Source organism: Nothobranchius furzeri, chromosome 2 (assembly GCF_043380555.1).
Source record: "Nothobranchius furzeri strain GRZ-AD chromosome 2, NfurGRZ-RIMD1, whole genome shotgun sequence".
In the NCBI taxonomy this organism is placed as follows: Eukaryota; Metazoa; Chordata; class Actinopteri; order Cyprinodontiformes; family Nothobranchiidae; genus Nothobranchius; species Nothobranchius furzeri.
Window position 1 is genome coordinate 45,833,219 of NC_091742.1, and position 72,089 is coordinate 45,905,307.

Below are 72,089 nucleotides of genomic sequence, written 5' to 3' on the forward strand. Positions count from 1 at the left end.
CTTTGACTGAGAATTACGAAATTTGGTACAGTAATGTGGTGTGTCAGGCCATACAAAAAAGTCTCTTGGAGCCAAGTGCAAAGTCGCACAGGAAGTCGGCCATTTTGGTCCAAGTTCTCGAATTAGTGGTTTTCGCACACGTTGTTTGGAGAGTGATGCTCCATCGTCCTTTTCACCAATCACCTTCAAACTTCTGCTATATACTCTTAAGACACAGAGGAAAAAAATCAACCGTCGGATTTTTCAAAAGTTGAAATGTGTGGGCGTGGCTAAGCCTCAAACTTTAACCTGTCGTCATAACATTACTTGACTTAATAACTCCCAAGTGCATGATCAGATCTATTTCAAACTTTGTCTGTGTGATCACTGACCACATCTGAAGACAACGACAATGTGGACAGCTGACATCAACTAAGCCCCGCCCCCTGACTACAAGAAGTCTATTGTTTTATGGTGAAATGCCCATATTTGTCCCCTCTAATTTAATGAACATGACACTAAGGACATGCACTGTCTTCACGATGTTGTAATGACCATTCAGATCTGATAGATTTCCAGAAAGGGAGGGGCTTTGATGTCATGGCGAATGCTGGCGTGACGCCATGACCTTACGTTTGACTGTAACTTCCACAAACGGCCTCTGATTTGCCCGAAACTGAACATGGCAATGAACAATCATGCGCTTTAGCCAATGAGGCACAAACGGTTGGTGAATGTTATATAATGTCACCACAGCGCCCCCTACACACAATTCAAACTGTAATAACTCCTACAGACGAGGTTGTATCTGCACCAAACTTGCTATGTGTCATCACACAAAGGCACCCAACACAATCCTATGGTCATTGGTTGATATTGCCTTAGCTCCGCCCCCTGACAGATATTAGGCCCTGAATATTACATGCATAATGCAATTAACACCAAACCGCATGCAAATGATTGTTGTCAACCTACAAACTGCTCCATGGGATATTTTCCTAAATTTGAGACAGCGCCCCCTAGATACAATAAAACCTTTGTAACTTCTAGAAAAAAAGCTTCAAACTATCAAACATGGTGGGAGTCATCACACAACTTCAATCAACACATGTATGTGCTCACTCATTCAAATCACTTTAACTCCGCCCACTTACAGCGTTTTGTCTCTAGATGACCCAAGCAACGTTTGATTGATGCCAAATTAACAAAAAACCATCTTTGATGAGCAAAGATAACCTCAATGGGAGGTTTATGTAATTGGTCACAGCACCCTCTAGATAAGACTAAAAGTTAATAACTTCCTAATACAAGGTCAGAATGGCACTAAACTTGGGTTGTGTCATCACGTGACTGCACCAAACACATTGATGTGGTTGTTGGTTAAAACCCCTTTAGCTCCACTTCCTTTCAGCTCTCTGGTTTTAGATAACACAAACAACGTCTGATTGATGCCAAATTAACAGAAAACCATCTTTGTCAACCAAAGATGACCTAAATGGGAAATGAATGTAATCGGTTACAACGGCCAAACCTAACTTCATTCTTCAATACCTTCAAAGGTAAAGGCCATAATTGCATTAAACTTGGTTTGTGTCATCACTTCACTGTAACAGTTATAGGTCATCATTGATTCAAAGACCTTTAGATCTTCCACCTTTTAGGCCTTTAGCTCTACATACCACACGCAACATCTGATTTTCGCCAAACTAACACAAAACCATCATTGCCTACCTTAGATGACATCAATACTGCAATCTGGTGCTGCTATGGGATGAGCAAGCATGCGAGCGAGACATGTAGTTGAGGCAGCAATAGACGAGCAGTATCTAAGACAGCTGCAACAAAATCACTAAGTCATAGCTACTGCCAATTACTATTCCAGCTGACGTGCTCATATTCAGTGGTGGCAGAGGACAAATACTTGTTCCCCAGATAAAGGGACAGGACACACGTATTGCAGGATGCAGTCAAAAAGCAGCAAACTAAAATTTATTTCTGTCTAATATTTGTGAGGGAATGAGGGAGTCACATAAGAGGAAAATTCAGCCCCTTCTACTAGGCCATCTTCTCTACACAATGGTCCCTAGGACCATTAAAACTGCCAGCGGCTGGCAGTTCCAATGCATTTTCCAATGCATTTTGTGGGGGACATTCAGTCTTTAACGAGAGACAGCCAGTTAATATTATTATGATTGCATGTAAGAAATTATTAATATATACTTGACAGCTATATTGTAAATACAGACACAAAATGTATACACAAGCACACACCAATACGGTTTCCTTTTGGGTTTGGCCCAGAACCTCTTTTGGATAAGCTGCCACTGTTTGTACTTTCTCCATCATGTTCAAGTTCAAGCATTGTACATTACACTGTTATTTTATGTAATTTATAGTCGTAACAATTAAAACACCAACAGGTTTTACCTAAATTGTATATGACTAATATGCTATTTGGATTTTTATGTGTAATGACATATTTAAATAATATAAGGTTTGTCTTCTTGTAAAATCATACTTGATAAAGTAGTCTGCACTATCAGCAGGGCAACACAGGGAGTCGAACCCCGTCCCAACAAGTGGGAGTACCTGTACCATTGCCTTTGCTTTTTTTGTGCAATATGACCAGGTAAAGCAAACCCTGCATTAAGAACAGCATCACAGTAAGCCACTGAAGCTTTAACCACTACACTTAATTAGTTGTGAAAAAATTTAATGACGGTCCAATTGCAATTCAATTTGTGTTAAAATATGTGTTCCGTACGTATACGTATATTATCTAACTTGTTATGTTATGCAATGCTGTCTTATTGCAAGTAACGAAACCATAACAATATATATATATATTTTTTTTTTTTTTTTTTTTTTTTTTACATTTCAGAACATATGGTACATGTTTGTATAATGCATATGAATACAATATACAACAACTATATACATACGACACAGTAAAAAGCACATAATGTATGATTTAAAAATCCCTACAGCCATTTAACACCACACATGATAACCAGATTACCTATAAAAATCACTACAGCCATTTAACACCACACATGATGCCCAGATTACCTATAAAAATCCCTACAGCCATTTAACACCACACATGATGCCCAGATTACCTATAAAAATCCCTACAGCCATTTAACACCACACATGATGCCCAGATTACTTATAAAAATCCCTACAGCCATTTAACACCACACATGATAACCAGATTACCTATAAAAATCACTACAGCCATTTAACACCACACATGATGCCCAGATTACCTATAAAAATCCCTACAGCCATTTAACTCCACACATGATGCCCAGATTACTTATAAAAATCCCTACAGCCATTTAACACCACACATGATGCCCAGATTACCTATAAAAAACACTACAACCATTTAACACCACACATGATGCCCAGATTACCTATAAAAATCCCTACAGCCATTTAACACCACACATGATAACCAGATTACTTATAAAAATCCCTACAGCCATTTAACACCACACATGATAACCAGATTACCTATAAAAATCACTACAGCCATTTAACACCACACATGATGCCCAGATTACCTATAAAAATCCCTACAGCCATTTAACTCCACACATGATGCCCAGATTATTATAAAAATCCCTACAGCCATTTAACACCACACATGATGCCCAGATTACCTATAAAAATCACTACAGCCATTTAACACCACACATTATTCCCAGTTTACCGATAAAAGTCACTACAGCCATTTCCAATGACACATCACTATTTTCACCACAAAGTACTAAAACCATTTTACGACATACATGATGACCCGATCAGGAAAAAAAGCTACAACTGTTTAAATCCACAAAAAATTCCCTGATGGTCACTAAAATATGTTGGCATAACAACTGCCTCCATTTCATAAACCTTTGATTTTATATAAATGTGATCTATTAAAGTGCCCCTTTCTGTGGTTGGATCTGTGACTATTTGGGCATAGCCTCTGTCAGTCACAATTTTCAACACCGCAGATGACTTTAAAATGTCATCATTAAAATCCCCCATCAGCAATACGTTCTCACTTTGAGGCTCCAACCAATCAAGCAACTTTACTAAATTTGCTTGGAATACAGGAAGAGGATACAAAGGGGGCCGATAAATTACAGCCATTAGTAGGTTTAAACTAACAAATTTGTAAGTTAAACACTCCAAGTTCACGTCTTGAAGCTTTAAAAGTTCAAAGGCCACTCCTTGTGCAGTATAGATGCCAACACCACCACGTTGTTGGTCTTGCAACGCCGCCAATGCCGCTTGATTACTAGTATACGATAAATGTCGTGGACAGTTGTAAAAACTGTACCCATCAATCTTTACCGTATCTGGACAGGCTGTAGTCAGCCATGTTTCTGTTACAGCAATACAACTTGGTTGCAAATGCCGTGTGCAGAAAGCCAAGTCTTTAACATGTCTATTCAAACTTTGGACATTCATTAAAAAGCAAGTAAAGACAGATGTGTTAAATCTGTCCCACTGTGTATGTCCACTCAGAAGGGGCGCCATCCTACTGACAGCAACCGTGATGTCATCTTTACAGTAGATTCTGTTTGCATCAAACTTCTGAATCGTGAGCCCAGAAAGAGTCGTGACACGACTAAGGGCAACATATGCTTGGCCAGGTGCAAATATTTTACTGAGACTGACCACAGCTGTGTTAACAGTCAAGCCCTGTACTTTGTGGACAGTACATGCCCATGCCAGTTTGAGAGGAAATTGACGTCGTAATCCACCTTTAACAGTGGCTCTTTCCTCTTCTGGTTCAATAGGTGTGGAACCAGCTAAATTTGATGACAGAGACTGGGAGGTTTTCCTCCTCTGCAAGCCTACACGATGGTCATCAAATTGAACATAAACCTTTTTAGGAAAGGTGTCATTTTCCTGCATTATAATTTCCGTCACAATACCACAGACCCCGTTTACCAAACCATCGGCAACATCCACATTTTTGCACAACATCACACGCGCACCCTTACCCAACAATAACTCTTCAGCTAAATTTGTGTTAGAAGCTCTAGCATGATTACCTTCCAATAACTTCAGTTTACCAGTTTTTTTATCATTAACATAATCTTTGGCTTTAAACGATATATAATCAGGGCAAGTCTGACATAACTGAATAATATTGTGCTCATTTACTTGTTTATTCGTCGCAAATATGTGTAAGGCTGAGCTCACCTCACCTGTTTCACAAGTTTTTAGAATCTGTAAATCCTCAGGTAACAGCGGTTGACCTTTGGAATGAGTCCTAATCCTATTTAACAGCTGGGAAAACACTGCATCTTTTTGTCTAACTATCTCTGTTAATTCAACAACTTTAAATAGATCAGTCCATATGCTGCTACCTACACCATCAGAATAGAGTGGTTTCCCTTTAACAGGAGGTAGCTGGAAAAAATCTCCAACAGCCACAACACTGACGTTCCCATAAGGTGAAAAGTTCCCCGTTTGTTTAATCTGCCGCAATCTACCATGGACATAGGATAAGAGGTTGTGATCTACCATTGATATTTCATCTATAATGAGAAGCTGGAGATCGCAAAATCGAGAACGCAAAGAATTGAGCTTCTCTTCTCCCAAAGGAGTGTACGGTAAGCGTACATCCTTTCCTATAGAAAATGTTGAGTGGATTGTTGTGGCCTCCAAATTATATGCTGCTATACCTGTGGGAGCTGTTAAGAGCACACACGTGTTGTCGGGATGATTACAAGTAGGTGAGAGTAATCTTTTAACTTCATACTCTATGGCGCGAATCAAGTGACTTTTCCCTGTGCCCGCACCGCCAGTAACAAAAATATGCAGTGGTTCAGGATTAACGCCATTAACTTTATCTATACACCACTGCCGGATCTGATTAAAAACAGAGAACTGTTTCTCATTCAAAGATCTAATTAATGCCAGGCCTTCAGTTCTACTCATGACGTTTCTCTTCTCTAATTGTCCAATGTCCTTAGATGACGGAGCCAAATCTGGGATGATTTCTGGATCATCGTTTACCGTTTGTGAGCTCTCTTTCAATATTTCCAAACATTCCAAATGCTCAACCTCCAACTCTGGACACAACTCACACCAAGCATTCTCTAACATTGCATCACCAACAATATTGTCCAAAGCCTCCAAATGATCAGATTCCAATTCATATTTACCCCGATTTAAATCTACAACAGACTTTACAGAACGGTTTGCTCCATCAACAAATCTAATAAAACCGGTTCGGTAAAACTCCTCAAATGTTTCACAGGTTGAAGGCTTAAGTTCAGTATCAAAGCGATGTGGCAGAAACAACTGCAACATGCTTTGATAAAACTTCTCTGGCTCTCTGGTTTCAGAAAAACGGGCGTAACGAACAACGGCTGGCTTAGTCCGAGTTCTTTTTGCGACAAATCCGAAATCACTACTCAACTGTACGGGGTTTTTACATTTCTCGTTTTTACTCAAAACACGATATTCTGAAGCAAACGTCGCAAGGCACATGTCATTAAATGTACTATCATTAGGTCTGTTCTTATAACGGTCAGCTATGCCGCACATCCACATGTCGTCGGTACTGAGATCCTGTGACATTGCCTTTTGTCTTAAAACAGCAATGGGTAAGCTCATTTTAACTACATTATCACCAGTGGGAACAAAAACTACTTTTCTAGAACACTCTTTTAGATGCATGTTGGTTAGTCTGTACACAGCTTCCTGTGCACAAACATCTCGGTTATGAAGATAAACATTTCCGAGTGTCTTCAAAGCCTCTTTAGCACTAACATTATCTTTAGCTGCTTCTCTTTGAGAATTAGCAAGCAGAAGGCCAATTTCCCGCTCGCTTTTGGACATATAAGATACTATATAAACACAACATGCATAAGCATCTACACAATATTGGATATCAATATTAGCATTCCAAGCTTTTAACAGCAACCTGCTATACTGATAAATCCAAATCTCATTAACTTGCCTCTTCAAAACAACATGTGTATTTCTACAAAATCGTTTATATGCTGTTTCAAATAATTCCTGGCTAATACCCAGGCCTCTAAACAGATCTTCCACACTGGTATATGGACAGTCGTCACTAGAAATAGCAGTCTTTACTTTAGTTAAAATGGCACTAGCTACATCTTTGTCCATTTCTTGTTTACGTGCTTTATCTTGAGACAAACAGGGACACTGCACAGTAGACTCGGTTTTATCGCATTTACAAGTCTTCGCTGCATCTTGATACTTTTCACCACGGCTAATAAAAGTTCTAGTAGATGCAGGTCGTGGAAAATTAAAACGACAAACAGTATTTTTCTTTTTACAAGTCTTTGAATGTCGTTTTGAATGCTGCTGCACAGATGAGACTACTTCAGACAGTGAATCTTCTTCAGAAGGAAGTTCACATGTCACATATTTGTCAATGAATGCAGTGACCTCCTCATCTGTGTTCTTGTCTAAAACTGGAGCACCAGAAACCCAAAACAGACAATGACAATGTGGAGAACCACGCTGCTGGAACTCAACACGATAATAGTAATCTACAATCTTACCGATGGGATTGGCAGGAGACATAAGAACTTCTCTTAAGAAGACGTGCCATCGAAAATCAAACATTCGGGCAGCAGTGACAGGATTTCTACGCAGCAGTTCACATTTATCAGCCCACTCCAGCTGTTCCACTGTCTGTGTTCTGCCTTCCTGTCTCAAAATACTGTACAGGAGATTAGTCCATCTCATATCTGCTGATGAAAACGATGCAAACCATGTAGGTTTGCCCAGCATTCTAACACATGCCAGCAGGTCGCGTTGTGCAGTCTGCCAAAATGCAGGTGTGCCCCGAATAGGTTTGAGGAAACGATACCCATCATCAAACTCCAACAGCTTATTTAAGGAATCCTGATCCTTTACCAACTTACGCAAGTCATGGAATTCACCACTTTTACCTTTACGCAGAGCTATAGAAACTTTAGACACAACCTGCTCCAGTTCAGACATGTACTGCGCAAAAAAGATATATTCGACATTATGAGCAAATCGCCCATCAGCGTGAAGAAGTCTAGTGTTAAAATAACGATTCAATGTCAAATTATATTGGCGGCTTTCGTGGTACGTTTTTGATCCTGAAGGAAATAATACAGGGAAACATTTTGCCTCATTTGTAACATCAGAAAGCAATTTCACTGGATTATTACCTTCACCAGGAGCTACATTTAACACGTTGTCAACATACTGATCTAATGCTTCTTGTCCTATATCCACTGGCATGAGACAGGTGTCCTGAAACATACAGTGTTGCTGTCGATCATGCAGCAGTTCATCTTCATCCTCTTCTATGCACGCACCCTCATCTTTATCAGCAACACTGTCCTTTTCCGATACAGAATGGTCATCCACACGAGAAAATTCATTAATCCACGCTTCATTGAACTGTACATCTTTGTAATGTAAATTATGATGTTTTAAATACTGAAGAGCTTCCTGGACATGCACTGCGTCAACATACTGATAATCATAATGGCCTTTATATGTTAATTTACGTTTTAACTTTACAGGTAATAAAGACCCCTCCATGTTGGTGCGTGGTAACAAACTGCACGTTTCAACTATATTTGCTGGTACACAAGTTACAGGACCATGAATTCCATTCTGACCACCTTTAGGCAGAGCCAACATTTTCATAAATGGTATATTTAAAGCTATCAAATGTTGCTCTAATGTATTTAATCGTGCCAACTGAGGTGGGATGGGATCAACAGTCAGTTTGTTGATTGAACTCTGTGGAGGTATTTGACAATTGTTAATTTTATAATGGCAGGTGTAACAGATATACAATGAATTTCTAGATGTATTGAAAAACTCACATGGTGACTTGCAGGCACTGGAGCATCTATGCACATAATCTTCACTTATACATTTATCTGCTATAAGTGACATTTCTTTGGTTTTTTTATAATAATCTTTGCGACAATTTAAGACCTGATGTTTAAATAACAATCGAGAGCATACACAACACACAAAGTCAGGTCCATCTTTTACCTTCTCCAAAAATTGCTCGGTGACAAAATCAAAGTGTTGTGACTTTAATTTAATCAGCTCTCGTTTGTGCTTTGTACTTTCTATTAATCGGGTTTTATGTTCAACTTTAAGATACTGCCTTTTACTCAACTCTCTTACTTTTTGTTGATAAGATAAATTATGGTGGTATTCATGAATACTCCTCTGTTTAACGTTTTCTCTGTAAGACAATTTATGACGATAGTTATATGAACTAATCTGTTTAACTTTCTGTTTATGTGTGGAAACAAATTTGTATTTAAATTTGCTGGAGTTGATTTTTGTCATTCTGTATTCAAAACTTGTCTTATATAATTTTTGGTACTGAGTTTTAACTTTTTCATTAAATGTATTGTCATTTCTATATCGAAAGGCTTTTGTAAAATACCTTTTTTGTTTTTTATATTTAGACAAAACTTTATTAATTTTGATACTTTTAATGTTTGGGTCAGCATTTAACTGCTTTTTTGTTGATCTTCTGCACCTGTTTACAGTGTCTGACAGAGACTGAACTTTACAAAAACCCAAACATGTTTCTTTGTCACCCTGCTTAGTGCAAATAATAGGTTTAAAAATATTATTACAGTTTGACAAATATAGTCCCTCAATGATGAAATTACTGGATTTAGGACTATATTTGATCCACTTAGTACCATTATTAATAAATATGTGCACGCCTAACATATTAGCTGCAGCCCTAAATTCTACTTCTGTAGCACAGTGACCTACATACTTCATCTGTGAGTGTTCTATATATTGTGACACAGAAGCATGTTTTCCCAGGAACTGTTGACACTGTTCAGTATTTTTTAACATGTATGAAACAACAGAAAGTCGGACCTTACGATGGCCTTTCTGTGACCCACTAATTGAATGAGCTACAGCTCTGAAAAAACTATTACCATCTTCTACAATATCCTCTGTCTTACACACATTTCCTAAAGTCCCACATGGTGTAGAGTCTTGGGAAGTGTGTTTGTCATAATCTATTTTCAACATGTTACAAAGAGTTTTACAAACATCTGCTGACAGAGGAGTAAAAGCATTGGCATGATCAAACACACGGGCATCATGTGCTTCTATGGAACAAGACACAGGTTTTATGGTCTCTAAACGATGCTTTAAAGGTTCAGTAGCAGCTTGTCGAGTGTTACGTTTTCCAGAATCATCTACAGTCTTGCAATACCCATAACATGTTTCCATGTTAGGCTGTTTAACACAAATGACTGTCTCATAATGGTTACCATTACAATTTTGTAAATAAACACCTTGATTAGATATGCTGCTGTTGGAGCTGTATTCAAGCCATTTATCATTACAGTAAGTGAAAATGTTAATGCCAAAATAATCAGCGGCAGCTTGAATTTCTACCTCAGTTGCCCAGTTTCCTACATATTGCATCCTAGACGAGTTAAGATAGTGTGGAACCGAGGAATACTCACTTCTTAAAATACTTTGATATGTTTGAGGATTCCTTTTTAACTGGTTTACCACAGCAAGCCGAATTTTTCTATGATGTTTCTGGGTGCCAGTAACAGCTCGACTTACTGCCCTGAAAAAACAGTTTCCATCACCCACTATTTCCTCATTCACACATGGTACACCCAACTCACCAACACCACAACAAGCATAATCACACTTTTCATACTCCACATTCAACCGTTTACACAGAACCTCTGACACATCACTAGAGATGGGATCAAACTGCAAAACCTTTGTCGCAACATCACTAACAAAAACAACAGAGTCCATATCCTTAACATCATCAATCTTCATCCTTTTGCATGCTGTGGATGTGGATGACCTTTTGCGCTTCTCCCCTTTGGCCTTCGTGGGAACTGCGCTTGTTTGTTCAGATACATTTTTAAATGTGTCCATCTGAACAATATCCACTCCAGTGATCTCAAATGACTTCTGAGATCCCACTAGTTTACTAGCAAACCTCTGAAAATGTTGAAAAACATTATCAAGGTTTGCAAAGTACACAACTACACTCTGTCCTGTCGGGTCTACCATGCCGTCTGCGGAGCGTGCATGGGAATCTACTACAGCATAACGTCCATTATCACAAATGATAGCGCAAGTATTGCCACTTAATGTCATAATGCAAGTTTCATGCTGTGTGCACATCTTCTTCAATCCATCCAGGAGAGGAGTGTACACACCAGCATCTATTAACTCGCCTTCAACTACATCTACATCTCCTGAAACAAAATCCCCGTAAACAAGCTTAAAACGCTGTTCTTCTATGTCAATTTCCTTTGGCAAGTCTGGAACAGAGAGAAACTCATGTCCACCTCTAATCTTTTTGTTGTCGCGCAAATCTGTGTACAGCTCATCTCCTAACTCAACAACGTTATCCAACACGGCAAAATCCCAAGAAAAAAACAGTCTTCTGTTTGTGCTTTGTTAAAGCAACAACAGTAATAGCTGCACACTGAACTCCCCCATATTTAAAACGCCTATCGCCCTGGTGAAATGATCCTAGGATAGAGTCTAAAACTTTATCATCCTTGTGTAAGCTTGTATCATCTTCATCAGAATTATTTACAACAGAACAGCTTGAAGGTTCTTGAACAGTTGTCTCTGGAACTAGAGACGATAGCAAAACCTGTGAACGCATGCACGAAGGGGTGTTAGTGGACTGACCTCTGGGTGATGCATGCGCGTGATGGCAATCACCCTTCTGGCCAGAAGGAAGCATCACAGCATGGGCAGCACCAGACCCAGAGACAGACCCAGGACAACCAGATGCCTCCTGATGGTGGGGTAAAGGCAGCTGGTCACAGTCCAACACCTATATAAAAGAAATTAAAGGGCAATACATCCTAAACACCATCAATATTTGTTTAGTTTTTATGTTTGAAACACACACTTCTTACCTCCTTCCTAAAATGAACAGACTCCATGTCTGCAAGAGGGTTTATGCAAGGTGGGGATGCAACCTATACTTCAAGAACAACAACAGTTAACAAAAATAACACCACAATGTATTTGTATGCCAGATAATTTAATGAATCAACCTCCTGCTGGACACGCCTAGCTGCTTTCTTAAAATGTCGCACAGACGTAGTCTACAAACAGAAAATAATACGTTTAAGTACAATACTTTCAAATATACCATACAGACAGCCCATATTACAAACATCAGAAAGTACTTTACATTAAAAGATAATAACATTTGCTTTGAAGTTACCTGTATGTCTGTGGGACCATCCGAACCAGCCGATGGAGCAAGTGTGTCCATGGCAACCACATTGTCAGGTGAGAACCGTGGGATGGAACACTCCTTCACAGCCACTGGAGTGCCAACCTATTGAACAAGATTGACCAGATATTACCATCTACATGGAAATAATCTAAAAAAATGTAATCAAAAACATTCACTAACTTCACCAAGAACCACTCCTTTCTTGGGGGGATCAGAAGCAGACTCCCCTGAATGGTTCCTCTGTAATGATTAAAAAAAGAATAATACGCACATTTAAAGGCATTACTAGCAGTGTCACCTAAAGTCATACACTTTTAAGAATATTTATACTTTACAAAGTATCTTACCATCCCATCAGGTCTCACGGGTGTCCATTGGGAAGGGGGTGGAGGTCTAATGGTTTCCACAACCTTCGCAACAACGCGTGGCACATTACTTGCCGTAACTGGATGAGACACCTGGTGCTGCACCAGTGGCTTTGGTGAGGATGTCTCCAAGAACTGAAGTAATTCACAACAGTTGTATGATCACTGACACCATAACGTATTTGTGTGCAAGAGTCTTTAATTAATCAAACAATTATTTACCCGCTGCTTTACTGGCCTGGGCTTCAAGACAGCAGGCTTCTTGCGATGTCCCACAGACGTAGTCTACAAAAACAAAAGTATTATTTTTTAGTTTAGTGTAATACTTTTAAAAATGACATACCGACAGCCCATATTACAACCATCAGGAACACCATTACACTATACATTAAGAGATAATAAAGCCTTTGTCTAAAGATACCTGGATGTCTGTGGGAACATCACCAAGAGCCGATGGAGCAAGCGTGTCCATGGCAGCCAGAATTGTAGGTGAGAACCTAACGGGATTCAGGGGGATGAAACACTCCTTCAAGGCCACTGAAGTGTCATCAGTCTATTGAAGAAAATTCACCACATATTACCATCTAATCAAAATTCTCTGAAAAAGATTCATCAAAAACATTCACAAACCTCAGAAAGAACCACTCGTTTCTTGGGGGAATTAGAAGCCTTTTCAAATTCCCCTGAATGGTTCCTCTGCAATGGTAAATAAAAGAAAACACATTAAGAAGCATTAGTGGCACAGCTGCTTAAAATTAGAAACATTTTACAATATTTATACTTTATAAAGTGTCTCACCTTCCCGCTAGGTCTCACGAACGTCCATTCGGAAGGGCGTGGAGGTGGAATGCGTTCCACACCCTTCACAACCACACGGGGCACAATACTCGCTTTCAGCGGACGAGACACCTGGTGCTGCACCAGTGGCTTTAGTGCGGGTGTCTCCAAGAACTGATAGGAGGCATTCCACATCAGTTGCGTGAGTATAGGCATCCCGTGGTCATCACTGAGGTGGATCTGCAACCACAAACACAAACAAAAGAAAATACAAATTTATTACCTCAAATTTATGAATCTTTACCTCGTTTTCTTCCAAGCAATATACTTACACCATCACGGCACCACAGTTCGCGACGGTACCTGGGTAGGTCATCGTGGATCGGCACGTAACTTACACCTTTGAAGCAGAAGGAAAAAAATTAATGTAAAGTTATGAAATGTGATTGTTTGATGCCTAAGAGTATATAGCAATAACACTTGTCGTCAATACTACCTTTTTATCCAATTATGTTGCAACTTACGTAGCTTAGCCGATCTGCGGTGGTACTCCTGCTGAAACAGGTCTTGACGCTCCCAGGATCCAACTAAACGGGGAATCATGGCGGTACAGAAAACCTAAAAAAATTAAGAAATATTTTTTTTAATATACGTTTACAGTCACTTCCTATACCTCCAAAATTACACAAATCAGCTCCTCACCTTAGGCCAGCGACTGAGAATAGCCAAAAGATACCGCTCAAAAGCATCCCCTGCCTCTTCAACTGTTCTGCTGGCCGTAAGGTTGTTAGAAGGAGCCATGACGCAAACAGCATCAGGCTCCCGAGGTAACACAGCCTGTGAAACCTCAAGGCGCAGAAGATCTGCACAAGCTCCTGGAGTGGACATCACTCCAAAAGCGAGGCCGCCAACCGGCATAGGGACTATGCCGTCTGCCACGGACCTCAAGTGGGAGTCCCCAACAAGTAGGACGAACTAAATTAGAAAAAGAAATAAATACATTTTCATATAAAACTATCTGTATTAAATGACATTTCATACAAAAGACAATGCAATATGCTTTTCAGGAAGAAAGAGATAACATTAAACAGTCAAAGTTTACAAACAATAAACTATGAAATGGTAAAACCAATTACAAAATACACCAACATAATGACATGTAAATAAAAATACAGACATGTAAAAATAACTGAGCAGTTTAAGTTCTAAATCACAGATTGAGAAACACTGAATAAAAAGGAAGATGATTGCAACTAGGTTTTCTATTAAGATTCAAAAGTTGGTAGACTTGGGGCACAAGTCTAAAAGAAGCCGATTCAATCCGTTTGCAGCACTGTAACTGATAGCAGCTTCATCACCATCTGACTGTTTCCTTAGGATCCCATAGTACTGCTGCATAGTATTGGAAGGAAATCTATATTTACATTTTAAATATTTGTGAACATTTCACTCACTTTCTTGTCAGGAATCCCACCCGGAAGGACCAACTTGTGAGATTTGTTGGACACTGCACTAGTTGGCCAACGACGAACTCTATGGCGCCAGCCGGTACCAGAGACTTAAAAACACACACACAAAAAAAATCAATCTTTTTTTGTCCAATAATTTTTTCAACTTACATAAATACAGTATAAATTAAATGAATTGCATAACACTACAATGCTTTGTTCTACTAAATACATACGATGAACGTCGTCACTGCTAGGCGTTGGAATCCCAATACGCAGGGGCGGAGGTGGACGTTTGCTGCGCTTGGCAGCATCCGCCTTGCGTTTGGACACTTTGCCAGGCATGGTGAATGCTGTTTGAAACAAATAAAGTAAGTTAATTATTTAGAAGGCAACCCCACATTAGCTCCAAGCACTACACAACTGACTGTCACACAAGTTGCCTGTCACTTGTTAAACATTAAAGAGCAAGTCACCCCCAACTAAACTATTTTTTGCTGATAAACTAAATAAACGAGTGTCTAATCGTGAGGCAGACACGTGTAGTCAATAACTTGGCACTTCAGTGCATCTTAGTTCAAATTTAAATATTCTGCCTAAAACTGGCAGTGTTGTGCCGTTGTCAGGTAAAAACTCTGCACTGTATTTTAATTTAAATCTGCCACCGCTATTGGCTAAGAGGTATGCTATGATGTAAACTGGTACATTATGATGTCACAATGATGTTGTGAGCCTGTGTGTGTATTTGTTAGCAGCTCCGCCTTCCCGGTCTGCCAGGCAACAGCATTTGTTGCATTTTTCAAACATGAAGTGAGAGTGGAGTTAGACTCTGGTAGGGGTTGACTTGCTCTTTAAGTAAAGTTCTAAACATACAAAATAACCAGTTTTGTACCTTAAAAGGGAAACAATGCAGTTCCTGCTTGCTTTTAGCACCCCCTAAAGTTTGTAAGTAATTGACTGTTTAACAAGCAGAAATGCTACTTAACTTCTTGCGGTGCGTTTGTCTTTTTAACACCTTCATCTAACTGCAAAAATGTGTCCTCAGCCTTCATTAGTTTGTACAGGAGCAGTTTCACTATATCAAACAAATGAACTGTGTTCAACATTGAAGACATGTAGGCAACATGCAATGGAGGCAGACTCAAGCTCCAGCATGTCAGCTACACTTTACTGAGATGAACAGGGACCAGCCTGAATACTCTGAAGTTGCATAGCTCAGGGATTACTTTTCACAAGTACATTTGATCATGTTTGTTGTTTCTATTTAGTAAATATAACATTGCTATACTACATTTATGTTCACCAGCAGCACCTCCTAGTCAGCCAACATTAGCTACATGCTCACTGCTAGTTGCCCTGAAAGCAAATGCAAAATGAGACTTTATTAATCATTTATTCCAAAACACCAACTTCTATTACGGCTGAGCTGATACAACAATGCTGCTGTAGAAATTAAACAAATCTTCATATGTCTCATGTGTCAGACTCTCCTCTCTGACTGCTAACAAGCTGCCATGCCAACCTGCTGAAAAAGGCATTTTTCTGGTTCTACCCTTTGAAGAGTGTAATAATAATTAAAAAAATGCAATTTCGGGTTTAAGACAAATTCTAATACTCGTCTTCATTACAGGGTATGTGCAGGTTTAAGGGAGCCAAATTTAAGACTTTTTCAGACCTTTAAGGCCACTTTGACCAAATGTAAGCTATTTTTAAAATTAAATTCAAGCTATAATTTCCAGCTATTGCCTGGAACTGGTGTTAACCACGTCACGAACGTGGGATTAGCCATCCAGTTACCATAAAACTTGCACTTCCCCATGGCGCAAGCTCCCACTAGCTTAATCAACTAATGTGCCAGGGTTTTTCCTGCATTCTAATTTGTGTGGTGGCTGCCTCCAGCTAATTTTGTGCCGCCCCAGCCTGATTTCACTCTGCCCCCAGCTATATTGATGTTATTTTAACAGCAGATGCACCATTGCGCCACTAGGGCGTTGTATGAGCAGCGGTTCACCGAAAAGCGGCAAAACCGCAGCAGACAAAGATCAAAACTTGCTTTTCTCACTAGTTGGTACATATCTATGGTTGGTGCTATTGACGTCCTGATTTCACCCAGGCTCTTCCATAGCAGAGCTGTACAGTGCGACGACAAAAACTGTCTGTGCGTGTCTGTCTATTTTTAAACAAAGCACTGGTGCAACATCTTCGAATTTCTATTTTCCCCAGAACTTTATTGAACAAAAGTAAGTTACGTGTAAGAAAAATGCTTTTAGCTGGCGCACAGTGTGGAAATCTGGATGCAGTGGAGGAAAATAAAGGAACGAGCAAAGGCACAAAGGCAGAACCGGTCCAAAGTTTGGGATCAAAAGTGCAGCTACACGCAGACTGGCTAATGCTAAAGCTAACAGGTAGCAGTCTCATTATCAAGTGGCACACAGAAAAATACATGATGATCGTAAAATTAAGAAAGACTAAACTCTACAAGCGGATGAAAAGTCCCCACCATACTGTTTATTCTGCATCCTGCAGCAGTACTCATCAGAACCGCTGCAGATACGAGTCACATTACTGCTACAAGTCCTACGGCAAGCCATTGTAGTATATAATTCACAAACGCTTCCATCTTTGAACATAATTTGAACTGGATTATTCACAAGCCGTACATAACAGACACGCCACTGTTACATTGTTAGCAGCAGAAATTAAATATTATTACCATATCCAATAAAAATGCATGTTAATGATATTTTACTGAATATATTTATGTGTCATTTAGACTGAGATGAGTGTTTTTAATACAAACCTAAAATGTTACTGAAATGTAGGTCAAATATTTAAAAATATTTTAACTATAAATATCCAATGGGAAAAAAGGAACTAAACACCAATCTAGTGCATATTCAGGGTATATACAGCAATCCGTAAGTAAAATTTACTACTTTTTAATACTTTTTTTTACTACCTTCAGAATTTTTTTAAAACCGTCACAACACTAAATTGCAAGTGTTAATCAGCTACCTATTTACACATATTTTAACATATATAACATACAAAAAGCATAGACTTAGAGACTCACTGATGTTGACAATGTATTGCACATATTTATTTTACTTAGAAAATAAGCCAGGCACTTCTGTTCAGCGGTTCAGACAGTTGACCACGAGGCCAGAAATGATGCAGAACGACCACTGAATATGACATCATCATTATGTGACCGGATATGCTAAAGTAGGGCTGCTCGATTATGGCAAAAACAATAATCACGATTATTGTGACTTAAATTGAGATCTCGATTATTTAAGACGATTTTTCATTTTATGTAGATTTTTATTTTTATTTTTTTTTATTCAGTCATAAAACTGCTCAGGGCACAATCAGGGCAAAAATAAATAAGAAACAAGATGATCACTAAAAGAACTCCTGATTCCCAGTATAAAAAGTCCAATATACTTATAGCTCCTAGTTTATGACCCAAGGGCTATAGACCTTGGTTTAACTCATTTAAGTCTAACCAGTACAGATCCAAATACCAATATCTTGCAAATACTGACAGCAATAATTATACAGTAGCATTTATAACAAATACATGCAAATAAATTGATGTTCACAAAATGTTGCATAACATTTATTTAGTCGTGTCAAGGTGCTGTAGGAGCGTGCACTAGCACCGTGTCCTCAGAGAGATTAGTTATTATTTATCAGCGTGAGGAACTTATTCTACCTTATTTATAAACTATTATTTACAGGTCCATCAGTTAATGTAATAATTGTCCCAACCACAGCTGCACCCCCCACCCCCCAACCCGGTCTCACAGCAATCTGGGGCAAGCTGCACGTGTGTTTAGCGCGCGCACATTAGCTGTTTTTAGCGGCTCAGGAGTCCGCAGGTACGGTGTGTGTCACTCACTCTGGTTACTCCAACAGAGAGCCGCTCCGAGAGCTGTTTCTTTAGCGACTGACACATCACTACATCATTCCCTTTCCTAATGTCCTGAAGAACGGTCCGGAGCGCAGGCGGAGTGTTTAGCTAACCTGCAGGAAATGTCGACGACAGTTATCCAGAAAGTAGCTAAGGGTTACCAGAGATGTTTCTGAGGTGTTCACTAGGTACTTTTAGGATTAAAAAAGTCAAGAAGGGGGTCTGAAAAGCTGTTAGAAATAGCGTCAAAGTCGCTAAGTTGGCGACACTGTGGAGGAGCGCTTCATTTGCAACTCAGGGCAGCGCAAGTGGGAGGAGCAAATAATCGGCTTGTTTTGTTTTTATAATCGTTCAAAACATTTCATTCGGAATATATTTCTATGTCGATGTTCAGAATACGACACCTGATAGTCTGAAAAAAAAACCTAATTTGGAAAAAATAATACCTCCGAGACCAAATTTAACACTTTTAATGGCCTTAAATTTGACTATTTTTATTTATCACTTTTTAATACTTTTTAAAACCCCGCGGACACCCTGATATTAATGGGCCTTTCATAATAAAAGTCCATTATTTCAGCCTGACAATTTTGTTTGTTTCATTTCATATTTTTTAGCAGCAAACCTGTTTTGTTTCACTTGAAACGTTGTCAAATGGAATATTCAATTAATCAACAGAAGCTTAGATTAGAACACTTAACAAAAAAATATTTTGCCTTTAAAAAAGTGATGCAGTTGAATACACAGAGTATGCATGTGTTGGCGCATGGTCAAGATGGTTCCACCTCTGCCTCAATTTGAGCCAGGTAAAACCCTGAATATGCTAATCTAAAAATAGCCCCCTTTCACCACAGACTGAATGTGTACGGTTCCGCTTATGCCAATATCATACACAAAAAATGCTGAACACCAACTAGAAATTCATGGAATTTTTATAGAAATAAGTCTTGTTTATTGGGTCCTTGGTAATTTAAGACCTTTGGAAACTGTATTTAAGGATTATTTTTAATTTTTAAGGATTTTTAAGGCCTTAAATTTGGAAAAGCTCATTTAAGCCTTTTTAAGACTTTAAGGACCCGTGGATACCCTGCATTATCATCAACCTTGATTTTTGGAGCCTCTTACAAGCATGAGGCATGCCACCAATGTGCTGCACAGTAAAGTAATGTTACAGGTCCCAGGTATGTGACCATGCAACAGGTGATTCTGTTAAAAACAGTCAAATGAGCAGACAGGACATCAGTACGGTGTTGCTGCGTTAGCTCTTCATTGCAGAATTTTATTAACACTTTCAACCATGTCAAGCAGCACATTTTCTACCATTCACCTTGTTTAAGCAGTTCCCTTTTGACAAATTCTGAATAGTCAGACACTTATTTTACCGCATTTGACATTTTCTTGCAATACTGGTTCATCACTACATGTTCATAATATAATAAGACACTCATGGAACAAACTTAATATTTCTACCCCACTTGAGCTTTAAAATAATATAAATGCAAACCAGTTTAAATAACTCTTTCTCATCAACTACCTTGCTTATTTTCACTATTTCACCTACATGAACAAAATAACACTTCTTTCTCAGCAATGCCATTCATTTTACATGGAGCACACAGGATAAAATCCAAGTAAACATGAAGCCGTTATTGTGCCGCCATATCAACTTCACCATCGGGGGGCGCCAGGCGTACAGCACATTTAAACCACACATTAAGAACAAAACTTCCTCCCAAACCGATTAACAGGTGCTTGACAAACACATCTTGACACGGTTTTCTCCCATTTTCACCTGTTTATCGCTCTTATATGAGGACACTAACCTGTTAAAAACAGTCAAATGAGCAGACAGGACATCAGTATGGTGTTGCTGCGTTAGCTCTTCATTGCAGAATGAGGAAAAGCTAACGGCTGCGCCAATGTCCGCACCAAACTGTCCCGGTCAGCTGCCAAGTATCATACTGCCCTCTACTGGCATTAAGGTGCATTACCTTTACAGAACAGTTTACAAAGACAATGTCCTTAGAGACTCTAAGTTTTTTTTTCTTTTCCTTTTAGCCTGAATCCATTAAATATATATATATTTTTTTCACACAGGAATAAATTACATCAGATGGTTAAAGCATCAATACGAAAAATGTGACCACATCTGTCTGTGTGTGTCATAGTAAGACTAAGAGACTAAAAATAAAAACTATCATTTAAAAGCAGAATAAACTCATGTAAATATATATATAAACATCTAACCTGCAGAATTAAAAGCAAAACCATAAAAGTGGGTCTTTAGCTTTGTTTTAAACGCCGCTACTGTACGAGGTCCTGTTACAGAACGTCACATAATGCCCGAGTGTTTATGGTGTTGGGCCCTCCTGAAATGTAATGACTGCTTTCAGTGTGAATTTCTCTCCTTGAAGTAGCAGAGTGGATGGGAATTCAATAAGCAAAACCTTTTTTGGACTGTGTAAACGGTGCCCCAAAGTTTCTGTTGAGCATTTTCCAAGGTCTGTGTCAATCCATACAAGCTCTCTCAGGCTGTAACTGTGACAAACCGTCCCTGTGCAAAGTTGCTTTCCAGATGAATCTGTTTTAAATGCTGTTGGAGATGGATCAGGACTTTTGATTGGTCTTTGACATGGTAATTCTAGAAGGTTTAGCCCTTGTTCAACAGCAGACTGAAGGTGAGCTATGCCAGTAGCATTTGACTTAAAAGCTACAGTTCACATATTAAGTTAATGTTTTAACAACCATTACCATTTTACCACATACTCTGCTGGTAGCACTCTAGATGGAGTAAGGTAATGTTAAGAAACATGGTAGTCAGTGATCCACAACCAACTTATTGGCTCAAAATACCTTATGTAGTTATAAACTGATACACACCTACTGGCATGCCCCTTTAAATGTCATCATGAATGTTATTTAATGTTATTATTACGGCAGCACAGTGGTTAGCACTGTTACAGGGCTGCCAGCCAACACTGTCTTTAAACAAGCCGCCATTTTATTCCAGCCTGTCATCCCAGTTAGGGCCAGATTAACACTTTGTTGTACCCTGGGCAACAATATTCAAGGGCCCCATCATCACGACCCAAGGATCACCACAATATGGTCACATACAGAATATTTTACTGTAATATGCAGTAAATATACTCAATACTTGAATGCCTGACATCACGTAACCCGCTCAGGGTAACCTTTGACCCACCTCGTGTGGACTGACCAATGAGGAGAGGGTCTTAACTTGAGGCCCTCTCTTCATTGGTCAGTCTGCATGAGACTGACTCTCAACTGACGTTCAAAGTCATAGGCAGCGAAGCGTCTCTGTGCAGCGCAAAAGCCCGGGTGGACAGTTTGTTGAATATAGGGTGATCATATTTCCATTTCCAAACAAGAGGACAGGGGATCTGTGCCTATGACATCACACTATGGCAACGCCACACAAACCACGTTGGGACCCATTTTTTGTAAGAACTAAATTAATATCAAATTCTGCCAATAAAAGGGCTCCAAAACAATTCATATGTAAATATTTAGCATATTTATTGCAAAATCTAATTTTTCTGCTTTAGTGCTGCAACAAGGTTTTATTAATAATAAATTATTATACCTTTTGTTTTACTACAGCAACGGTAAGCTTCCTGTGCACAGATTATTAAGGATGCTTGTTTCAGCTGTGAGATTAGACGATAGGATCAATGAAAAAATAAGTGTTCACACACTCCACAGAAACTTTCAGAGAATCCACAAATAGTGGCTTTCAAATGGTTTTGTTACTTTTTGCAGGTTCAGAAAAGCAGCAGATGAGACAGCGTGTCTGATAATTTAGTTTTCCATCTGATAACATGTCAGCGATGTCTGAGGAGCTTTTATAAACACTGTATAACTAACACTCCTGGAGAGGGTATGAATTACACAGAGGCTTCTGGGGAGCCCAGTTATGGGGGGTGGGTGGGGTCATTTTGCCTTGGCCCCCAAAATGTCTTGAAACGGCCCTGGGTGTGTGACTGAGTTTTGAAGGTGATCTGAATTGTATCAGATGTATAAATATGACATGTGTAGAACTTATTGTTTTGTACAGGTAAAAACGTGTAGTGGAGATAAATCTACCTACATTTTACTTTTCAACACTTTGTTTTGTTTTCTTGTCTTTATTTAACTATTTTCTTGTCCTATCTGCCCGGACAGAGTGAAAAGTGGACATGTCCGGGGAAAACCGGTCGTACGGTCACCCTACTTTAATATAAAGCGGGAGATTACACATAGGCCTACACTATTTTGCTCGTGCCCTTGCTGCCCTGGGCCCTTTAGAGATCGTGCGCCCTGGGCAGAGGTGGAAAGACTACTAAAATTTCCTACTTAATGACGAGTACCAATACTTTGATAATTTTTTACTCAATTACAAGTAAAAGCACTTGCCTAAATTTTTACTCAAGTAAAAGTAAAAAGTATCGTAAACAAAATGTACTCAAAGTAAAAGTTACTTAGTTACATTTTTGTAAGCGTAAAAATGGCTACATCCAAGTAGTGCTAAATCACAACGCCAGTTCACAATGCGCTCGTGTGTGCGCACACACACACACTCAAACCCGCAAGGCTTGAAGGAGGGATTTCTATTCAATCAGTGAGAACAGGACGTGCACATTGACTGGACGAGGTTTTTCTAGGATGGTTAGTTTCAATTGTGATTAACATTATTCTTTATTTTGAGAAAAAAAAAAATATTTTTAGATGCCATCAGTATGTGAGCTATCTCAATGTTTTCATGACAAAACTCTAACATGAGACTGTGCTCTAACCTGTCACATAACAAGCTAAATGAAAGTCAAATATTTCAGATGGACCGTATGACAGCTGTTAACGTTGGCTCTGCCCTACTTTACCTCTACATTACAGTTCCTTTATCCATGTCCATCCTAGAGCTCCTCTCTGACCTTCATGCTTATTTAGAGCAGCTGATTTTTAAAGTTAGCAGAGTTCATCCTTGGTAGTGGGTTCACTCACTCATTTAACCCTTCACCACTGAAATCAGTTTGTTCATTCCAGTCCTCCTAAATAATCATCCAATCAACCAACTGGAATCCTTAAGGGTCCCGTAACGTATATCCTGTCAGAACAGGCCTTGGGAGCCCAGGTGTTACTAGAACTAATGGTGTCTCCTCACCAGCATGAGCCAGTCTGTGAAAGTTGGACTCCAAACATGAACTTTAAATTAATGCATTCATCTCCTCTTGTAGCACATTAACATGTTTTAAAAGGCATGTATCATGATATGTTACACCTCCCAGACCAAAGATAAGATAAAACATTATCATAAACACTATTAAGATGTCATTATTTATGAAATATAAGTTATTTTCCTGAGCCATTACTTCAGCCAAGATATAAGATGCATGGATTTGATGAAACCACGCTGTCTCATGCAGTTCTATATGTGTAACACACACACACACACACATGCACGCGCGCACACGCAAGCGCGCGCACACACACACACACACACACACTGCATTCATCTCCTCTTGTAGCACATTAACATGTTTTAAAAGGCATGTATCATGATAAGTTACACCTCCCAGACCAAAGATAAGATAAAACATTATCATAGACACTATTAAGATGTCATTATTTATGAAATATAAGTTATTTTCCTGAGCCATTACTTCAGCCAAGATATAAGATGCATTTAATGAAACCACGCTGTCTCAAGCAGTTCTATATGTGTAACACACACACACACACACACATGCACGCTCGCACATGCACACGCAAGCGCGCGCACACACACACACACTGCAGCATGTTCGAATCATTTGAATGACTAATTTAACTACACTGAACTGCTTTTGTAATAATTTAATCTCTTATTCTGGACTAAAATAAAGAAACAAGCTAAATCATCACATATCTGTGGCATCAAGAAGCAACTTCTGAGTTCAAACACAGCGATGGAGCACATGTTTACACCTGAACAGTATGAGAATGCTTTAAATCACAGAGGCCTGCAGGTCTTCTGTTTTATGAGCAGAGCGCTGAGAATCCGCTTGTTATGAGCGCTAAACGTTATTTTGCCGCTGCCGTGCGGAGCGGTAGAGAAACACAATTCAAACACGGAACCGAGTCCGGCTACCGAACCGAGCAGAATTCCGATGACGTCACACCGGTGCGCGAAAGTGCGGGTTCCAACCCACAGGAGGAGGGAGAGAGGAGGTGAACAGCAAGTTGATCGACTGAACTTATGTCTTTGAGCAAAAGTGTACACCCACACACCCCCAACGGTTTAGACGTGGCGCTCATGCAGGTGTCTCTTTCCGTTCCGACGCTGCTTCACGTAATATTTGTAATTTATTTAGCCTATAATTTATTTTTACTCAGTAACGGATATGATTTAAAATGTAGCGAATTACAATTCTTTTTTAAAAACTTACTCAAGTAAAAGTAAAAGTACAGCTTTTAAAAACGACTTAAAAAGTATAAATATACAAAAAAGCTACTCAATTACAGTAACGTGAGTAAATGTAATTCATTACTTTCCACCTCTGGCCCTGGGCAATTGCCCACTTGCCCATATGTTTAATCCGGCCTTGATCCCAGTCACCGAACATTGCTAAACCAGACCTCCGCAGCTTCCAAAGAATGCTTTCCCTGACAATTACAGCAAAACTAGCGGTCTAATTTACAAGCCTACACAAACACCCCACTGAAATAAATTTGCACACACAGGCTATTAACATGGATTTAGAGCCAGCAGAATAGCAGAGAAGCTAACTTACAACAGCCAAATCTTATCATGTTTAAACACCGCCAAAAAACAAGCAAATTTGACTCACCTCAACAGAAGACGATGCGCTGCGTTAAATGCAAACAGAGGAACAGAGGTGAAGGAAGCTCTCCAAATATGGTTGATACCAACTTGGAAAACGAGGGTTAGGGAGAACTCTGAATATACACGAGGTACACTCAAAGCGGGTCTGTAAAAGACTGAAGCGTTTTGGGCGCCTATTTCAGTTAAAGGTTGTCTCAACCAATCAGTGGGGCGGAAGACGGTTTTTGAAACCAAACAACCAATAGAACTCCGGGACTTGACGTCACTTTACTTTTTTCACAATTAGTAACGCTACAAATCGGTTTCACCTTGTTCAATAAAGTTTTGAAAAAAAAAAAACACTACAAATCGGAAATCAGCACGTAGAAACCTCTCCCATAGCGTAGGTGCTACTTACCACATCGCCAGATTTATGGTGTTCTTTTTTTCCTGTCGAATAAACAATTATAAGTTCGCTGAACTTGCAGCCATTTTCCTACTGGTTTTACCGAATACTTTGACATCATGTTTCAATTCAAACACTGTAATGATTAACTGAGCATTAAACATAAATTTGATTTTTTTCCCCATCTCTTTAAATTACAATGCTGTGTATGTTTTACACGTGATTTTTTACTAGAAAAAGGAATCAGCTGCACAAATGATCATATCAGCACGCTGCAGGTTCCTACCCCATTTGCACATGCTAAAATATGTGACAGTTATTTTATGTGAGTATTTTTATACTAGGATATCAGTCTACTGTGCTTTGCCTTTTCTTGCAAGAATGCTTAATATATAGTCATTTCATTCTCCATGATAGAGCCTGACATTCAGCTTTTACAACATTCTACAGTACTCTCATATCTTGCATTAGAGTTTAATTATTTATACCGTTTTTAACGTACATCACATATAAAGGAGTTGATCCTTGCATATGACATTACCTTTAAAATGAAAAATGTACTAATATCAGTAATATATACACATTAAATAATACCAGAAGAATAACACACATGTCAAAATGTAGTCTGTAACCCATGTGAACTTTTCATTTTGTCCTGTAGGCTGTTGGATGGTAATTCCACACAGGGGGCTGGCCCACCTATCAGATAGGAGGAATAAAGGAATCAGATCAACAGCTCCTCACCACCAGATTGTATTCCTAAGTGGTAGCATCCAGTCAGTTTATCTTTTTGAAACTTTACCTCTTCATCTGCCTTTGTTCATTCCGTAGGATTGCAAAACTCCAACAACTCATGACGCCTATATAGCTACCATCCTCTTCTCCAGAACCACGTTTGAATCTGTTCCCTGGCTCCATGGATGGCCTCCCTTACTTAAATCATCTGGTCTTCAGTGCATGTCCTGTCCACACTCCAAATAAACACTGTAAGCTGTTTCCTAAATGCATCATCACCATTCTCTTATAGACTGTTGCTCATGTACACTTCCTGATTCCATATGGATCTTCTCACCTGCCCACAACTTTGCTTTCTCCACACTGAAATACATAATCTTTGCTACATGTAATAATGAAGACCCCAATGACAACAAGAAAATAAGGAACATTTGCATTACATAACCCTTTTGAAAACAAACATTTGTCAAATAACTTCTGTTAGCTATTATTTAATGAAGATTGTAGCCATGTTACACCTACTGAATATGATTTGATTTTCATGTTTCTGTTCAATTTCTGTAAATTACACAAAATGTCAACTGTAATTACATCACACTACATCATTGATGTCAAATTACAGTGCTGTAAAATTAACATTTCTTTCTAACATTTTTAACCATTTAACCATCCTTTGTCTATGGAATTACGAGCCTCACTTATGGTAATAACCATCACGATTAAACCCAGGTTTGTGTTGGTACCTGAGAATATCTCAAACAACAAGGACTCAATCACTACCAGAAATCACAACATTTATTCAGTTACAAACTAGGCTACACACAGGGAACACTAAGGACACAAAAAGCTCATCCAGATTTGTCATGTAGGGCTGCAGTCTTTTAACCCACATGAAAGAATCACACACGGAGAGAGAGGTGAGTAAAATTATACGTTTTATTATAAAGAAAAATAACAAAAAGCGCTGATCCAAACTGGGCCAGGGGGAGTATTCCAATCCTAAAATAGAAGATAACAAAATGAATACTGACAACCAGGCAAACACCGGAGTAATGGTGGCGTAGTCTTACTGTGTGAAGTGGGGTTTTGAGCAGGAGAGGGAGGCAAGTCAGGTTTGAGCTGGAGATGGTCTGGTGGAGAGGAGTAGCAGGCAGTGAAGTAATCCAGGACAGGTGAGAGGTGGAGAGCGGGAGACCAGAGGAGTTGAGCGGCGTTGGGTGAAAAATCCACTTCAGACAGCAGGAAGCTGAGGTAAGAATCCAGGGCTGGTACTGCAGCAGACAAGGAGGATAAAACTAAGCACGGGGGAGAAAAAACACGAGGCTAGATTTAAACAGGAACTAGGAGAGCTACAGTACCCAACAATAGAGTATCAACCGGCGCTGAAGTGTGGCAACACTGCTCCTTATATCCTCTGGCCTGGCTGATGGTCATTAGCTGCAGCTGGGGCTCTCCAACCTGCTCACCTGCAAACACTTACCCCTTCTTTCCACTGGAGCCGTCAGCAGCACGTTACTGCAGCAGCACGTCAAGCTGCTGCTTGGCCCTTCCCACGAGACGTGAAGCAGCAGGGGAGCAGCTGTCACCGACCGAGCACGAAGTCACACGAGTGACTTCGTCAGTAAACACAACAACAAGCAGGAGAAAACTACAACATGGCTCCAAAATTTTTGTGTTTTATGTTCTGTCCATTTTATAATCGCCAATACGGACCTGAAAAACAAAGGAGACCGCTAGCTAGGTGATAACTTCTCACGGGGCCGCACAGTTAGTAACCTTTTTTAAAGTAAAGCAACCGAAGGCAGTACGTTTCTTTATTCTGAAAATCTCGGGAGCTTCGCTCCATTTCCGCGTCCGATTTCCTGTCTTTCCTTCCCCAAAAATGTCCAACTTGACCCGTTTCAGAGGCGTCGCGCGTAGAAAATAGAACCGGCGCGTAAAGGCCGCGACATGCTGCTCCTGAGACGCGGCCGACTCGCGCTGCTGACGGCTCCTGTGGAAAAGGTTCTGTTGACCACAGCGGCTCCTATCAGCAGCTATGACGTGCTGCTGCAGTAACGTGCTGCTGACGGCTCCTGTGGAAAGAAGGGGTTAAGAGCACAGCAGCAGAGGAAAAGCAGAGCCATGACAAGATCACAGTAAATCAACAGGTGTAAAAGGCCTCCACACCAAGCCTGAACAAGAGCACTGCAGCGCTGCAAACTCACTGTACACAGAACCACAAGACAGTACAGATGCTTGGGTCAGAGGCTGAAAACAGGGCAGATGAACAGTTTAATACCATGATGCAGTTCTTCTGTGAACTGACAGACAGGCAGTCTAAAAACACACAGCTCACCTGGACAAAGCAGCCAACCAGCAGAAGCATGGAGGGTGTTTTGACTGCAGTGAACACCTTAGCAGATAAAAGTTAACTTGTGACTCCACGTGCATATCACACATGTGAAGTTATTTTTACACTGAAATACTTGAGTTTGTAGCAGGCATGCTTTTAATAAATGACTTTAAGAGTCAGAAGTACTTTGTCTCTGAGTGATGTCAGGTAGATGCAGTTTACTCACACTAAATATAAACTACTGGCTCTCATCCTCAGGTGTGTAATCTACTCCAGTTACTCAGGTGTGTAATGTACTACAGCTACTTAGGTGTGTAATCTACTCCAGTTACTCAGCTCTATAAAAGTCCACATTACAGCAGGAAGTGGATCACATTTAACAAAGGTCACACACTCAAAAATGTTGGGCAGCTTAAAGCACACACACCACTTTCTACATTTTAACCTCAAATGTGACACATTTTAGAAACTCTCACATGTTTTCTAACCCATCAGTCACATATAACACTTGCAATGAAGCTCTGTCACCTTAGAGGCTTGCAGCAGATTTCATAGTGACTTGAATGTTCACACCAAGCTTAGTCAGGTAATGGGATGTGTATTTAGCATGTAAACATCACTTTACTTCCAAAGGAACATTTTACCTTTAATAGTGTGAATTCATATCAACACATATGTTCTCTCTGATAAACATCCAACATAGCTGTGGATGTTGGATGTTTTCACTCTTCTCTGGACGCTCACTGAGGTTAGGAAGCACACAGCAGCTGTTTTTAAACTACAGCAGAAAAACAATAGAATACAGTTAAAATGTATAATCATACAAATGCATACAATCAACGTGTTTAATAGGGTGAACTTACACGTCGTGTTTTGTTTCTCTGCCGCGCTATTTTTCTTCCTTCCTACATAACGGACCATCTCTCCTGCTGGATTCTTCATCTCCCGACTCTCTCCGCGTGCTCTAGCAGCCTCTACGTAATACCTGTGATTTGATTGCTCATCAAAGGTATTCTCATAAAGCACGTAATGAGCACAGTCACCTCCTGAGCCCCATTACCAGCTGTGAGCTCAGCTTCATGTTACTGTAATTCCAGCTCTTAAAACCTTTTAGTTCTGCCATTGTTCAACTCTGCCTGGCCTTGTTTATCTTTATCTTTGAATAAATTTGTCAAAAAAGGTCGTATCTGCACAAAACATTTTCAGGACAAGCTTAGCTTTCCGTATCTGTAAAGATTTTGCAGCTATTTTGTTTGAAATTACCCAAAAAAAAAATGTAATAACAGAAAAAAACTGATTTCATTTTTCTTCAGAAATGTATGAATAGAAAATAGAGATGTACATGAATAAAAAATCTGAAATACCAGAAATCAAACCTAACATGGATTACAACTTTGTATTGATTTTTTTACATTTACAACTTTCAGTGTCTGACTTTCAGGTGATATTGTCTGTCAATGTTCAGGCGTTTTTAGCTGCTGTGGTCTTCTGCAGAGCAATTCCTGTCCTGCTGCAGACAAAATACTTTCTTGCATTCTTAGCACATCCAGGGAGTGCTTTTTTGCACTGCGTGTACCTGGTTTATCCATGACGGGAAGCTGATAGCCAGGAGTTCTTCTGGGGATAAATCTGGGTGGCGTGGGTTGACAGTACCTGGGTTTGACTTTGTTGTCCAGGAGTCCAGAAGATGTGGAGCATCTCCAGCAAGATCCTTCCTCTGACACTGCCCATTGCTGGTGAATGGCTCATCAGAAGAATCTCTAAAATTAAAAATATATCAAATCATATAACATTTAAATTTTCAAGCAGTAAATACTGGTAAATGAAAACTGAATAAAATAAAATTAAACACAGAACTAAAGTTAAAAATATTTTTGAACTGTAGATAAACTTACTGCAGCTGTGATGGGAAATCATCTTCACTCGCACCTGAATCCTCAACCACAGATGTATATGGAGGTTTTGTTTTCCTGGAAGTAGCAGTAGTAGTATAATAGAATAGTAATAGTATTAGCACAAATACTGGACAACAAAAACTGGAACGTCTTTAGTGGAAATATTTAGTGCAATGAAACTTACTGCGTTTGTGACGGAAAAACGATGAGGGCACATCTTGCTCCTCATCAACAGATCTTGAGGAACATTTCCTATTTCTAGAAGATTTCCTGATTTCTTTCATTATTTACAAAAACGAATCTAACATAAAACAATAAAAAGCCTCCGTGAAAAATGCATCTGAAAAAAAATACGGGTGGTAAAACAAAAACAAACATGGCAAAAAATGTCACAAAAGTCTCAATGTATGCTAAATTACTAAATGCAAACATAAAGTACGATACTTACCGAAAATATTTATTATATCAGTATAAGAGAACAGTGGTGGCTGGTGAAAGATATTTTTGGTGGGGCTGTGCTATTTTTTTTTAACAAACTTATGCTTTCTGAGCTTTGTGCACAACTTCACTATTTCCTGAATTAAGCACAGCTCTTTTATTTCCTGTCTTACATTATTGGACAAAGGGATTAATCCACGTGTGTCTGACTATTGGCACGCTGCCTTGCGGACCAAGGCTGAAAAATACTGCATTGAATTGCACATAAAATAACATGACCATATATGGTCCACATCCACATTACCGTTTGTGAAACTAACATACTGGAGAATTTCATCACAATAATATTAAATAAACAAGTATGTACCTGATCTTTTGCATGCTGTTGGTGAAGCTCTGGATGACCCCTGTGATGGAGACAGACTCAATGTTCCTCTTCTGCAGCTGGTTGAACAGCATGTCCACATGTGGCATGATCTTGTGACACAATGCCAGCAGAAAGCCGAAATCTTCTTCCTCCAGCATTCTCACAAAGCCTCCTGCCTCTCTCTCAGTGACTGGATCAAAGTCATCCGAGTCTGATCATCTGGAAAAATCTGAGGAGGTCATCCTTGTGCTCATACACTGTGTTGACATCTCTCTCTTGGACAAAATGTGCCGGTTCTGATCCACTTCTTCATTGTGTTTATTCACTGCAAGCCTGCGTCCCTCGTCTCGAGCTGCATGGCTATGTTAGCTCTGCCTAGCATAGCTAGCTTCACCGTGTTGTCCATGTGCGCCCGGGATAACTCATGTTTCTTCACCTTCTCAGAAAAATGTTTCATGTTCGTAACTCCTGACTCAATCCATGCCTCATCTGTCACAGTCGTTTGGAAAGCAAAATAACGCATTAGCATGATTGCATCCAGCTAGCCAAGCCTTCCCAGAAGCCTCGTGTGTACAGTTTACCTCTCTCCTCCTCCTGCTGGCTTATCTTTACGTCGGGCTGATCTGGTCCAAGCTCTTTGACATTAAGTTTTTCCACCATAGTTCTCCTCTCGAACTGGAGAAGAGACCGAACTGAATTCAGTGGCTGCTGAGATCCGGTATCCATGCTGCTGCTGGTTGTAGGCGCACTGGCTTCCATGTTTATTCCGTATGCGTCACGACCGTCACGAGTCACGACCAAAAACGTGCTGGAGTAGATCTCCGAGTTCTACCGAGCACTAACGAAAGCCTTTGGCGGTAGCTCTATCGCCCGTCATGCTTCTGAAACAACGTCGACGCTGATTGGATACATTCCCATTCCTACCCTTTGATTTTCTTGTCAGCAATTGGACGACTGGTCTCGTCCCGTTTGGCCGATTGAAACACAACACACACCTCCACCGCTCGGCAGAGCTCGGCAGAGACCGGCAGAGACCGGCAGAGACCAAAATAGAAATATATATATATGATTTATTTTTGTTACAAAACACACAATTAACTTAGAATATGTGATTATTGTTAATTGTATTTATTTATTTTTTAAAATAAAAAGCCTTCTGGCTAATTCTTAGATTTAAAAGAATGGTGTTGATGCTCAAATGATTTTCAAATAAACAATTCTTTAGGATTCAACGGTGTTTGTATGTGTGTATTTTAGTTTGCATCTAATGTTGAAACTACAAAGATTTAATTAGTGCACAATCGAAATGTTTCTGACAATCACATACAAAGAAAATTTAAAATTTATTATTTAGTACAAAAAAACAGCAGATTTACATTTTTTTCGTACACTAATGCAAAATCAGTTTTACATATTCTAGCAAATGACAGTAGCACTGTTTCTTGTCTGCATGGGATCATGGGAGTTGATAATTTTTGGTGTGTTTTTTTTGGGAATAACGCTCTTACAGAGGTTTGTTAGAGCAGCACACACAATCACATCTAGAATGTTGAGTTGTGACACAGGAATTACTGTTTGAAAAATCTTACATTTCTTCCAGCGTCCTATTACTCATTCAACGTGTATCCTGACACGAGACAGTTGTCTTGATGAGTCTACCTCCTGAGCAGAGAGTTGCTTTTTCCCTTTTGTGAAATGACGTATACGGAGAGTGGCTCCACAAGCGGCAAGTTCATCTCGGATTTGAAATCCTCTATCAGCTACAATCTCATCATTGTGTTCTAAAAGACCAACCCCGACTCTTTTGTTATTTGTTTGTCTGAAACCCTTACACCCCATCCAGGTGACAGAAAGGAAATTGCTCCAACTGGGGTGATGCCAATCAAATATTTAATTGTGTCGCTGTGTTTGTAATTTGACCATGTCTGGGCCCTGGCAGTTAGATTGCTAGGTCTAGAAATGAACATTTCTGTACAGTCTATTATGCACCAACATCGTTTGAAATTCCGTCTGAAAACTTTGGGCATGCTCTTTAGTACGGCTCCCTTACTTGGCCATTTAATGAGTGGTTTAAGTATTACAGACACGGCAGGTATCCAGCTTCGACAAATATTTGATATAGTTGTTTTAGAAACATTAAATCTGTATGCCAAATCCGTGTTGCTTAGACCCAGTGTTAATTTCATTAGTACAACCAATAGATGGTCTTGAGCGGTTAGTTTTTGGCAAATTATCTCCACACTATCTGTTACTTTTGTTAGGAGCCAATCAAAGACAAGAGTTGTAAGTCCTGTGAAAAAAACAGTGCTCCCCTGTTGCACCTAATATTTGCATTGGAAAACGCTTAATTTGTCAGCTCCTCTTTAAGCTTGCAATTTTCTGCCTTAAGTTTTTCAAACTCCAGCTGCAGGTTGACATGGTTTTTATGAAGCACAGCATATCTTTGTTGTAGGCCATCTTATTCTCTCCTTGGAACAGGGAGGTCCTCTTCAGCTTTAACACAGAAATATGAAAAGTTATTAAATGCACCAACAAGTCCACACAAATATTTTTATTGTAACAGAAAATACAAAATCCTTACCGGCATGGTGAGCCAATGATGGTTGCTGATCTGTATTCTCTGAAGCAGCCAGCTGATTTGATGGCATGCAAGACGTTTCATCCCTTCTCCTTTTCCATTGATACCTTAATGTAACAGGTCTAAATTACTTAACAGTTACACAAGTCAAGAGCCAAGATATAATAACACTGAACATCATGAATAGCAAGAATTTCTAAATATTAAATATATCTGTGATGGGAAGGTGTAAACATTACCTGTCCATCTTTGCATGGGGGTTTGGACTTCGCTTTGTGTACGTAAACACAGAAGGCACAAAATCAGGACTCGAGGAGTCCAATGACACCTCACCTGTAAATAAATAGACTGCTTAAAAGCAAACCACCAAACACAACTTACTTTATTTTATAGAACACACGTTAACCAGCTTTCTGGTGTAATCTTAGTACATAATAACCTTACCTGATATAAAAGGGGCGCTACAAACTCGAGCATTTTGGATCGTGTTTTCAGTCCAGTTTTCATCAACCCTTTTGATGGCCTGCAGCCACAGACGCCTCCGATTTTGTTGAAATGGATTTGCTCCCTTCGGAATTCTGTAAAGTTTCAGTCCACTGCTTGAAGAGAAGCGATTCTGGCATCCATACACGCAACAACCCGACATTTTTATGTGCTCAGAACTTCAAAACAAAGGGTTTAAAATGCTGCTTTAGTATCGAGTGTGAATGAGGAACCCTTCACTCTCGTTGCCAGGCTGCGCACGCAACTTTTGATGACGTAAGTAGTAAAAGGGTCTATAGACATGATTGTGTAGACGCCACATTTGACGCTGGAGAACGTAAAAACAACGCCGCCATATTGGATGGGTCTCCTCACTCTCCAAAATCAAAGCAGACTGAGCAGCAATGCCCGTTTATGTGCAGCCGTTGGTTACAACAACCGTCGTACTATTGACAAAATATCATATGAGATTACTACTTGATTCTCTACCCTATCAGTTAGATATTTCTATTAAAAATTATTACATATCGTGGTTAAACACATTTATATTTTATGTTTATGTTTATGTTTATGTATTTAGCAGACGCTTTTGTCCAAAGCGACTTACAAGTGATAATCAGCATTTTGCCCTTGAGGCTAACAACAATAGTAACAACAACAAATTGAAATCAGTCATGGAGAGGAAGGAACAAGGAGTGGACAGTAGAGAGGGGGGACGGGTGCAGACAAGGTGCTAGTTAAGAAGATGCTCTCTGAAGAGCAGGGTCTTCAGGAGTTTCTTGAAAATAGGAAAGGAAGCCGCAGTTCTGGTAGTGTTAGGAAGGTCATTCCACATTTGTGGAACGATGCATGAGAAAAGTCTGGATTGTCCTGAGCGTGGTGTAGGCACTGCTAGCCGACAATCCTGTGATGACCGGAGCGGCCGGGCCGAGACGTAAGCCTTTGCAAGAGGATTCAGGTAGATGGGAGCCATACCATCTCGGACTTTGTATGCTAGTGTTAGCAATTTGAATTTGATGCGTGCTGCTAGCGGTAGCCAGTGGAGCTCAATGAACAGAGGGGTGACGTGTGCTCTTTTAGGCTGATTGAAGACCAGACGCGCCGCTGCGTTCTGGACCATTTGAAGAGGTTTCACAGTACAGCCTGGAAGACCAGTTAGAAGGGCATTGCAGTAGTCTAGGCGGGAGATGACAGTAGATTGCACCAGGAGCTGGGTGGCATGTTGTGTTAGGTATGGTCTGATCTTACGTATGTTGTACAACGCAAAGCGGCATGAACGGGCAACAGAGGCAACATGATCTTTAAAGGCCAGGTGTTCATCAATCACAACACCCAGATTTCGAACTGCCTTTGAAGGAGCCAGAGATAGGAAGTCATTCTGGATTGAGATATTGTGCTGAATGGATGGTTTTGCTGGGATGACAAGCAGTTCAGTTTTAGAGAAGTTGAGTTGGAGATGGTGGGATTTCATCCATTTTGAGATGTCAGAGAGACAGTTTGATATTCGTGCTGAGATAGTGTGGTCGTCCGGTGGAAATGACAGATAGAGCTGGGTGTCGTCTGCATAGCAGTGGTAGGAGAAGCCATGTGATCGAATGATCTCACCCAGTGAGGTGGTGTATATGGCAAAGAGAAGAGGTCCTAGTACAGAGCCCTGGGGGACTCCTGTGGCAAGGTGGTGCACGGTAGAGGACTGTCCAAGCCAAGATACGCTGAATGATCGTCCTGTGAGGTAAGATTCAAACCAGGCGTGTGCTTTCTCTGTGATGCCCATGGTAGAGAGTGCTGACAAAAGGAAGCCATGGTTGACAGTGTTAAATGCAGCCGATAAGTCGAGCAGGATAAGCACTGAGGATTTGCCAGTCGCTCTAGCTTCTTTTAAGGATTCAGTCACTGCTAACAGAGCAGTTTCAGTAATACCATACCTTGTGTCTATATTTTAATTGTCATACCATACCTTGTGTCTGCTTTTGTGAAAAAGCTTCATAAAATGTGTTTTTTAACTTGGGTCAGAACCTTCCTCAGCATGTACAGGGGCAAATGGAGAAACATCTCAAATGGCAACCAGCCACTACAACATCTCCAATAGGCGGCGCCAGTCCATTGGGCATCTATGTATATATATCTATGGTCTACTAAGCCTAAACCCTCCTCCTCACTCCAGATGTCTTAACCTAGATTAACATTGATTCTGCACAAATAAAAGCTCAACAATGGTCAATCCTCATACCCAATAAAATACAAAATAAAGATAAAAGAACACTTAGCTCTATTTGATGTTCAATACACCATCCCCACATCTAAGCTTTCTTAGCTTGGCTCCAAGTGGCATGATCCACTGGCTCAGGACAGTGACATCTTCCATACATGGCATTATGTTCCCCCACAACTGGAAACAGAGGGTCTCTCCTAAAATTCATATTCACTATCCATGTTGCCTTCCTATAACAGGAACCTGACCCTACAGCCTCTAGCTTTCTTCCCAACCTTAAATTGCAAACTGACATCACAAGACCCCACCACTGAGTACTACAATACTTGCTTGGCTAGGCTACATCCTACTTCACTTCACCTAATCTGCTCTCCAGACATATCTGCACTTAATATGGCCCTTCCCTTATCCTGTCCACACCAGACATTTCAGGTCAGAATGGCATTATACTTGGCTTGTGACATCACGTGACTTCACCAAACACATTGATGTGGTTGTTGGTTCAAATCCCTGTAGCTCCACCCATTTTAGCTCACTGTCTCTAGAAAGAACACACAACGTCTGATTGATGCCAAAATAACAGAAAACGATCTTTGTCAACCAAAGCTGACCTCAATGGGATTATTCTGTGATTGGTCACAATGCCCCCTGGATAAATTTAGCCTACTATAACTTCAAAAATCATGATCAGAAAAGCATTAAAGGTGGTCTGTGTCATCACACCACCAGTGAGATAAAGATAGAGCATGCCCTAGTGGTGAGATGTGTAATTTAATGGTGGGCTCAGAGAGGATGCTGAGTCTGGGTGAAGTGCAGGCGAGGTGACCATTAGCGGTTACTTTTTGTCGGGGTGGTCAACGTTTCTGTTCCGCGGACGTGCCCTGGCGCCCCGGGCTGCGGGCCAAGCCGGAGCGGCGCGGAGCTGCGAGGGCCGAACGACGCTGCTTGCAGCTTTAATTAGGCCCGAGCAGTGAAGCTGCGAAGGCCTATTGTATCTGCTCCGTTTATTCTTTTTTTTTTTTCTTTTTTTTTTTTTTTCTTTTTCTTCCGCGTCTTTGGGTGGCCTTTAGGGGGTCTTAGCATATCCAAAAACTCACCAAATTCTGGCCCAATATAGAAAGTGCGTGAAATTTACGTATTTCACTGGCAACGTGAACGTTGGTACAAAAATGTTTCGACAGCGCCCCCTAGAAAATTAAAAATACCCCTCTGCTTTGACCTTTTTTCATAGTAGAACGATGAAATTTGGTACACTTGTAGAACTCAACAATACGCACAGAAAAGCCTCTTGCACCCATGGTCAATATCAAACAGGAAGTCGGCCATTTTGGACTAAAGTGGCCATTTTGACCCCGTTTTGGCCATTTCTAGGGTCTACATTTGGTTGAACAGTTTGGTCATTTTTCGCACGATTGTCTCAAAAATAGTGTGCGATCGAACAGAAGCGATGGATGAATCAAATGAGCAAATAAAATTGACTTTTCGTAAATACTGAAGGGGCGGGGCCAAGCCTCAAAGTTCAAGCACTCGCCAAAAAAATTCAAATTGCTTTAATTTCATAAATGAAAGAATTACAGTTAAAGTAATTATCTATGGACAATCGGCATCGCCCCCCAAAGACAAATGAATGGTCGATTGATGATGTCACATAAGCACCGCCCCCTCAGGCCTTAAAAGGTCAAGTTTTACTGGGAAATTTTCCAAAATTCGCCCTTTCAACTAATCACCCCAAATTTGTAGCAGGTAACTGAAGACAAGTTGGGGTTGCTTGGCATCACTTTATGGGAGTTTTCTGCAGAAGGCGGGGCTGTGGCGGCGCGGCGAAGTCAGGCGTACCGATGTGGCCTTACGTTTGCCTCCCATTTCGTCATTTCTAGAGGTATCGCCACAAAACCTCTTGGGAGTGATCCTAGTTCGGCCCCCCACAAAATGTGATGTGAACATCCAGTGGGCGTGGCCTATTTTCTGAAATAGCGCCCCCTAGGACCATTAAAACTGTCAGCCCCAAGTCATGCTTTGACTGAGGAGTACGAAATTTGGTTTCCTAATGTGGTGTCTCAGGACCTACAAAAAAGTCTCTTGGAGCCAAGTGCAAAGTCGCACAGGAAGTCGGCCATTTTGGTCCAAGTACTCGATTTAGTGGTTTTCGCACACGTTGTTTGGAGAGTGATGCTCCATCGCCCTTTTCACCAATCGCCTTCAAACTTCTGCTATACACTCTTAAGACATAAAGGAAAAAATTCAACCGTCGGATTTTAAATAAGTATAAAGGTGTGGGCGTGGCTAAGCCTCAAACTTTGACCTGTCGCCACGCCACTCTGTTTTTCACAGCTCCCTATTGGACTCCTTTTAACCAATCGCCAGCAATCACTGGCAAATAGCAGCAGACAAGTTGAGGACACTTGGTCTTTAGTCCTGGCAGGTTTCGAATAAAGGCGGGGCTTTGGGAGCATGGCGAAATTCGCCATCACGCCATGGCAATAAGTTTGCCTCTCATTTCTTCAATTATCGTGCCATTGCCACAAAATGTCTGGTGAGTGATCCTAGTCTGACCCCCAATAGAACTGGACAGCTGTAATTTGTGGGCGTGGCCTATTTTCTGAAATAGCGCCCCCTAGGAACAATAAAACTGCCAGCCACAAGCCATGGTTTGACTGAGGAGTACGAAAATTGGTACACTAATGTGGTGTCTCAGGCCCTACAAAAAAGTCTCTTGGAGCCAAGAGCAAAGTCGCACAGGAAGTCGGCCATTTTGGTCCAAGTACTCGATTTAGTGGTTTTCGCACACATTGTTTGGATAAGGATTCCCCATCACCCTTTTCAACAATCACCTTCAAACATCTGCTATACACTCTTAAGACATAGATGAAAAAATTCAACCGTCGGATTTTAAATAAGTATAAAGATGTGGGCGTGGCTAAGCCTCAAACTTTGACCTGTCGCCACGCCACTCTTATTTTCACAGCTCCCTATTGGACTCCTTTTAACCAATCACCAGCAAACACTGGCAAATAGCAGCAGACAAGTTGAGGTCACTTGGTTTATAGTACTGGCAGGTTTCGAATAAAGGCGGGGCTTTGGGAGCATGGCGAAATTTGCCATCACGCCATGGAAATACGTTTGTCTCTCATTTCTTCAGTCATTGTGACATCGCCACACAAGTTCTGAAGAGTGATCCTACTCTGACCCCTAATAGAATTGGACAGCTGAAGTTTGTGGGCGTGACCTATTTTCTGAAACACCGCCCCCTAGGACCATTAAAACAGTCAGCCCCAAGCCATGCTTTGACTGAGGATCACAAAATTTGGCACACTAATGTAGTGTATCAGGACCTACAAAAAAGTCTCTTGGAGCCAAGTGCAAAGTTGCACAGGAAGTCGGCCATTTTGGTCCAAATACTCGATTTAGTGTTTTTCGCACACGTTATTAGGAGAATGATATCTCCTCGCCCTTTCCACCGATCACCTTCAAACTTCTGCTATATACTCTTAGGACATAGAGGAAAAAATTCAACCGTCGGATTTTAAATAAGTATAAAGGTGTGGGCGTGGCTAAGCCTCAAACTTTGACCAGTCGCCATTACCTTATTTGACTTAACAACTCCCATGTGCATGATCAGATCAATTTCATACTTTGTCTATGTGATCACTGACCACATCTGAAGACAGTGACAATGTGGACAGCTGACATCACCTAAGCCCCGCCCCCTGACTACAGGAAGTCTATTGTTTTATGGTGAACTGCCCATATTTGTCCCCTCTAATTTAGTCAAGATGACACTAAGGTCATGCACTGTCTTCATGATGTTGTAATGACCATTCAGATCTGATAGCTTTTTAGAAAGTGAGGGGCTTTGATGCCATGGCGATTTCTGGCGTGACGCTGTGACCTTACGTTTGACTGTAACTTCCACAAACAGCCTCCGATTTGCCCGAGACTGAACATCACATCACCAGTGTGGTAAAGATAGAGTATCTCCTAGTGGTGAGACATGTAATGGTGGGCTCAGAAGGGATGCTGAGTCAGGGTGAGGTGTGGACGAGGAGGCCTTTTACTGTTTCCGGTGTCGGGGTGGCTGACTTTCTGTTCCGCCAGGCATGCCCTGGTGCCCTCGGCTGCCGGCCAGGATGGAAAAGCGCGGAGCCGGGTTTGGAGAGCGTCGGGGATGGAGCGGAGGGGGTGCAGAAGGAGGGCGAGCAGCTTCGCTGCGAGGGCCGAACGACGCTGCTTGCAGCTTTAATTATTTTTTATTATTCCGTGTCCGCTTTGAACGGCTTTTTGGGGACCTTAACATACCCCAAAACTCACAATATTTTGCACACTTGTCAGGCCTGGTGAAAAATTTGATATTTTAAAGGTCCCAAAAAATCGCAAAAGAAAATGGCTGAACAGCGCCCCCTAGAAAGTGAAAAAAACCCCTCTCCATAAAGCTTAGTTTATTGTACAGTTATGAAATTTGGTACACTTGTAATACTCAACAGTCCGCACAGAAAAGTCTCTTGCAAGCATGGTCAATATCAAACAGGAAGTCGGCCATTTTGGGTTGAAATGGCGATTTTTTGGCGTTTTGGCCGTTTTTAGGGTCCGTTTCTGATTGGATTGCTTGATCATTTTTCGCACGATCGTCTCAAAAATGGTGTACAATTGCTCAGAAGGGATGGGCGAACAAAATGAGACAATAAAATTGACTTTTTGTAAATACTGAAGGGGCGGGGCCAGGCCTCGAAGTTTGACTACTCGCCATAAAAATTTAAACTGCTATAACTTCATAACTGAATTGAATAGAGTTACCAAACTTTCTGTGGTCATTCGTCATCCACCCACAAAGTAGATTGAATGGTCGGATGATGACATCACACAAGCCCCGCCCCCTCAGGACCAAGAAGATCAAGTTTTACTGTGAGAGGTCCCAAATTGCCCCATTTCACTTAATCGCCACGCATTTGTAGCTGGTAACTCAAGAAAAGTGGGGGTTGCTTGGCATCACTTTATGGGAGTTTTCGGCAGAAGGCGGGGCTGTGGCGGCGCGGCGAAGTCAGGCGTACCGCCGTGGCCTTACGTTTGCCTCCCATTTCGTCATTTCTAAAGAAATCGTCACGAAACTTCTTGTGAGTGATCCTAGTCCGGCCCCCCAAAAGACCTGATGTGAACATCCGGTGGGCGTGGCCTATTTTCTGAAATAGCGCCCCCTAGGACCATTAAAACTGTCAGCCCCAAGCCAGGCTTTGACTGAGGATTACGAAATTTGGTACACTAATGTGGTGTCTCAGGACCTACAAAAAAGTCTCTTGGAGCCAAGTGCAAAGTCGCACAGGAAGTCGGCCATTTTGGTCCAAGTACGTGATTTAGTGGTTTTCGCACACGTTGTTTGGAGAGTGATGCTCTGTCGTCCTTTTCACCAATCGCCTTCAAACTTCTGCTATATACTCTTAAGACATAGAGGAAAAATTCAACCGTCGGATTTTAAATAAGTATAAAGGTGTGGGCGTGGCTAAGCCTCAAACTTTGACCTTTCGCCAGGCCACTCTTTTTTTCACAGCTCCCTATTGGACTCCTTTTACCCAATCACCAGGAATCTCTGGTAAATAGCAGCAGACAAGTTGAGGTCACTTGGTCTCCAGTACTGGAAGGTTTTGAAAAAAGGCGGGGCTTTGGGAGCATGGCGAAATTCGCCATCACGCCATGGAAATACGTTTGCCTCTCATTTCTGCATTTATCGTGATATCACCTCGAAATTCGTTGTGAGTGATCCTAGTCTAACCCCCAATAGAAATGGTCAGCTTAAGTTTGTGGGCGTGGCCTATTTTCTGAATTAGCGCCCCCTAGGACCATTAAATTTGTCAGCCCCAAGCCATGCTTTGACTGAGGATTACGAAATTTGGTACACTAATGTGGTGTCTCAGGACCTACAAAAAACTCTCTTGGAGCCAAGTGCAAAGTCGCACAGGAAGTCGGCCATTTTGGTCCAAGTGCGCGATTTAGTGGTTTTCACACACGTTGTTTGGAGAGTGATGCTCCGTCGCCCTTTTCACCAATCGCCTTCAAGCTTCTGCTATATACTCTTAAGACATAGAGGAAAAAATTCAACCGTCGGATTTTAAATAAGTATAAAGGTGTGGGCGTGGCTAAGCCTCAAAATTTGACCTTTCGCCACGCCACTCTTTTTTTCACAGCTCCCTATTGGACTCCTTTTACCCAGTCACCAGGAAACTCTGGTAAATAGCAGCAGACAAGTTGAGGTCACTTGGTCTCCAGTACTGGAAGGTTTTGAAAAAAGGCGGGGCTTTGGGAGCATGGCGAAATTCGCCATCACGCCATGGAAATAAGCTTGCCTCTCATTTCTTCAATTATCGTGATATCACCTTGAAATTTGTTGTGAGTGATCCTAGTCTGACCCCCAATAGAAATGGTCAGCTTAAGTTTGTGGGCGTGGCCTATTTTCTGAATTAGCGCACCCTAGGACCATTAAAACTGTCAGCCCCAAGCCATGCTTTGACTGAGGATTACGAAATTTGGTACACTAATGTGGTGTCTCAGGACCTACAAAAAAGTCTCTTGGAGCCAAGTGCAAAGTCGCACAGGAAGTCGGCCATTTTGGTCCAAGTGCGCGATTTACTGGTTTTCGCACACGTTGTTTGGAGAGTGATGCTCCATTGCCCTTTTCATCAATCGCCTTCAAACTTCTGCTATATACTCTTAAGACACAGAGGAAAAAATTCAACCATCGGATTTTAAATAAGTATAAAGGTGTGGGCGTGGCTAAGCCTCAAACTTTGACCTTTCGCCATTACATTACTTGACTTAATAACTCCCATGTGCAGGATCAGATCGTATATCAAACTGTGTCTGTGTGATCACTGACCACATCTCAAGGCAACGTCATTGTGGACAGCTGACATCACCTAAGCCCCGCCCCCTGAGAACAGGAAGTATATTGTTTTATGGTGAAATGCCCATATTTGTCCCCTCTAATTTAGTCAACATGACACTAAGGTCATGCACTGTCTTCATGATGTTTTAATGACCATTCAGATCTGATAGCTTTCCAGATAGGGAGGGGCTTTGATGCCATGGCGAATTCTGGCATGACGCCGTGACCTTACGTTTGATCGTAACTTCCACAAACAGCCTCCCATCTGCACGAGACTGAACATGGCAATCAACAATCATGCCCTTTAGCCAATGAGACACAAACGGCTGGTGAAATTTGTATAATGTCACCACAGCTCCCCCTACACACCATTAAAACTGTAATAACTCCTACAGACGAGGTCTTAACTGCACCAAACTTGGTGGGCTCAGAGGGGATGCTGAGTCAGGGTGAGGTGCGGACGAGGTGATCATTTGCGGTTTCTGGTGTCGGGGTGGTCGACATTTCTGTTCCGCGGACGTGCCCTGGTTCCCCGGGCTGCTGGCTAGGCCGGAGCGGCGCGGAGCTGCGAGGGCCGAACGACGCTGCTTGCAGCTTTAATTCTTTTTTCTTCCGTGTCTTTGAATGGCCTTTAGGGGGTCTTAGCATATCCAAAAAGTCACCAAATTCTGGCCCAATATAGAAAGTGCGTGAAATTTACGTATTTCACTGGCGATGTGAAAGTTCGTCAAAAAGTGACTGAACAGCGCCCCCTAGAAAGTGAAAAATACCCCTCTCCATAAAGCTTAGTTTATCGTAAAGTTATGAAATTTGGTATACTTGTAGTACTCAACAGTCCGCACAGAAAAGTCTCTTGCAACCATGGTCAATATCAAACAGGAAGTCGGCCATTTTGGAGTAAAGTGGCCATTTTGACCCCGTTTTGGCCATTTCTAGGGTCTATATTTGGTTGAACAGTTTGGTCATTTTTCGCACCATCGTCTCAAAAATAGTGCGAGATCGAACAGAAGCAATGGACGATTCGAATGAGACAATAAAATTGACTTTTCGTAAATACTGAAGGGGCGGGGCCAGGCCTCAAAGGTCGAGCACTCGCCAAAAAAATTCAAATTGCTATAATTTCATAAATGAAAGAATTACAGTTAAAGAAATGTTCTGTGGACAATTGTCATCGCCCTCCGAAGACAAATGAATGGTCGATTGATGATGTCACATAAGCCCCGCCCCCTCAGGACTTAAAAGGTCAAGTTTTACTGGGAAATTTTCCAAAATTCGCCCTTTCCAATAATCACCCCAAATTTGTAGCGGGTAACTGAAGACAAGTTGGGGTTGCTTGGCTTCACTTTATGGGAGTTTTCTGCAGAAGGCGGGGCTGTGGCGGCGCGGCGAATTCAGGCGTACCGCTTAGGCCTTACGTTTGCCTCCCATTTCGTCATTTCTAGAGATATCGCCACGAAGCTTCTTGTGAGTGATCCTAGTCTGGCCCCCCAAAAGATCTGATGTGAAATTCCGGTGGGCGTGGTCTATTTTCTGAAATAGCGCCCCCTAGGACCATTAAAACTGACAGCCCCAAGCCATGCTTTGACTGAGGATTACGAAATTTGGTACACTAATGTGGTGTCTCAGGACCTACAAAAAAGTCTCTTGGAGCCAAGTGCATTATCGCACAGGAAGTCGGCCATTTTGGTCCAAGTGCGCAATTTAGTGGTTTTCGCACACGTTGTTTGGAGAGTGATGCTCCGTCGCCCTTTTCACCAATTGCCTTCACACTTCGGCTACATACTCTTAAGACATAGATGAAAAAATTCAACCGTCGGATTTTAAATAAGTATAAAGGTGTGGGCGTGGCTAAGCCTCAAACTTTGACCTGTCGCCACGCCACTCTTTTTTTTCACAGCCCCCTATTGGACTCCTTTTAACCAATCACCACCAAACAGTGGCGAATAGCAGCAGACAAGTTGAGGTCACTTGGTCTATAGTACTGGCAGGTTTCGAATAAAGGCGGGGCTTTGGGAGAATGGCGAAATTCGCCATCACGACATGGAAATACGTTTGTCTCTCATTTCTTCAGTCATTGTGACATCGCCATACAAGTTCTGATGAGTGATCCTACTCTGACCCCTAATAGAATTGGACAGCTGAAGTTTGTGGGCGTGGCCTATTTTCTGAAACAGCGCCCCCTAGGACCATTAAAACAGTCAGCCCCAAGCCATGCTTTGACTGAGGATCACAAAATTTGGCACACTAATGTAGTGTACCAGGACCTACAAAAAAGTCTCTTGGAGCCAAGCACAATGTCGCACAGGAGGTCGGCCATTTTGGTCCAAGTACTCAATTTAGTGGTTTTCGCACACGTTATTAGGAGAATGATATCTCCTCGCCCTTTCCACCGATCACCTTTAAACCTCTGCTATATACTCTTAAGACATAGAGGAAAAAATTCAACCGTCGGATTTTAAATAAGTATAAAGGTGTGGGCGTGGCTAAGCCTCAAACTTTGACCAGTCGCCATTACCTTATTTGACTTAACAACTCCCATGTGCATGATCAGATCAATTTCATACTTTGTCTGTGTGATCACTGACCACATCTGAAGACAGTGACAATGTGGACAGCTGACATCACCTAAGCCCCGCCCCCTGACTACAGGAAGTCAACTGTTTTATGGTGAAATGCCCATATTTGTTCCCTCTAATTTAGTCAAGATGACACTAAGGTCATGCACTGTCTTCATGATGTTGTAATGACCATTCAGATCTGATAGCTTTTCAGAAAGGCAGGGGCTTTGATGCCATGGCGATTTCTGACGTGACGCTGTGACCTTACGTTTGACTGTAACTTCCACAAACAGCCTCCGACTTGCCCGAGACTGAACATCGCATCACCAGTGTGGTAAAGATAGAGTATCTCCTAGTGGTGAGACGTGTAATGGTGGGCTCAGAGGGGATGCTGAGTCAGGGTAAGGTGTGGACGAGGAGGCCGTTTACGGTTTCTGGTGTCGGGGTGGTTGACTTTCTGTTCCGCCAGACGTTCCCTGGTGCCCCCGGCTGCCGGCCAGGATGGAGAAGCGCGGAGCTGGGTTTGGAGAGCGTCGGGGATGGAGCGGAGGGGGTGCGGAAGGAGGGCGAGCAGCTTCGCTGCGAGGGCCGAACGACGCTGCTTGCAGCTTTAATTAGGCCCGAGCAGCGAAAGCGCTGCGAAGGCCTCTTGTTTTTGCTCTGTTTATTAGGCCCGAGCAGTGAAGCTGCGAAGGCCTATTGTATCTGCTCCGTTTATTCTTTTTTTTTTTTTCTTTTTTTTTTTTTTTTTCTTTTTCTTCCGCATCTTTGGGTGGCCTTTAGGGGGTCTTAGCATATCCAAAAACTCACCAAATTCTGGCCCAATATAGAAAGTGCGTGAAATTTACGTATTTCACTGGCAACGTGAACGTTGGTACAAAAATGTTTCGACAGCGCCCCCTAGAAAATTAAAAATACCCCTCTGCTTTGACCTTTTTTCATAGTAGAACGATGAAATTTGGTACACTTGTAGAACTCAACAATACGCACAGAAAAGCCTCTTGCACCCATGGTCAATATCAAACAGGAAGTCGGCCATTTTGGACTAAAGTGGCCATTTTGACCCCGTTTTGGCCATTTCTAGGGTCTACATTTGGTTGAACAGTTTGGTCATTTTTCGCACGATTGTCTCAAAAATAGTGTGCGATTGAACAGAAGCGATGGATGAATCAAATGAGCAAATAAAATTGACTTTTCGTAAATACTGAAGGGGCGGGGCCAGGCCTCAAAGTTCAAGCACTCGCCAAAAAAATTCAAATTGCTTTAATTTCATAAATGAAAGAATTACAGTTAAAGTAATTATCTATGGACAATCGGAATCGCCCCCCAAAGACAAATGAATGGTCGATTGATGATGTCACATAAGCACCGCCCCCTCAGGCCTTAAAAGGTCAAGTTTTACAGGGAAATTTTCCAAAATTCGCCCTTTAAACTAATCACCCCAAATTTGTAGCAGGTAACTGAAGACAAGTTGGGGTTGCTTGGCGTCACTTTATGGAAGTTTTCTGCAGAAGGCGGGGCTGTGGCGGCGCGGCGAAGTCAGGCGTACCGATGTGGCCTTACGTTTGCCTCCCATTTCGTCATTTCTAGCGATATCGCCACAAAACCTCTTGGGAGTGATCCTAGTTCGGCCCCCCACAAAATGTGATGTGAACATCCAGTGGGCGTGGCCTATTTTCTGAAATAGCGCCCCCTAGGACCATTAAAACTGTCAGCCCCAAGTCATGCTTTGACTGAGGAGTACGAAATTTGGTTTCCTAATGTGGTGTCTCAGGACCTACAAAAAAGTCTCTTGGAGCCAAGTGCAAAGTCGCACAGGAAGTCGGCCATTTTGGTCCAAGTACTCGATTTAGTGGTTTTCGCACACGTTGTTTGGAGAGTGATGCTCCATCGCCCTTTTCACCAATCGCCTTCAAACTTCTGCTATACACTCTTAAGACATAAAGGAAAAAATTCAACCGTCGGATTTTAAATAAGTATAAAGGTGTGGGCGTGGCTAAGCCTCAAACTTTGACCTGTCGCCACGCCACTCTTTTTTTCACAGCTCCCTATTGGTTTCCTTTTAACCAATCGCCAGCAATCACTGGCAAATAGCAGCAGACAAGTTGAGGACACTTGGTCTTTAGTCCTGGCAGGTTTCGAATAAAGGCGGGGCTTTGGGAGCATGGCGAAATTCGCCATCACGCCATGGCAATACGTTTGCCTCTCATTTCTTCAATTATCGTGCCATTGCCACAAAATGTCTGGTGAGTGATCCTAGTCTGACCCCCAATAGAACTGGACAGCTGTAATTTGTGGGCGTGGCCTATTTTCTGAAATAGCGCCCCCTAGGAACAATAAAACTGCCAGCCACAAGCCATGCTTTGACTGAGGAGTACGAAAATTGGTACACTAATGTGGTGTCTCAGGCCCTACAAAAAAGTCTCTTGGAGCCAAGAGCAAAGTCGCACAGGAAGTCGGCCATTTTGGTCCAAGTACTCGATTTAGTGGTTTTCGCACACATTGTTTGGATAAGGATTCTCCATCACCCTTTTCAACAATCACCTTCAAACATCTGCTATACACTCTTAAGACATAGATGAAAAAATTCTACCGTCGGATTTTAAATAAGTATAAAGATGTGGGCGTGGCTAAGCCTCAAACTTTGACCTGTCGCCACGCCACTCTTATTTTCACAGCTCCCTATTGGACTCCTTTTAACCAATCACCAGCAAACACTGGCAAATAGCAGCAGACAAGTTGAGGTCACTTGGTTTATAGTACTGGCAGGTTTCGAATAAAGGCGGGGCTTTGGGAGCATGGCGAAATTTGCCATCACGCCATGGAAATACGTTTGTCTCTCATTTCTTCAGTCATTGTGACATCGCCACACAAGTTCTGAAGAGTGATCCTACTCTGACCCCTAATAGAATTGGACAGCTGAAGTTTGTGGGCGTGACCTATTTTCTGAAACACCGCCCCCTAGGACCATTAAAACAGTCAGCCCCAAGCCATGCTTTGACTGAGGATCACAAAATTTGGCACACTAATGTAGTGTATCAGGACCTACAAAAAAGTCTCTTGGAGCCAAGAGCAATGTCCTACAGGAGGTCGGCCATTTTGGTCCAAGTACTCAATTTAGTGTTTTTCGCACACGTTATTAGGAGAATGATATCTCCTCGCCCTTTCCACCGATCTCCTTCAAACTTCTGCTATATACTCTTAGGACATAGAGGAAAAAATTCAACCGTCGGATTTTAAATAAGTATAAAGGTGTGGGCGTGGCTAAGCCTCAAACTTTGACCAGTCGCCATTACCTTATTTGACTTAACAACTCCCATGTGCATGATCAGATCAATTTCATACTTTGTCTATGTGATCACTGACCACATCTGAAGACAGTGACAATGTGGAGAGCTGACATCACCTAAGCCCCGCCCCCTGACTACAGGAAGTCTATTGTTTTATGGTGAACTGCCCATATTTGTCCCCTCTAATTTAGTCAAGATGACACTAAGGTCATGCACTGTCTTCATGATGTTGTAATGACCATTCAGATCTGATAGCTTTTTAGAAAGTGAGGGGCTTTGATGCCATGGCGATTTCTGGCGTGACGCTGTGACCTTACGTTTGACTGTAACTTCCACAAACAGCCTCCGATTTGCCCGAGACTGAACATCACATCACCAGTGTGGTAAAGATAGAGTATCTCCTAGTGGTGAGACATGTAATGGTGGGCTCAGAAGGGATGCTGAGTCAGGGTGAGGTGTGGACGAGGAGGCCTTTTACTGTTTCCGGTGTCGGGGTGGCTGAGTTTCTGTTCCGCCAGGCATGCCCTGGTGCCCTCGGCTGCCGGCCAGGATGGAAAAGCGCGGAGCCGGGTTTGGAGAGCGTCGGGGATGGAGCGGAGGGGGTGCAGAAGGAGGGCGAGCAGCTTCGCTGCGAGGGCCGAACGACGCTGCTTGCAGCTTTAATTATTTTTTATTATTCCGTGTCCGCTTTGAACGGCTTTTTGGGGACCTTATCATACCCCAAAACTCACAATATTTTGCACACTTGTCAGGCCTGGTGAAAAATTTGATATTTTAAAGGTCCCAAAAAAATCGCAAAGAAAATGGCTGAACAGCGCCCCCTAGAAAGTGAAAAAAAAAACCTCTCCATAAAGCTTAGTTTATTGTACAGTTATGAAATTTGGTACACTTGTAGTACTCAACAGTCCGCACAGAAAAGTCTCTTGCAAGCATGGTCAATATCAAACAGGAAGTCGGCCATTTTGGGTTGAAATGGCGATTTTTTGGCGTTTTGGCCGTTTTTAGGGTCCGTTTCTGATTGGATTGCTTGATCATTTTTCGCACGATCGTCTCAAAAATGGTGTACAATTGCTCAGAAGGGATGGGCGAACAAAATGAGACAATAAAATTGACTTTTTGTAAATACTGAAGGGGCGGGGCCAGGCCTCGAAGTTTGACTACTCGCCAAAAATATTTAAATTGCTATAACTTCAAAACTGAAAGGAATAGAGTTACCAAACTTTCTGTGGTCATTCGTCATCCACCCACAAAGTAAATTGAATGGTCGGATTATGACATCACACAAGCCCCGCCCCCTCAGGACCAAAAAGATCAAGTTTTACTGTGAAAGGTCCCAAATTGCCCCATTTCACTTAATCATCACGAATTTGTAGCTGGTAACTCAAGACAAGTGGGAGTTGCTTGGCGTCACTTTATGGGAGTTTTCGGCAGAGGGCGGGGCTTTGGCGGCGCAGCGAATTCAGGCGTACCGCCGTGGCCTTACGTTTGCCTCCCATTTCGTCATTTCTAGAGATATCGTCACGAAACTTCTTGTGAGATATCCTAGTCCGGCCCCCCAAAAGATCTGATGTCAATATCCGGTGGGCGTGGCCTATTTTCTGAAATAGCGCCCCCTAGGACCATTAAAACTGTCAGCCCCAAGCCATGCTTTGACTGAGGATTACGAAATTTGGTACACTAATGTGGTGTCTCAGGACCTACAAAAAAGTCTCTTGGAGCCAAGTGCAAAGTCGCACAGGAAGTCGGCCATTTTGGTCCAAGTGCGCAATTTAGTGGTTTTCGCACACGTTGTTAGGAGAGTGATGCTCCGTCGCCCTTTTCACCAATCGCCTTCAAACTTCTGCTATATACTCTTAAGACATAGAGGAAAAAATTCAACCGTCGGATTTTAAATAAGTATAAAGGTGTGGGCGTGGCTAAGCCTCAAACTTTGACCTTTCTCCAGGCCACTCTTTTTTTCACAGCTCCCTATTGGACTCCTTTTACCCAATCACCAGGAATCTCTGGTAAATAGCAGCAGACACGTTGAGGTCACTTGGTCTCCAGTACTGGAAGGTTTTGAAAAAATGCGGGGCTTTGGGAGCATGGCGAAATTCGCCATCACGCCATGGAAATACGTTTGCCTCTCATTTCTTCATTTATCGTGATATCACCTCGAAATTTGTTGCGAGTGATCCTAGTCTGACCCCCAATAGACATGGTCAGCTTAAGTTTGTGGGCGTGGCCTATTTTCATAATTAGCGCCCCCTAGGACCATTAAAACTGTCAGCCCCAAGCCATGCTTTGACTGAGGATTACGAAATTTGGTACACCAATGTGGTGTCTCAGGACCTACAAAAAAGTCTCTTGGAGCCAAGTGCAAAGTCGCACAGGAAGTCGGCCATTTTGGTCCAAGTACTCGATTTAGTGATTTTCGCACACGTTGTTTGGAGAGTGATGCTCCGTCGACCTTTTCACCAATCGCCTTGTAACTTCTGCTAGATACTCTTAAGATATAGTGGAAAAAATTCAACCGTCGGATTTTAAATAAGTATAAAGGTGTGGGCGTGGCTAAGCCTCAAACTTTGACCTTTCGCCATTACATTACTTGACTTAATAACTCCCATGTGCACGATCAGATCTATATCAAACTTTGTCTGTGTGATCACTGACCACATCTTAAGGCAACGTCATTATGGACAGCTGATATCACCTAAGCCCCGCCCCCTGACAACAGGAAGTCTATTGTTTTATGGTGAAATGCCCATATTTGTCCCCTCTAATTTAGTCAACATGACACTGAGGTCATGCACTGTCTTCATGATGTTGTAATGACCATTCAGATCTGATAGCTTTCCAGATAGGGAGGGGCTTTGATGCCATGGTGAATTCTGGCATGACGTCGTGACCTTACAATTCAATTTAATGGTGAGCTCAGAGGGGATGCTGAGTCAGGGTGAGGTGCGGACTAGGAGGCCATTTGCGGTTTCTGGTGTCGGGGTGGGTGACGTTTCTGTTCTGCCAGACGTGCCCTGGTGCCCCGGGCTGCCGGCCAGGCCGGAGCGGCGCGGAGCTGCGAGGGCCGAACGACGCTGCTTGCAGCTTTAATTAGGCCCGAGCAGCGAAAGCGCTGCGAAGGCCTCTTGTTTTTGCTCTGATTATTATTAGGCCCGAGCAGTGAAGCTGCGAAGGCCTATTGTATCTGCTCCGTTTATTAGGCCCGAGCAGCGAAGCGCTGCGAAGGCCTATTGTATCTGCTCCGTTTCTTTTTTTTCTTTCTTTCTTCTTTTTTTTTCTTTTTTTTTCTTCCGCGTCTTTGGACGGCCTTTAGGGGGTCTTAGCATATCCAAAAACTCACCAAATTCTGGCCCAATATAGAAAGTGCGTGAAATTTACGTATTTCACTGGCAATGTGAAAGTTGGTATAAAAGTGTTTCAACAGCGCCCCCTGGAAAATTAAAAATACCCCTCCGCATTGACCTTTTTTCATAGTAGAGTGATAAAATTTGGTACACCTGTAGAATTCAACAATACGCACAGAAAAGCCTCTTGCACCCATGGTCAATATCAAACAGGAAGTCGGCCATTTTGGACTAAAGTGGCCATTTTTACCCCATTTTGGCCATTTCTAGGCTCTATATTTGGTTAAACAGTTTGGTCATTTTTCGCACGATTGTCTCAAAAATAATGTGCGATCGAACAGAAGCGATGGACGAATCAAATGAGAAAATAAAACTGACTTTTCGTAAATACTGAAGAGGCGGGACCAGGCCTCAAAGTTCGAGCACTCGCCAAAAAAATTCAAATTGCTATAATTTCATAAATGAAAGAATTACAGTTAAAGTAATTTTCTATGGACAATCGTCATCGCCCCCCGAAGACAAATGAATGGTTGATTGATGATGTCACATAAGCCCCGCCCCCTCACGCCTTAAAAGGTCAAGTTTTACTGGGAAATTGTCCAAAATTCGCCCTTTCAACTAATCACCCCATATTTCTAGCAGGAAACTGAAGACAAGTTGGGGTTGCTTGGCGTCACTTTATGGGAGTTTTCTCCAGAAGGCGGGGCTGTGGCGGCGCGGCGAAGTCAGGCGTACCGACGTGGCCTTACGTTTGCCTACCATTTCGTCATTTCTAGAGATATCGCCACAAAACCTCTTGTGAGTGATCCTAGTCCAGCCTCCAAAAAAATTTGATGTGAACATCCGGTGGGCGTGGCCTATTTTCTGAAATAGCGCCCCCTAGGACCATTAAAACTGTCAGCCCCAAGCCATGCTTTGACTGAGGATTTCGAAATTTGGTACACTAATGTGGTGTCTCAGGACCTACAAAAAGTCTCTTGGAGCCAAGTGCAAAGTTGCACAGGAAGTCAGCCATTTTGGTCCAAGTACTCGATTTACTGGTTTTCGCACACGTTGTTTGGAGAGTGATGCTCCATCGCCCTTTTCACCAATCGCCTTCAAGCTTCTGCTATATACTCTTAAGACATAAAGGAAAATTTTCAACCGTCGGATTTTAAATAAGTATAAAGGTGTGGGCGTGGCTAAGCCTCAAACTTTGACCTGTCGCCACGCCACTCTTTTTTTCACAGCTCCCTATTGGATTCCTTTTACCCAATCAACAGCAATCTCTGGCAAATAGCAGCTGACAAGTTGAGGTCACTTGGTCTGCAGTACTGGCAGGTTTCGAAAAAAGGCAGGGCTTTGGGAGCATGGCGAAATTTGCCATCACGCCATGGCAATACGTTTGCCTCTCATTTCTTCAATTATCGTAACATCGCCACAAAATGTCTGGTGAGTGATCTGAGTCTGACCCCCAATAGAACTGGACAGCTGAAGTTTGTGGGCGTGGCCTATTTTCTGAAATAGCGCCCCCTAGGACCATTAAAACTGTCAGCCCCAAGCCAAGCTTTGACTGAGGATCACGAAATTTGGTACACTAATGTAGTGTCTCAGGACCTACAAAAAAGTCTCTTGGAGCCAAGTGCAAAGTCGCACAGGAGGTCGGCCATTTTGGTCCAAGTACTTGATTTAGTGGTTTTCGCACATGTTGTTTGGACCTTGATGCCCCGTCGCCCTTTTCACCGATCACCTTCAAACATCTGCTATGTGCTCTTAAGACAAAGGGGAAAAAATTCAACCGTCGGATTTTAAATAAGTATCAAGGTGTGGGCGTGGCTAAGCCTCAAACTTTGACCTTTCGCCATTACATTACTTGACTTAACTCCCATGTGCATGATCAGATCGTATATCAAACGTTGTCTGTGTGATCACTGACCACATCTGAAGACAATGATAATGTGGACAGCTGACATCACCTATGCCCCGCCCCCTGACTATTGGAAGTCTAGTTTTATGGTGAAATGCCCATATTTGCCCCCTCTAATTTAGTCAACATGACACTAAGGTCATGCACTGTCTTCATGATGTTGTAATGACCATTCAGATCTGCTAGCTTTTCAGAAAGGGAGGGGCTTTGATGCCATGGCGAATTCTGGCATGACGCCGTGACCTTACAATTCAATTTAATGGTGAGCTCAGAGGGGATGCTGAGTCAGGGTGAGGTGCGGACTAGGAGGCCATTTGCGGTTTCTGGTGTCGGGGTGGTTGACGTTTCTGTTCTGCCAGACGTGCCCTGGTGCCCCGGGCTGCCGGCCAGGCCGGAGCGGCGCGGAGCTGCGAGGGCCGAACGACGCTGCTTGCAGCTTTAATTCTTTTTTTTTTTCTTTTTTTTTTTTTTTTTCTTTTTCTTCCGCGTCTTTGGGTGGCCTTTAGGGGGTCTTAGCATATCCAAAAACTCACCAAATTCTGGCCCAATATAGAAAGTGCGTGAAATTTACGTATTTCACTGGCAACGTGAACGTTGGTACAAAAATGTTTCGACAGCGCCCCCTAGAAAATTAAAAATACCCCTCTGCTTTGACCTTTTTTCATAGTAGAACGATGAAATTTGGTACACTTGTAGAACTCAACAATACGCACAGAAAAGCCTCTTGCACCCATGGTCAATATCAAACAGGAAGTCGGCCATTTTGGACTAAAGTGGCCATTTTGACCCCGTTTTGGCCATTTCTAGGGTCTACATTTGGTTGAACAGTTTGGTCATTTTTCGCACGATTGTCTCAAAAATAGTGTGCGATCGAACAGAAGCGATGGATGAATCAAATGAGCAAATAAAATTGACTTTTCGTAAATACTGAAGGGGCGGGGCCAGGCCTCAAAGTTCAAGCACTCGCCAAAAAAATTCAAATTGCTTTAATTTCATAAATGAAAGAATTACAGTTAAAGTAATTATCTATGGACAATCGGCATCGCCCCCCAAAGACAAATGAATGGTCGATTGATGATGTCACATAAGCACCGCCCCCTCAGGCCTTAAAAGGTCAAGTTTTACTGGGAAATTTTCCAAAATTCGCCCTTTCAACTAATCACCCCAAATTTGTAGCAGGTAACTGAAGACAAGTTGGGGTTGCTTGGCGTCACTTTATGGGAGTTTTCTGCAGAAGGCGGGGCTGTGGCAGCGCGGCGAAGTCAGGCGTACCGATGTGGCCTTACGTTTGCCTCCCATTTCGTCATTTCTAGAGATATCGCCACAAAACCTCTTGGGAGTGATCCTAGTTCGGCCCCCCACAAAATGTGATGTGAACATCCAGTGGGCGTGGCCTATTTTCTGAAATAGCGCCCCCTAGGACCATTAAAACTGTCAGCCCCAAGTCATGCTTTGACTGAGGAGTACGAAATTTGGTTTCCTAATGTGGTGTCTCAGGACCTACAAAAAAGTCTCTTGGAGCCAAGTGCAAAGTCGCACAGGAAGTCGGCCATTTTGGTCCAAGTACTCGATTTAGTGGTTTTCGCACACGTTGTTTGGAGAGTGATGCTCCATCGCCCTTTTCACCAATCGCCTTCAAACTTCTGCTATACACTCTTAAGAAATAAAGGAAAAAATTCAACCGTCGGATTTTAAATAAGTATAAAGGTGTGGGCGTGGCTAAGCCTCAAACTTTGACCTGTCGCCACGCCACTCTTTTTTTCACAGCTCCCTATTGGACTCCTTTTAACCAATCGCCAGCAATCACTGGCAAATAGCAGCAGACAAGTTGAGGACACTTGGTCTTTAGTCCTGGCAGGTTTCGAATAAAGGCGGGGCTTTGGGAGCATGGCGAAATTCGCCATCACGCCATGGCAATAAGTTTGCCTCTCATTTCTTCAATTATCGTGCCATTGCCACAAAATGTCTGGTGAGTGATCCTAGTCTGACCCCCAATAGAACTGGACAGATGTAATTTGTGGGCGTGGCCTATTTTCTGAAATAGCGCCCCCTAGGAACAATAAAACTGCCAGCCACAAGCCATGCTTTGACTGAGGAGTACGAAAATTGGTACACTAATGTGGTGTCTCAGGCCCTACAAAAAAGTCTCTTGGAGCCAAGAGCAAAGTCGCACAGGAAGTCGGCCATTTTGGTCCAAGTACTCGATTTAGTGGTTTTCGCACACATTGTTTGGATAAGGATTCTCCATCACCCTTTTCAACAATCACCTTCAAACATCTGCTATACACTCTTAAGACATAGATGAAAAAATTCAACCGTCGGATTTTAAATAAGTATAAAGATGTGGGCGTGGCTAAGCCTCAAACTTTGACCTGTCGCCACGCCACTCTTATTTTCACAGCTCCCTATTGGACTCCTTTTAACCAATCACCAGCAAACACTGGCAAATAGCAGCAGACAAGTTGAGGTCACTTGGTCTATAGTACTGGCAGGTTTCGAATAAAGGCGGGGCTTTGGGAGCATGGCGAAATTTGCCATCACGCCATGGAAATACGTTTGTCTCTCATTTCTTCAGTCATTGTGACATCGCCACACAAGTTCTGAAGAGTGATCCTACTCTGACCCCTAATAGAATTGGACAGCTGAAGTTTGTGGGCGTGACCTATTTTCTGAAACACCGCCCCCTAGGACCATTAAAACAGTCAGCCCCAAGCCATGCTTTGAGTGAGGATCACAAAATTTGGCACACTAATGTAGTGTATCAGGACCTACAAAAAAGTCTCTTGGAGCCAAGAGCAATGTCCTACAGGAGGTCGGCCATTTTGGTCCACGTACTCAATTTAGTGTTTTTCGCACACGTTATTAGGAGAATGATATCTCCTCGCCCTTTCCACCGATCACCTTCAAACTTCTGCTATATACTCTTAGGACATAGAGGAAAAAATTCAACCGTCGGATTTTAAATAAGTATAAAGGTGTGGGCGTGGCTAAGCCTCAAACTTTGACCAGTCGCCATTACCTTATTTGACTTAACAACTCCCATGTGCATGATCAGATCAATTTCATACTTTGTCTATGTGATCACTGACCACATCTGAAGACAGTGACAATGTGGAGAGCTGACATCACCTAAGCCCCGCCCCCTGACTACAGGAAGTCTATTGTTTTATGGTGAACTGCCCATATTTGTCCCCTCTAATTTAGTCAAGATGACACTAAGGTCATGCACTGTCTTCATGATGTTGTAATGACCATTCAGATCTGATAGCTTTTTAGAAAGTGAGGGGCTTTGATGCCATGGCGATTTCTGGCGTGACGCTGTGACCTTACGTTTGACTGTAACTTCCACAAACCGCCTCCGATTTGCCCGAGACTGAACATCACATCACCAGTGTGGTAGAGATAGAGTATCTCCTAGTGGTGAGACATGTAATGGTGGGCTCAGAAGGGATGCTGAGTCAGGGTGAGGTGTGGACGAGGAGGCCTTTTACTGTTTCCGGTGTCGGGGTGGCTGACTTTCTGTTCCGCCAGGCATGCCCTGGTGCCCTCGGCTGCCGGCCAGGATGGAAAAGCGCGGAGCCGGGTTTGGAGAGCGTCGGGGATGGAGCGGAGGGGGTGCAGAAGGAGGGCGAGCAGCTTCGCTGCGAGGGCCGAACGACGCTGCTTGCAGCTTTAATTAGGCCCGAGCAGCGAAAGCGCTGCGAAGGCCTCTTGTTTTTGCTCTGTTTATTAGGCCCGAGCAGCGAAAGCGCTGCGAAGGCCTCTTGTTTTTGCTCTGTTTATTCTTTCTTTTTATTTATTATTCTTAGCCCGCTTTGAATGGCTTTTTGGGGACCTTACCATACCCCAAAACTCACAATATTTTGCAGACATGTCAGGCCTGGTGAAAAATTTGATATTTTAAAGGTCCCAAAAAAATCGCAAAGAAAATGGCTGAACAGCGCCCCCTAGAAAGTGAAAAAAAACCCTCTCCATAAAGCTTAGTTTATCGTACAGTTATGAAATTTGGTACACTTGTAGTACTCAACAGTCCGCACAGAAAAGTCTCTTGCAAGCATGGTCAATATCAAACAGGAAGTCGGCCATTTTGGGTTGAAATGGCGATTTTTAGCCGTTTTTGCCGTTTTTAGGGTCTGTTTCTGATTGGATTGCTCGATCATTTTTCGCACGATCAACTCAAAAATTGTGTAAAATTGCTCAGAAGGGATGGGCAAACAAAATGAGACAAGGATTCTGACTTTTCGTATATATTGAAGGGGCGGGGCCAGGCCTCGAAGTTTGACTACTCGCCAAAAAAATTTAAATTGCTATAACTTCATAACTGAATGGAATAGAGTTACCAAACTTTCTATGGTCGTTTGTCATCCACCCACAAAGTAAATTGAATAGTCGGATGATGACATCACACAAGCCCCGCCCCCTCAGGAGCAAAAAGGTCAAGTTTTACTGTGAAAGGTCCCAAATTGCCCCATTTCACTTAATCACCACAAATTTGTAGCTGGTAACTCAAGACAAGTGGGGGTTGCTTGGTATCACTTTATGGGAGTTTTCGGCATAGGGCGGGGCTGTGGCGGCGCGAAGAAGACAGGCGTACCGCCGTGGCCTTACGTTTGCCTCCCATTTCGTCATTTCTAAAGATGTCGTCATGAAACTTTTTGTGAGTAATCCTAGTCTGGCCCCTCAAACAATCTGATGTCAACATCCAGTGGGCGTGGCCTATTTTCTGAAATAGCGCCCCCTAGGACCATTAAAACTGTCAGCCCCAAGCCATGCTTTGAGTGAGGATTACGAAATTTGGTACACTAATGTGGTGTCTCAGGACCTACAAAAAAGCCTCTTGGAGCCAAGTGCAAAGTCGCACAGGAAGTCGGCCATTTTGGTCCAAGTACGCGATTTAGTGGTTTTCGCACACGTTGTTTGGAGAGTGATGCTCCGTCGCCCTTTTCACCAATCTCCTTCAAACTTCTGCTATATATTCTTAAGACATAGGGGAAAAAATTCAACCGTCGGATTTTTCAAAAGTTGAAAGGTGTGGGCGTGGCTAAGCCTCAAACTTTGACCTGCCGCCACGCCACTCTTTTTTTCACAGCTCCCTTCTGGACTCCTTTTACCTAATCACCAGGATTCTGTGGGAAACAGCAGTAGACAACTTGAGGTTACTTGGTCTCCAGTACTGGCAGGTTTTGAAAAAAGGCGGGGCTTTGGGAGCATGGCGAAAATCGCCATCACGCCATGGAAATACGTTTGCCTCTCATTTCTTCAGTTATCGTGATATCGCTCCGACACTTCTGGTGAGTGATCCTAGTCTGACCCCCAAGAGAAATAGACAGCTGAAGTTTGTGGGCGTGGCCTATTCTCTTAAATAGCGCCCCCTAGGACCATTTAAACTAATAGCCCCAAGCCATGCTTTGACTGAGGATTACGAAATTTGGTACACTAATGTGGTGTCTCAGGACCTACAAAAAAGCCTCTTGGAGCCAAGCGCAAAGTCGCACAGGAAGTCGGCCATTTTGGTCCAAGTACGCGATTTAGTGGTTTTCGCACACGTTGTTTGGAGAGTGATGCTCCGTCGCCCTTTTCACCAATCACTTTCAAACTTCTGCTGTATACTCTTAAGACGTAGGGTAAAAAATTCAACCGTCGGATTTTTCAAAAGTTGAAAGGTGTGGGCGTGGCTAAGCCTCAAACTTTGACCTTTCGCCATTACTTTACTTGACTTAATAACTCCCATGAGCATGATCAGATCTTTTTCAAACTTTGTCTGTGTGATAATTGACCATATCTGTAAAAAATGACAATGTGGACAGCTGACATCACCTAAGCCCCGCCCCCTGACTACAGGAATTCTATTTTTTTATGCTGAAATGCCCATATTTGTCCCCTCTAATTTAGTCAACAAGACACCAAGGTCATGCACTGTCTTCATGATGCTGTATTGACCATTCAGATCTGATAGCTTTCCAGAAAGGGAGGGGCTTTGATGCCTTGCTGAATGCTGGCGTGACGCCATGACCTTACATTTGACTGTAACTTCCACAAACGGCCTCCGATTTGCCCGAAACTGAATATGGCAATGAACAATCATGCCCTTTAGCCAATGAGGCACAAACGGTTGGTGAATGTTATATAATGTCACCAAAGCTGACCTCAATGGGACTTTTCTGTAGTTGGTCACAGCGCCACCTAGATAACGTTATCCTTCGATAACTTTAAAAAACATGGTCAGAATAGCATTAAAGTTGGTCACTGTCATCACACCACCAGTGTGGTAAAGATAGAGGATTCCCTAGTGGTGAGACATAAAATATAATGGTGGGCTCAAAGGGGATGCTGAGTCAGGGTGAGTTGCGGACAAGGTGGCCGTTAGCAGTTTCTGGTGTTGGGGTGGTCGACGTTTGTGTTCTGCGGACGTGCCCTGGTGCCCCGGGCTGCCGGCCAGGCAGGAGCGGTGCGGAGCTGCGAGGGCCGAACGACGCTGCTTGCAGCTTTAATTAGGCCCGAGCAGCGAAAGCGCTGCGAAGGCCTCTTGTTTTTGCTCTGTTTATTCTTTCTTTTCATTTATTATTCTTAGCCCGCTTTGAATGGCTTTTTGGGGACCTTACCATACCCCAAAACTCACAATATTTTGCAGACATGTCAGGCCTGGTGAAAAATTTGATATTTTAAAGGTCCCAAAAAAATCGCAAAGAAAATGGCTGAACAGCGCCCCCTAGAAAGTGAAAAAAAACCCTCTCCGTAAAGCTTAGTTTATCGTACAGTTATGAAATTTGGTACACTTGTAGTACTCAACAGTCCGCACAGAAAAGTCTCTTGCAAGCATGGTCAATATCAAACAGGAAGTCGGCCATTTTGGGTTGAAATGGCGATTTTTAGCCGTTTTTTCCGTTTTTAGGGTCTGTTTCTGATTGGATTGCTCGATCATTTTTCGCACGATCAACTCAAAAATTGTGTAAAATTGCTCAGAAGGGATGGGCAAACAAAATGAGACAAGGATTCTGACTTTTCGTATATATTGAAGGGGCGGGGCCAGGCCTCGAAGTTTGACTACTCGCCAAAAAAATTTAAATTGCTATAACTTCATAACTGAATGGAATAGAGTTACCAAACTTTCTATGGTCGTTTGTCATCCACCCACAAAGTAAATTGAATAGTCGGATGATGACATCACAAAAGCCCCGCCCCCTCAGGAGCAAAAAGGTCAAGTTTTACTGTGAAAGGTCCCAAATTGCCCCATTTCACTTAATCACCACAAATTTGTAGCTGGTAACTCAAGACAAGTGGGGGTTGCTTGGTATCACTTTATGGGAGTTTTCGGCATAGGGCGGGGCTGTGGCGGCGCGAAGAAGACAGGCGTACCGCCGTGGCCTTACGTTTGCCTCCCATTTCGTCATTTCTAAAGATATCGTCATGAAACTTTTTGTGAGTAATCCTAGTCTGGCCCCTCAAACAATCTGATGTCAACATCCGGTGGGCGTGGCCTATTTTCTGAAATAGCACCCCCTAGGACCATTAAAACTGTCAGCCCCAAGCCATGCTTTGAGTGAGGATTACGAAATTTGGTACACTAATGTGGTGTCTCAGGACCTACAAAAAAGCCTCTTGGAGCCAAGTGCAAAGTCGCACAGGAAGTCGGCCATTTTGGTCCAAGTACGCGATTTAGTGGTTTTCGCACACGTTGTTTGGAGAGTGATGCTCCGTCGCCCTTTTCACCAATCTCCTTCAGACTTCTGCTATATATCCTTAAGACATAGGGGAAAAAATTCAACCGTCGGATTTTTCAAAAGTTGAAAGGTGTGGGCGTGGCTAAGCCTCAAACTTTGACCTGCCGCCACGCCACTCTTTTTTTCACAGCTCCCTACTGGACTCCTTTTACCTAATCACCAGGATTCTGTGGGAAACAGCAGTAGACAACTTGAGGTTACTTGGTCTCCAGTACTGGCAGGTTTTGAAAAAAGGCGGGGCTTTGGGAGCATGGCGAAAATCGCCATCACGCCATGGAAATACGTTTGCCTCTCATTTCTTCAGTTATCGTGATATCGCTCCGACACTTCTGGTGAGTGATCCTAGTCTGACCCCCAAGAGAAATAGACAGCTGAAGTTTGTGGGCGTGGCCTATTCTCTTAAATAGCGCCCCCAAGGACCATTTAAACTAATAGCCCCAAGCCAAGCTTTGACTGAGGATTACGAAATTTGGTACACTAATGTGGTGTCTCAGTACCTACAAAAAAGTCTCTTGGAGCCAAGTGCAAAGTCACACAGGAAGTCGGCCATTTTGGTCCACGTACGCGATTTAGTGGTTTTCGCACACGTTGTTTGGAGAGTGATGCTTCGTCGCCCTTTTCACCAATCTCCTTCAAACTTCTGCTATATACTCTTAAGACATAGGGGAAAAAATTCAACCGTCGGATTTTTCAAAAGTTGAAAGGTGTGGGCGTGCCTAAGCCTCAAACTTTGACCTGTCGCCACGCCACTCTTTTTTTCACAGCTCCCTACTGGACTCCTTTTACCCAATCACCAGGATTCTGTGGGAAACAGCAGTAGACAACTTGAGGTTACTTAGTCTCCAGTACTGGCAGGTTTTGAAAAAAGGCGGGGCTTTGGGAGCATGGCGAAAATCGCCATCACGCCATGGAAATACGTTTGCCTCTCATTTCTTCAGTTATCGTGATATCGCTACGAAACTTCTGGTGAGTGATCCTAGTCTGACCCCCAAGAGAAATAGACAGCTGAAGTTTGTGGGCGTGGCCTATTCTCTTAAATAGCGCCCCCTAGGACCATTTAAACTAATAGCCCCAAGCCATGCTTTGACTGAGGATTACGAAATTTGGTACACTAATGTGGTGTCTCAGGACCTACAAAAAAGCCTCTTGGAGCCAAGCGCAAAGTCGCACAGGAAGTCGGCCATTTTGGTCCAAGTACGCGATTTAGTGGTTTTCGCACACGTTGTTTGGAGAGTGATGCTCCGTCGCCCTTTTCACCAATCACTTTCAAACTTCTGCTGTATACTCTTAAGACGTAGGGTAAAAAATTCAACCGTCGGATTTTTCAAAAGTTGAAAGGTGTGGGCGTGGCTAAGCCTCAAACTTTGACCTTTCGCCATTACTTTACTTGACTTAATAACTCCCATGAGCATGATCAGATCTTTTTCAAACTTTGTCTGTGTGATAATTGACCATATCTGTAAAAAATGACAATGTGGACAGCTGACATCACCTAAGCCCCGCCCCCTGACTACAGGAATTCTATTTTTTTATGCTGAAATGCCCATATTTGTCCCCTCTAATTTAGTCAACAAGACACCAAGGTCATGCACTGTCTTCATGATGCTGTATTGACCATTCAGATCTGATAGCTTTCCAGAAAGGGAGGGGCTTTGATGCCTTGCTGAATGCTGGCGTGACGCCATGACCTTACATTTGACTGTAACTTCCACAAACGGCCTCCGATTTGCCCGAAACTGAATATGGCAATGAACAATCATGCCCTTTAGCCAATGAGGCACAAACGGTTGGTGAATGTTATATAATGTCACCAAAGCTGACCTCAATGGGACTTTTCTGTAGTTGGTCACAGCGCCACCTAGATAACGTTATCCTTCGATAACTTTAAAAAACATGGTCAGAATAGCATTAAAGTTGGTCACTGTCATCACACCACCAGTGTGGTAAAGATAGAGGATTCCCTAGTGGTGAGACATAAAATATAATGGTGGGCTCAAAGGGGATGCTGAGTCAGGGTGAGTTGCGGACAAGGTGGCCGTTAGCAGTTTCTGGTGTTGGGGTGGTCGACGTTTGTGTTCTGCGGACGTGCCCTGGTGCCCCGGGCTGCCGGCCAGGCAGGAGCGGTGCGGAGCTGCGAGGGCCGAACGACGCTGCTTGCAGCTTTAATTAGGCCCGAGCAGCGAAAGCGCTGCGAAGGCCTCTTGTTTTTGCTCTGTTTATTCTTTCTTTTCATTTATTATTCTTAGCCCGCTTTGAATGGCTTTTTGGGGACCTTACCATACCCCAAAACTCACAATATTTTGCAGACATGTCAGGCCTGGTGAAAAATTTGATATTTTAAAGGTCCCAAAAAAATCGCAAAGAAAATGGCTGAACAGCGCCCCCTAGAAAGTGAAAAAAAACCCTCTCCGTAAAGCTTAGTTTATCGTACAGTTATGAAATTTGGTACACTTGTAGTACTCAACAGTCCGCACAGAAAAGTCTCTTGCAAGCATGGTCAATATCAAACAGGAAGTCGGCCATTTTGGGTTGAAATGGCGATTTTTAGCCGTTTTTGCCGTTTTTAGGGTCTGTTTCTGATTGGATTGCTCGATCATTTTTCGCACGATCAACTCAAAAATTGTGTAAAATTGCTCAGAAGGGATGGGCAAACAAAATGAGACAAGGATTCTGACTTTTCGTATATATTGAAGGGGCGGGGCCAGGCCTCGAAGTTTGACTACTCGCCAAAAAAATTTAAATTGCTATAACTTCATAACTGAATGGAATAGAGTTACCAAACTTTCTATGGTCGTTTGTCATCCACCCACAAAGTAAATTGAATAGTCGGATGATGACATCACAAAAGCCCCGCCCCCTCAGGAGCAAAAAGGTCAAGTTTTACTGTGAAAGGTCCCAAATTGCCCCATTTCACTTAATCACCACAAATTTGTAGCTGGTAACTCAAGACAAGTGGGGGTTGCTTGGTATCACTTTATGGGAGTTTTCGGCATAGGGCGGGGCTGTGGCGGCGCGAAGAAGACAGGCGTACCGCCGTGGCCTTACGTTTGCCTCCCATTTCGTCATTTCTAAAGATATCGTCATGAAACTTTTTGTGAGTAATCCTAGTCTGGCCCCTCAAACAATCTGATGTCAACATCTGGTGGGCGTGGCCTATTTTCTGAAATAGCACCCCCTAGGACCATTAAAACTGTCAGCCCCAAGCCATGCTTTGAGTGAGGATTACGAAATTTGGTACACTAATGTGGTGTCTCAGGACCTACAAAAAAGCCTCTTGGAGCCAAGTGCAAAGTCGCACAGGAAGTCGGCCATTTTGGTCCAAGTACGCGATTTAGTGGTTTTCGCACACGTTGTTTGGAGAGTGATGCTCCGTCGCCCTTTTCACCAATCTCCTTCAAACTTCTGCTATATATCCTTAAGACATAGGGGAAAAAATTCAACCGTCGGATTTTTCAAAAGTTGAAAGGTGTGGGCGTGGCTAAGCCTCAAACTTTGACCTGCCGCCACGCCACTCTTTTTTTCACAGCTCCCTACTGGACTCCTTTTACCTAATCACCAGGATTCTGTGGGAAACAGCAGTAGACAACTTGAGGTTACTTGGTCTCCAGTACTGGCAGGTTTTGAAAAAAGGCGGGGCTTTGGGAGCATGGCGAAAATCGCCATCACGCCATGGAAATACGTTTGCCTCTCATTTCTTCAGTTATCGTGATATCGCTCCGACACTTCTGGTGAGTGATCCTAGTCTGACCCCCAAGAGAAATAGACAGCTGAAGTTTGTGGGCGTGGCCTATTCTCTTAAATAGCGCCCCCAAGGACCATTTAAACTAATAGCCCCAAGCCAAGCTTTGACTGAGGATTACGAAATTTGGTACACTAATGTGGTGTCTCAGTACCTACAAAAAAGTCTCTTGGAGCCAAGTGCAAAGTCACACAGGAAGTCGGCCATTTTGGTCCACGTACGCGATTTAGTGGTTTTCGCACACGTTGTTTGGAGAGTGATGCTTCGTCGCCCTTTTCACCAATCTCCTTCAAACTTCTGCTATATACTCTTAAGACATAGGGGAAAAAATTCAACCGTCGGATTTTTCAAAAGTTGAAAGGTGTGGGCGTGCCTAAGCCTCAAACTTTGACCTGTCGCCACGCCACTCTTTTTTTCACAGCTCCCTACTGGACTCCTTTTACCCAATCACCAGGATTCTGTGGGAAACAGCAGTAGACAACTTGAGGTTACTTAGTCTCCAGTACTGGCAGGTTTTGAAAAAAGGCGGGGCTTTGGGAGCATGGCGAAAATCGCCATCACGCCATGGAAATACGTTTGCCTCTCATTTCTTCAGTTATCGTGATATCGCTACGAAACTTCTGGTGAGTGATCCTAGTCTGACCCCCAAGAGAAATAGACAGCTGAAGTTTGTGGGCGTGGCCTATTCTCTTAAATAGCGCCCCCTAGGACCATTTAAACTAATAGCCCCAAGCCATGCTTTGACTGAGGATTACGAAATTTGGTACACTAATGTGGTGTCTCAGGACCTACAAAAAAGCCTCTTGGAGCCAAGCGCAAAGTCGCACAGGAAGTCGGCCATTTTGGTCCAAGTACGCGATTTAGTGGTTTTCGCACACGTTGTTTGGAGAGTGATGCTCCGTCGCCCTTTTCACCAATCACTTTCAAACTTCTGCTGTATACTCTTAAGACGTAGGGTAAAAAATTCAACCGTCGGATTTTTCAAAAGTTGAAAGGTGTGGGCGTGGCTAAGCCTCAAACTTTGACCTTTCGCCATTACTTTACTTGACTTAATAACTCCCATGAGCATGATCAGATCTTTTTCAAACTTTGTCTGTGTGATAATTGACCATATCTGTAAAAAATGACAATGTGGACAGCTGACATCACCTAAGCCCCGCCCCCTGACTACAGGAATTCTATTTTTTTATGCTGAAATGCCCATATTTGTCCCCTCTAATTTAGTCAACAAGACACCAAGGTCATGCACTGTCTTCATGATGCTGTATTGACCATTCAGATCTGATAGCTTTCCAGAAAGGGAGGGGCTTTGATGCCTTGGTGAATTCTGGCGTAACGCCGTAACCTTACAAATCATTTTAATGGTGAGCTCAGAGGGGATGCTGAGTCAGGGTGAGGTGCGGACTAGGAGGCCATTCGCGGATTCTAGTGTCGGGGTGGTTGACGTTTCTGTTCTGCCAGACGTGCCTTGGTGCCCCGGGCTGCCGGTCAGGCCGGAGCGGCGCGGAGCTGTGAGGGCCGAACGACGCTGCTTGCAGCTTTAATTAGGCCCGAGCAGCGAAAGCGCTGCGAAGGCCTCTTGTTTTTGCTCTGTTTATTCTTTCTTTTTATTTATTATTCTTAGCCCGCTTTGAATGGCTTTTTGGGGACCTTACCATACCCCAAAACTCACAATATTTTGCAGACATGTCAGGCCTGGTGAAAAATTTGATATTTTAAAGGTCCCAAAAAAATCGCAAAGAAAATGGCTGAACAGCGCCCCCTAGAAAGTGAAAAAAACCCCTCTCCATAAAGCTTAGTTTATCGTACAGTTATGAAATTTGGTACACTTGTAGTACTCAACAGTCCGCACAGAAAAGTCTCTTGCAAGCATGGTCAATATCAAACAGGAAGTCGGCCATTTTGGGTTGAAATGGCGATTTTTAGCCGTTTTTGCCGTTTTTAGGGTCTGTTTCTGATTGGATTGCTCGATCATTTTTCGCACGATCAACTCAAAAATTGTGTAAAATTGCTCAGAAGGGATGGGCAAACAAAATGAGACAAGGATTCTGACTTTTCGTATATATTGAAGGGGCGGGGCCAGGCCTCGAAGTTTGACTACTCGCCAAAAAAATTTAAATTGCTATAACTTCATAACTGAATGGAATAGAGTTACCAAACTTTCTATGGTCGTTTGTCATCCACCCACAAAGTAAATTGAATAGTCGGATGATGACATCACACAAGCCCCGCCCCCTCAGGAGCAAAAAGGTCAAGTTTTACTGTGAAAGGTCCCAAATTGCCCCATTTCACTTAATCACCACAAATTTGTAGCTGGTAACTCAAGACAAGTGGGGGTTGCTTGGTATCACTTTATGGGAGTTTTCGGCATAGGGCGGGGCTGTGGCGGCGCGAAGAAGACAGGCGTACCGCCGTGGCCTTACGTTTGCCTCCCATTTCGTCATTTCTAAAGATGTCGTCATGAAACTTCTTGTGAGTGATCCTAGTCCTCCCCCACAAAATATCTGATGTGAACATCCGGTGGGCGTGGCCTATTTTCTGAAATAGCGCCCCCTAGGACCATTAAAACTGTCAGCCCCAAGCCATGCTTTGACTGAGGATTACGAAATTTGGTACACTAATGCGGTGTCTCAGGACCTACAAAAAAGTCTCTTGGAGCCAAGTGCAAAGTCGCACAGGAAGTCGGCCATTTTGGTCCAAGTGCGCGATTTAGTGGTTTTCGCACACGTTGTTTGGAGAGTGATGCTCCGTCGCCCTTTTCACCAATCTCCTTCAAACTTCTGCTATATACTCTTAAGACATAGGGGAAAAAATTCAACCGTCGGATTTTTCAAAAGTTGAAAGATGTGGGCGTGGCTAAGCCTCAAACTTTGACCTGTCGCCACGCCACTCTTATTTTCACAGCTCCCTACTGGACTCCTTTTACCCAAACACCAGGATTCTGTGGCAAACAGCAGTAGACAAGTTGAGGTTACATTGTCTCCAGTACTGGCAGGTTTCGAAAAAAGGTGGGGCTTTGGGAGCATGGTGAAAATCGCCATCACGCCATGGAAATACGTTTGCCTCTCATTTCTTAAGTTATCGAGATATCACCTCGAAATTTGTTGTGAGTGATCCTAGTCTGACCCCCAATAGAAATGGACAGCTAAAATTTGTGGGCGTGGCCAATTTTCTGAAATAGCGCCCCCTAGGACCATTAAAACTGTCAGCCCCAAGCCATGCTTTGACTGAGGATTACGAAATTTGGTACACTAATGTGGTGTCTCAGGACCTACAAAAAAGTCTCTTGGAGCCAAGGGCAAAAACGCACAGGAAGTCGGCCATTTTGGTCCAAGTGCGCGATTTAGTGGTTTTCGCACACGTTGTTTGGAGAGTGATGCTCCGTCGCCCTTTTCACCAATCTCCTTCAAACTTCTGCTATATACTCTTAAGACATAGGGGAAAAAATTCAACCGTCGGATTTTTCAAAAGTTGAAAGATGTGGGCGTGGCTAAGCCTCAAACTTTGACCTGTCGCCACGCCACTCTTTTTTCACAGCTCCCTACTGGACTCCTTTTACCCAAACACCAGGATTCTGTGGCAAACAGCAGTAGACAAGTTGAGGTTACTTTGTCTCCAGTACTGGCAGGTTTCGAAAAAAGGCGGGGCTTTGGGAGCATGGCGAAAATCGCCATCACGCCATGGAAATACGTTTGCCTCTCATTTCTTAAGTTATCGAGATATCACCTCGAAATTTGTTGTGAGTGATCCTAGTCTGACCCCCAATAGAAATGGACAGCTAAAATGTGTGGGCGTGGCCAATTGTCTGAAATAGCGCCCCCTAGGACCATTAAAACTGTCAGCCCCAAGCCATGCTTTGACTGAGGATTACGAAATTTGGTACACTAATGTGGTGTCTCAGGACCTACAAAAAAGTCTCTTGGAGCCAAGGGCAAAAACGCACAGGAAGTCGGCCATTTTGGTCCAAGTGCGCGATTTAGTGGTTTTCGCACACGTTGTTTGGAGAGTGATGCTCCGTCGCCCTTTTCACCAATCTCCTTCAAACTTCTGCTATATACTCTTAAGACGTAGGGGAAAAAATTCAACCGTCGGATTTTTCAAAAGTTGAAAGGTGTGGGCGTGGCTAAGCCTCAAACTTTGACCTTTCGCCATGCCACTCTTATTTTCACAGCTCCCTATTGGACTCCTTTTACCCAATCACCAGGAATCTCAGGCAAATAGCAGTAGACCACTTGAGATCACTTGGTATGCAGTACTGGCAGGTTTCGAAAAAAGGCGGGGCTTTGGGAGCATGGCGAAAATCGCCATCACGCCATGGCAATACGTTTGCCTCTCATTTCTTCAGTTATCGTGATATTGCTACTAAACTTCTGGTGAGTGATCCTATTCTGACCCCCAAGAGAAATTCACAGCTGTGTTTGTGGGCGTGGCCTATTTTCTCAAATAGCGCCCACTAGAGCCATTAAAACTGTCATTCTCAAGCCAAGCTTTGACTGAGGTTTACGAAATTTGGTACACTAATGTGGTGTCTCAGGACCTACAAAAAAGTCTCCTGGAGCCAAGCGCAAAGTCGCACAGGAAGTCGGCCATTTTGGTCCAAATACTCGATTTAGTGGTTTTCTCACACATTGTATGGACAGTGATGCTCCATCGTCCTTTTCACCAATCTCCTTCAAATTTCTGCTATATACTCTTAAGACATAGAGGAAAAAATTCAACCGTCGGATTTTTCAAAAGTTGAAAGGTGTGGGCGTGGCTAAGCCTCAAACTTTAACCTTTCGCCATTACATTACATGACTTAATAACTCCCAAGTGCATAAACAGATCTATTTCAAACTTTGTCTGTGTGATCACTGACCACATCTCAAGACAACGACAATGTGGACAGCTGACATCACCTAAGCCACGCCCCCTGACAACAGGAAGTATATTGTTTTATGGTGAAATACCCATATTTGTCCCATCTAATTTAGTGAACATGACACTAAGGTCATACACTGTCTTCATGATGTTGTAATGACCATTCAGATCTGATAGCTTTCCAGAAAGGGAGGGGATTTGATGCCATGGTGAATGCTGGCATGACGCCATGACCGTATATTTGACTGTAACTTCCACAAACGGCCTCCGATTTGCCCGAGACTGAACATGGCAATGAACAATCATGCCCTTTAGCCAATGAGGCACAAACGGTTGGTGAATGTTATATAATGTCACCAAAGCTGACCTCAATGGGACTTTTCTGTAGTTGGTCACAGCGCCCCCTAGATAACGTTATCCTTCAAAAACTTTAAAAAACATGGTCAGAATAGCATTAAAGTTGGTCACTGTCATCACATCACCAGTGTGGTTAAGATAGAGGATTCCCTAGTGGTGAGACATAAAATATAATGGTGGGCTCAAAGGGGATGCTGAGTCAGGGTGAGGTGCGGACGAGGTGGCCGTTAGCAGTTTCGGGTGTCGGGGTGGTCGATGTTTCTGTTTCGCAGACGTAGCCTGGTGCCCCGGGCTGCCGGCCAGGCCGGAGCGGCGCGGAGCTGCGAGGGCCGAACGACGCTGCTTGCAGCTTTAATTAGGCCCGAGCAGCGAAAGCGCTGCGAAGGCCTCTTGTTTTTGCTCTGTTTATTTTTATTTATTATTCTTAGCCCGCTTTGAACGGCTT

The 72,089-nt window shown here is 42.7% G+C and overlaps 2 protein-coding genes and 1 long non-coding RNA gene across 3 annotated transcripts; all 3 read right to left on the reverse strand.

The window, feature by feature from the left end:
* Positions 1 to 3,352: 3,352 nt before the first annotated feature.
* Positions 3,353 to 12,986, reverse strand: LOC129161148 (uncharacterized). The gene is given in 12 exon segments (XM_070548742.1): positions 3,353 to 9,301; positions 9,716 to 11,418; positions 11,420 to 11,625; positions 11,683 to 11,830; positions 11,916 to 11,978; positions 12,057 to 12,107; positions 12,230 to 12,346; positions 12,425 to 12,484; positions 12,592 to 12,637; positions 12,681 to 12,744; positions 12,832 to 12,894; positions 12,953 to 12,986. Coding segments are annotated over 12 exon segments (8,055 nt in total). The 3' UTR covers positions 3,353 to 3,801.
* A 63-nt stretch (positions 12,987 to 13,049) lies between these two features.
* LOC129160121 (uncharacterized) lies at positions 13,050 to 25,897 on the reverse strand. Its single transcript, XM_070548743.1, has 9 exons — positions 25,578 to 25,897; positions 15,071 to 15,187; positions 14,841 to 14,944; positions 14,089 to 14,361; positions 13,911 to 14,004; positions 13,719 to 13,786; positions 13,408 to 13,626; positions 13,240 to 13,305; positions 13,050 to 13,106 (listed from the first exon to the last, which is right to left on the reverse strand). The coding sequence occupies exons 2-9, from the start codon at positions 15,177 to 15,179 to the stop codon at positions 13,050 to 13,052; spliced, it is 990 nt and encodes a 329-aa protein (XP_070404844.1). The 5' UTR covers positions 15,180 to 15,187; positions 25,578 to 25,897.
* A 4,762-nt stretch (positions 25,898 to 30,659) lies between these two features.
* Positions 30,660 to 31,232, reverse strand: LOC139063588 (uncharacterized). The gene is made up of 3 exons (XR_011516968.1): positions 31,108 to 31,232; positions 30,924 to 30,998; positions 30,660 to 30,788 (listed from the first exon to the last, which is right to left on the reverse strand). It is a non-coding gene; the product is annotated as an uncharacterized lncRNA (long non-coding RNA).
* Between the last annotated feature and the right edge of the window lie 40,857 nt (positions 31,233 to 72,089).

Excerpts from the sequence above, each read along its gene's own strand:
- LOC129160121 (XM_070548743.1), bottom strand. The coding sequence starts at position 15,179 with ATGCCTGGCAAAGTGTCCAAACGCAAGGCGGATGCTGCCAAGCGCAGC. Across the intron at positions 14,945-15,070 it reads TAGCAGTGACGACGTTCATC|TCTCTGGTACCGGCTGGCGC; the intron begins GTATGTATTTAG and ends TGTGTTTTTAAG. Across the intron at positions 14,362-14,840 it reads GTGGGATTCCTGACAAGAAA|TTCGTCCTACTTGTTGGGGA; the intron begins GTGAGTGAAATG and ends TTTCTAATTTAG.